Source organism: Pagrus pagrus, assembly GCF_965226575.1.
Source record: "Pagrus pagrus genome assembly, chromosome: 3".
Lineage (NCBI taxonomy): Eukaryota > Metazoa > Chordata > Actinopteri > Spariformes > Sparidae > Pagrus > Pagrus pagrus.
Window position 1 is genome coordinate 10,872,104 of NC_140187.1, and position 71,618 is coordinate 10,943,721.

At 41.7% G+C, this 71,618-nt stretch overlaps 3 protein-coding genes across 7 annotated transcripts; 2 read left to right on the forward strand and 1 right to left on the reverse strand.

Moving 5' to 3' along the window:
• Positions 1 to 3,358: 3,358 nt before the first annotated feature.
• On the forward strand, positions 3,359 to 21,563 carry rtf2 (replication termination factor 2). 2 transcript variants are annotated; one of them, XM_084348756.1, is made up of 9 exons: positions 3,359 to 3,527; positions 3,888 to 3,982; positions 4,200 to 4,293; positions 4,424 to 4,563; positions 4,882 to 4,960; positions 14,064 to 14,174; positions 14,412 to 14,466; positions 19,279 to 19,347; positions 20,250 to 21,563. In XM_084348756.1, exons 1-9 carry the CDS (start codon positions 3,459 to 3,461, stop codon positions 20,453 to 20,455), a joined length of 918 nt encoding a protein of 305 aa, XP_084204882.1. In that variant the 5' UTR covers positions 3,359 to 3,458; the 3' UTR covers positions 20,456 to 21,563. The 2 variants fall into 2 exon arrangements, with proteins under 2 accessions (XP_084204882.1, XP_084204883.1); XM_084348757.1 differs by having other exon boundaries at positions 19,282 to 19,347.
• gcnt7 (glucosaminyl (N-acetyl) transferase family member 7) lies at positions 6,564 to 12,713 on the reverse strand. Of its 2 annotated transcripts, none has more exons than XM_084348755.1 (5): positions 11,890 to 12,713; positions 9,840 to 10,079; positions 8,993 to 9,734; positions 7,715 to 7,810; positions 6,564 to 7,181 (listed from the first exon to the last, which is right to left on the reverse strand). In XM_084348755.1, exons 2-5 carry the CDS (start codon positions 10,041 to 10,043, stop codon positions 6,946 to 6,948), a joined length of 1,278 nt encoding a protein of 425 aa, XP_084204881.1. In that variant the 5' UTR covers positions 10,044 to 10,079; positions 11,890 to 12,713; the 3' UTR covers positions 6,564 to 6,945. The 2 variants fall into 2 exon arrangements, with proteins under 2 accessions (XP_084204881.1, XP_084204880.1); XM_084348754.1 differs by having other exon boundaries at positions 11,815 to 12,712.
• Positions 21,564 to 24,992: 3,429 nt separating the features above from the next.
• Positions 24,993 to 37,386, forward strand: tfap2c (transcription factor AP-2 gamma (activating enhancer binding protein 2 gamma)). Of its 3 annotated transcripts, none has more exons than XM_084350019.1 (8): positions 24,993 to 25,035; positions 29,032 to 29,493; positions 29,859 to 29,910; positions 31,185 to 31,256; positions 31,808 to 32,030; positions 34,177 to 34,295; positions 35,486 to 35,627; positions 35,787 to 37,386. In XM_084350019.1, exons 1-8 carry the CDS (start codon positions 25,006 to 25,008, stop codon positions 36,079 to 36,081), a joined length of 1,395 nt encoding a protein of 464 aa, XP_084206145.1. In that variant the 5' UTR covers positions 24,993 to 25,005; the 3' UTR covers positions 36,082 to 37,386. The 3 variants fall into 3 exon arrangements, with proteins under 3 accessions (XP_084206145.1, XP_084206144.1, XP_084206146.1); XM_084350018.1 differs by lacking the exon at positions 24,993 to 25,035 and adding an exon at positions 27,463 to 28,417; XM_084350020.1 differs by lacking the exons at positions 24,993 to 25,035; positions 31,185 to 31,256 and adding an exon at positions 27,463 to 28,417.
• Positions 37,387 to 71,618: the final 34,232 nt, after the last annotated feature.

The window sequence follows — 71,618 nt, forward strand, 5'->3', positions numbered from 1 at the left end:
TGTGCAGGGCTCGGAAATTATAGTAAAGTACTTAAATGAGTTCATGATACTGACTTAGTTAAAAAGGATGCATAAGAGGAGGCTGTTATTGGAGTGAAAAAGATGAGTGAATTCATTGATTTGTCCATGGATAATTATAATTATATGATTGATAGACAGCTATTTTGACAAATTCATCAAGCAGAAGCCTCGTTCCACCTTCTCAAATATGAGAATTGCTGCTATTTCCTGATTTACAAAATTATAAAATCCATATCTTTTGGTTTTGGAGTGTCACCTGGGAAACTGTGACGGACAGTTTTCACTATTTTCTGACATTTTTTGGACTGAACAATCATTTAATAGAAATACATTGCCAGATTAGTTGACAATGAGCATGTTTATTAGCTGCAAACTTTTTTAAGATTATAGTTTCTCTCAAGAACACACTAGACGCTCTTTCCAGTGCTTTTAAATTAGTTATTTTAGAGGCAAATATAGGACTTTAGGGGGGGAAAAGGGCATTACATTCCCTAACAGTATGGCATTATCCTAGTTAACGTGAATCAAATTAGTGCGCTAGAGATTGAAGGTAAAATCTGAGGGAAAAAAATATTCATCGCCGCACCGCCCCCTTGATAAATCTGAGTAAATATCCCTCTTCTCTGTTCCAAATAATTTCCTTCCAGCTCTGTCCGGAGAGGCTTCAGGGACTAGGCAGTTTGGTTTTCCTCCTTCAGAGGGCTTTAGCTCAGTTGGCTGGAGGGCCAATGGTCCAACTCTATCAACTAGCGCCAAAGTAAACACAGCAATTCCTTCCCAATTAGAAACGCTAAATGCATTGGACTCGGTGCACTACCAGGGCCGGTCCGTGCAATTAATGCAGCCTTGGTCTTCACTGGCTGCTTCGGATGGCTGGGATGGTTAAGATGTATACAGTTTCAGTTCAAGGCCAGTCAGTGGAAGTCTGATTGGGCAGGTTGGACTCATCATGGAAGTATAAACATGGGGTTGGATGGGCGCTTGGTGGTTGGGGTTTTCTATGGGTCAGCCGTGCTGGGTAGCACCACAGCAGGCCAGGAAGATATGTGTGGTAGGGAGGTCAATCGAAGGGGGAGGTTTGGGAGGAAAAGGAAGCTGCTTTTCAGCTGTGCAAACTCTTCAGATTCAACTGTAAGACCGGAGGTATGTGGCAGTGACACATAGTATTTAATCATTCTTTTAAAAAAATAAAGGGACGGTTCACTTTAGAATTAAGAATACAGTTTTTCCTCTTACCTGTAGTGCTATCTATCTATCTTGATTGTTTTGGTTTTGGAGATATCAGCTGTTCTGATGTCTGCCTCCTTTTGAATATGATTCAACTAGATGACAGTCGACTTCTGGTGCTCCAAAAAAATACTCAACAGCAATGTCTCCTTCCAGAAACCATGACCTCCACAGGCCTTGTTGTTAGCAGTTTTATTTTCTGTCTACCGACCTACTACACCAACCATGTCATTACAAAGAAGGAAGCAGGTACAGTATCTACTCATAGACAAGAGTGTGATGCTCATGACAGTGTGGGATGTAAACAACAATGGTGTCCTTCCATTAGATAGCTAGCCTCTCGTCCACGAGTAGGTACTTCCGTCTGCGCGGTGATAAAATTGTCAGGTGTAGTTCGGTAGAAAGAAAATAGTTCATATATAAAACTGCTCTTAACCATGTCTTTGGATTGTCTTCAGTAACCGAGTCGTGATTTCTGGAGAGAGTCACCACAAGCCGAGCGCCATCTAGTTCCATTACATTTGAGAGGATGCAGCCGTCTCTACAGCCGCTACCTCAGAAATTCGGCAAGGTAAGAAGAAAACTTTTCATTTTTGGCTTTGAAGTGAACTGTCCCTTTAAATAATGTAGTCTACAATGAGAAATATCCTCTCGATTTTTGCTGCCCATAAAGAAAACAAGACTTTCAATATGCTATTTTGTCTTTGTCACATCAGGGTACTTCTGCCTGTCAGCTGTGTCAGCACAAGGCTCTCTGTTACATGGAAACAGTGATATCTGGATGATTGGAGTAAATGAATGTTAGTAAACACCTAAAACTCAGCACAAAACCTGGTGTTTATAGCTGACTTAGAGCTCAAAAATATATAGCACAGGCTCTACAAAATAAAACAATATGCCACTTTTCTCTGAAGAGCTCTCTGTAGTAGGTGCATCAGGTACAAACCAGCATGAATACACAAAACTATAATAAATTGTGGAAAACAACTATCTGTCTATCTCTGCGGTTTTGAAAACAGCAGAATACGCAAGACGGGGATAGAAGACCATTGTTCTGTCTCCCTTTGTCCAGTGGCCATTGTGCATTGTGTGTTCCTGAGGTGTTGGTTTGCACTATAAGCCCGGGGCGCTCCACTCTCTCAAAGATAGTTTGCTAACAGAGCTTTCACTCCATTGCCTCTAATGAAAATCCATACTAAACATTTAGCTCTGTGTGAGAAAGGGGGAAATTCAATAAGACACATAACACAATTTATAAATTACAGGAAGAACCAATCGAACCAACAGGCAAAATGGAGAAATGTTTTTTTGTTTGTATTTGTTCATTTTTCCCACATTCTGGGAACCACAGAGCAGCTGCCTTGCGTGTGGTGAGCGCAAAAAGGCTGAAATCTACTTTCTCGGCCAAAATGAAGTCAATTGCCGTGTATTTTCTTCAGTCTTCTTCTCCACGCGCATTATTAGTCATGCCGCCAGAGATGTCTCCACCGAGGTATTCCCCAAACTAATGGTCGCTCTTGGACAGCACCGTCGATAGTAAACTAATCTGCAGCCTGCAAGGCACAGGAAACAGATCTCATTAGCACTCATTGAACTATCTTCCAAGGAAACTTTCATCTTTAGACCACTCCGACATCAAGCCTGAAAGCCAGACTAATGTCACTTACTAGTTCTGGGTTTAATGGCTCACTGAAAATGTCTAGATGGATGATGAGCAGTAGAAGAGTGAAGTCATCTGTGTGATGTGTTTTTTTTTATGTTTACACTCATGGCTACAACAGTGCCTTGGAAAACTAATAAAAACACTGGAAGAATATATTGATTGTGATTATCAAAAGTTCTTCTTGGTAATTAGTTGTGTATGCTTATCTCTGCACATCCTTGTGTGATAATGAGATATAATGAGTTTGTTTTAAAATTGTATATGGTAAATTTCAGCTTCCATCTGTGCTGAATGCTGAACACAAACCACTCAGCTGATATCTGGAGTGATGCTTCCCCTCTGTGGTTGAAGCTACAACATGCAGTGGCAGAGTTTTGCTCTTTCAGCCACCAGAGGGCGACATCAAATTTTTTTTCACCCCACATCCCGCGAGCTTTGCAGATCTCTCGTTGTTTGTTTACAACCTGGGAACTTCCTGCCTGCTAGTGTAGCTTTTGTACCGTAGCAAGCTAACCGAGTAATAAAACTTTACGAGTGAGCTTTCAAGATGGGATGTGATGGAGGAACGATTCCCAAAAGACACGAGTTGGTGAAAGGACCCAAAAAAGTCGAGAAGGTGGGTTACGCTTAGTTTATCTTCCTTTCTTTTCAAATTCACAACTGTTTGTTGCTAGCCAACTGTTAGCCAGCTAAGCTAACAGTCTAGCATAGGTTTATGGCTACTTGTCTGTCAGCGTTAAATGACACATTCAATTATTTTAAGTATGTTTATTACTTTTACAGATAGACTAGCCACATATGGGAATTGTCCCGTGACGCATTGTATATACGTACACGGGCTAACGTTGCTCGGCAACTAACTACCTAGCTAACGTTAGCTTAGCTGTTGTTTTAATCGTTAGATATGAAGGAAACGGTCATTTAACCACTGTTACATGTATTTGGTTTGCTCTTACATACCTGCTCATGTGTCCAGGTTGATAAAAGTGCAGAGTTGGCTGCCAAATGGAAATACTGTGCCTTGAGTCAGGAGAAGCTCAAACGCCCCATCGTTTCCTGTGAACTGGGAAGGTGAGAGTTGATTTTCTGTTCATCCATCGTCAGTCTGGCAAACTGACCTGCTTAGATACACTTATAGAGACTAATGGCTTGGTAATGTGAGACTGAATAACATAGTGTGGTTAAAAGCGCAGTGACATGCAAACTAATGAGCCTGCCATGAGCAGTCAAGCTACAGCTAATCAACAGCACAATATGTTCTTAAAGCATGGCCCATGTTATGTTTCAGGCTCTATAACAAAGATGCTGTCATTGAATACCTTCTGGATAAGACTGCTGAGAGACCCAATGTTGAGGCTGTGGTTCACATCCGTGGGATCAGGGTATGTTAATGCTGAAGTTTTCTACTCGTAAGATAATACACAGATATTATCCCAGCTGTTCTTGGAAAATTGTGGTGAAAAATATTTCAAAATGTCGATGTTTAAAAGCATTGTTATCCTTCTTCTGTAGGATATAAAGGAACTTAACCTGACCGATAACCCTGAGTGGGAGGGAGAGAGAAGAAATGCCAAAGGAGACAGATATGAGGACATCCACTGTGGCATGTTCATCTGCCCTGTTGTTGGGTTGGAGATGAATGGCAAGCACAGGTAACGAACAGCAACTCAAGGATCCACAGCCTACATGAAATAAACAGGGTGGTGCTTTTCATCATAAAGTTTAATGCAGCAAGTACAACCGAAAGTTCAATGTTGATCACGTTATGTTATTGAATTCAACATATGTTCAAAATGTGTTACAAAAACATTGACAGAACTCTTCTTGTACTAATCAGGTATTGAATGTCATCCACATTTTTAAAATCAGACATGTACTTTACAGGTACTGACCGTTTATTTGTTGCAGGAAATGGCCCAAAAGGATATAAAAAAAATAATAATCCAATGTAATATATAATCCTTTTTTAGGTTCTGTTACCTGCAAACCTGTGGCTGCGTGTTTTCCGACAGAGCCATGAAGGAGGTCAAGACAGAAATCTGTCACAAGGTGAGCAGTATTTCACAATTTTCATCCAAGTCACCATTCGAGCTTTCTTTTCAAGGACCAATGGATTGACCGCTCAGTGTTTGCCAGTAACTCTGGGTGTTTCATTCACAAACAGAGTCCTCTCACTGCTAATGCTTGTTAAATAAGAAGCCTTGATATCAACACAGTAGCAGTCAAACATTGGCTTGGTGCCAGATGCTCAATCTGTTACTTGGAGGGAGAGGAATGTGTGTTGACGATCTGAAGCGTAGCGTTTTTGCACTCAAGAGGTTTTGAAATCTCAAAACAGTGTACCGTATTTAAAAAAATTGTGCCAGCTATCCAGAAAATCTGTGTAACATGAAATACACTTGAAATTTGACACTGTCTAAATATCAATAACTGTCTAAAATCAATAACAGCAGGAGACAGTCTGACCACTATGGCAGGTTATTATCTTAAGCATCTTCCTGTTAGCTTGGCGCTGATTGTGTTTGCGTGTCATTTCATTGTCAGTTTTGTCTTAATGATTTTTTATAGGTATTCCAAAACGACCGCTGCAAAGCAAATGCAAAAAATGTTATAAAATATTATCTGTAATTTTTTTTTTCTTTATGTTACTGTGACTGTATTTTACCTAGACATTTACTTCATAACTTGTTGAACTCGACAAAACAACAACAGTATCAGAGAATATAACAAAATAAATATTACCTGTAACAGCTCTAGAAATGCCTTTGTTTGTCTGGTCCAGAAGGACAGTTATGCTAAAAAAGGAAAAGCAGAAGTGGCCCAGGCCAATAAAGCCACTAATTACTAATCTGCACATACCTGCTACAAATCCTCCAACTGGGGGCTTTACTGTTTCTCCTTTGGAGCTGTTTTTTGACAATGACCCAACTGGAGCCACACGAGAATCTCACATAAGAGGAGGTATATTTGGGTTCTGCTTTGTAAATAACTTTTAAACTGTGACTGTAATTTCTCATGCACAGGCCATATGAGGTAGTGGACAGCAGATGCTATCTGCTGCTATCCAGTAACTGCTATTGTTTTTGTGGGACTGAATGCATCTTGGCACAGATCAGTTGTTTGACTTCGCCAGAAATAGGGTCTGAAACCATTAGAAAAGTTAGAGTGCTTCTTGTGGGAACTGATTCGATCCCCAGAGATGTTTTCTGAGATAGGCTTATTAGGAAATGCACAATTTCTATATTTAACTTGCATTTGGCCAGCATAGTGTAGACATTTCTTGGTAAATGTGATGGACATGAGAAAGTCATGGGACTTTTTTTTTTTTTGAATCAGTGTTGCTGTTTCTCTTTCCTTGCATTTAGGGGGCCACTTTTGCATGTGTCCTGGTAATCTGTAACATGAAATGATGCATATATTTGTGAACTGTTGGACAGGCCTTAGCAAGTCACTGTTACAAAACTGATCTTCCAATAAAAGTGCAGGATAAAATATCCAATGTTAGCATGTTAGCATTTGCTCAAGTTGCAGCCTCACAGAGCCGCTGTCGTGGCTATAGTTTTCATCTCTTTTGAGAAAGGGAACAAGGGCAGGGAATGTGTTTTTATTTGTATGTTTACACTACTCCCTACAAAACAAAACAAAACAGAAAATCAGACAATAGTTTTATTAACGCATTTTTGAACTGGACCACACAATAAACAATATTCAACATTTAATTAAATAAAAAAATGTTAAATTCATATTCAGGAGCTTATTTAGCACATTTTGTTGCGTAGTTATCTCAAATACTATCTTTCATTTACCTGGATGCTTTTTTAAAAAAATTTTATCCGTTGTACTTTTGATGGAAAGGCATTGGTTTACTGTAAAGATATTTTCATCTGTCATCTGACATATATACTGTCTTTCACTTATCAAAAAGAACAGCCATCTTACAGGTTCATTAATCTGTGAGCATTGGCTGCGCTACAGAGTGCAAATAACCTGAACTTAATGTAGTCTGACTTTTGTTGAGGATACCAACAGTGATTTCATGCTCCAGTACTGCTGTTGAAGTAGCTTGAGTTCCTCTGTGTGGCCAGCAGCCACGATGCTTCTATGGGAACCATTGCCTGGTCCAACACCTTGATTCTGTGCCACTGCTCCAGGCAGTCCAGTGCCTCTGGAAAGGTGGTACTCTCAAACTTATTGGCAAACATGCTGTTCCTGTTGATGATCCACGGCAGGTCTTCCACTCCATAGATACAGATATCTCGCACGTAATGCCCTGGAAAATGACGACAACAATTTTGGTCTTGTGCTTAGAGATATTAAGCCTGAGTAGACCTCATGTTGGATGGCTAGATAAAAAAAACATTTATTCCATCCTTGACCCACAAAAAGCTCATATAAAACACAGACTAAACCTATTAGAGAGTACATCATGTCAGATAAATCCTCATATCATTCCTCTTATCATCTTTTGTTGGGTAAATCTTGAGTTGCCTTGGGCCGCAATTGGTCCTGTTATCCTGTCTGAAGCCATTGAGCCAAACATAAGACAAGGACAGAGATAGAGTATGAGGTAGGCTAATGTTAAGAGAAAGATTCCTCAGAACTTGTCTGTGTATGTAAGCAATAATCTGTTTGAATTATATGACTAATTTTAAATGCTGCAATAACATTTCCATATTATCAAGAATGGTAAGCACAACAGGTTGAACAAGACAAGTTTGAGCTAGCCCACAGATAAGCCTTGTGGTTCAGTTATTAATTGATAAAATAGGACCTTATTATTATACATGCACTTCTCCACTGTACCTTTGCAGCCATTGTGTGTTCCTCCTTCTTGATCCCTCCACTTGATAGCCCGGATGTCTCCTGCCCAACCTCCATCTATGTGGCTGCCTGGAGCTTCTTTAAACACATGACCAGACAAAATAAATCATGATTATGCGACCTAACTGAATTTGAAGGTTTTACTTAGCCCTGTTGGGAACTGTCACATCCACTGCGTGGGAGACTGTCCCGGATGCTCCCCATAGAAAAGCTTAGGGAAGCGGCTCTGTGCCACTCTTTATCGGATGTGGGGAAGGTAACCAGATGTGCATTTGGCAAACCAGCCACAAAGTTATCTTCCTCCAAGCCTTTCCTCTCATAAAACTGAAACCATAAAGCACAAACGTCATCTTTGTGCAGCTTGTCCGAGCAAGTTTTCATGCGCTGCGTCTTCTTCGCCTCATTCAACTGTCTAGTTAAGCTTCCCACCTCCAATTAAGCACTGCACAGCCATGCATCTATGGGAAGCATCCAAAACCAGGTCAAGTATTTTCTTATAGCAGTTATAGCTTTAAAAATATAAATAGCACTGTATGAAGATCAAAACAAGACAAATACAGTTAAGTCATATCTTATTTAGCCTCATTTTCATGCTTGCAATCCTTAACAATGGAGAATGCACAGGGACTTTGAAGGAATTGCTAACATCTTAAACAAAATGATCAGTATCAATATTGACATCACTTAAAGAGCGTGATATTTCACAACATAGACAATACGCCCAATTGGCTCCTCAGAACGGATGTATTGCCAGAAGAATACTGTCTACTACACAGAAGCAATTGCATTTTAACCACCGTCTTTAGCAACACCCAGAGGTAAATGTAACCTCTGAGGTTAGCTCCAGATTTGCAGTAGTTCCTAATAATAAACATGCTTCTCTTTTGGTGTCACAGTTGACCATAAATGTCTTTTGAGATGTGACTCAAGCATTACTGCGTAAGGCTTCATCTACACTAATGAAGACAATAGGTTTTGATTTTTAAACGCATTGCTTTAAGTTTTTAGTGTTACTGCCCTTTTAAAACGTCTTGATGTCTAGTCCGTAGATCATACAGCTCTTGGATACTTGAAATCCTGTCAGTGAGCCAGTGTAAATAGTTTCTTATGTATCAAATATGCTGTGTGACCTTGTAATGATTGTGTTTGTGTTTCTCACGTCTCCTTTTGTTTAAACTTAAAAATCACACTAAAATAAGTATATGTCAGCAGCAGTAGAGGTTGCTGCATGTCGGTGTCCATTTAAAGCTGACAGGTTACCTTTGATATGGTTGAGTGTCACCCAGTAGTGCTCGTCTGGACTGAACGTGTCTTTGGACCACTCCAAGAGGTCGTGGGCTATCTGGCTTTTCAGAACAAATTCTACAAAAGCCCTTGTGAGAGCATAGTAGGCTGTTCCAAAATAAATTTGCATATTGTGTGGAGGAGGACCTTTCTTTTGTCTAAACCCTCTCACAACTACATGTGACCCTATGATCTCCCTGTGCTGGAGCTCTGTCCTGTGCCTCATAGACGCCGGTTGCTTGACCCCGGGCGTCATGTTTCTGTCCCTCCAGTCTTTGCTCTGCATGTACCGCACCAACTCCAGGTTGCTCTTGACGGGGAAATCCTGTCCGCACAGATTCACCACCTTCTTCCAGCCTATGGTGGACTTTGCTAGATCCTTCATGCAGTTCACGTCTGCTTGCAGGCGGGAAAACCCAGCGTAGGTCACTGTCTCGCTGCGGCTGGAGAGGAAGGTGTTTTCGAAGCAGCTGACTATCTTCCGTACAGCCGCCTGGTACTCCCACGGCGCCTTAGCATCCACGTGAATGCAGTAGACATTTTGTGGCATGTAAATGGCACGCAACAGGCGCACAAAAAGCTCCAGCTCCTTGTGAACAGTCACAATGAATGCTAAAGGGTAGTCCTCCTCTTCTCGGCTCAGAGGACTTGTGATGAAGTGTAGGTCTCTCGTCAAATTGGAACACTGCAGGCGACTATTCAGAATGTAGCTTTCCACCTATTGAGAGAGAGCAGAGATATAGTAACACTGCACATGCTAATAAAACACGAAACGCAGTGAGAAAGTACATATTTATATATATATTAAAAAAACCCGACATACCTGGCAGTCACGGCGGTACCACTCCACTCCTGTTTCCATGCTGGGCAGAAAAGATTTACATTCAGCGGCAAAGGGCCTGCAACCTGGAGTCTCTAGGGGCTTTGGTTCTGTTGGGATCCTGGTCTTCAAGTAAATGACTGAACAAATGATACTCATCCCCAGGCACAACAGGAAGCTGCATTTCGTCCCTTCAAGCTGGCGCATAATAGCCCTGCTTCACCGTCTCCACAGATAAAACTCCTGCAATAAAGACATCCAGATCAGTTAATTGCAGTCGGGTGCTGTTCCTCTGAGGGATGATAAATAGGGTTAAATATGTAGGTTAGCACTAATTGATGAGGCCAGTTTTTAGCTCAAGGAATGTAGTTTAGTGTACTTATCCAGGAAATTAACGAATACATTTTGCAGAAAAAAGAATATATTGAGATAAAAGTGTGGGTAAACGTGAATGGCTGTATTTGATTATTTCATAGATTAAACAGCTAATTTCACAAATTTTCCTTCACTGAAAAACAACTGGCAACAACAGTTACAGCTTTAATTGAAACACGCTATAGAGACTCACTGAACAAGCCTTTGCAGCTCATCTGAAAACTCTTTCTGAATTCAACAGGAGCTGCATGTACAAGGTACAAGAGATAACATTATGCAAACAAACCACATGTTTTTCTGAGATATGACGATACCCAAAACGTGTCAGACTGACTGGGAAAATAATTGAGAGAAGGGGCTGTACTGCGGTAGTAAAAAGTGTAATGATCCGTGTATCTATTTGTCATTTAAAACAAATGTTATTTTGAGCACATAGGAACCATTAGAACCTCCCAAGGTGGCATTTTTACTATTGAAAGCCTACCACTTTGTAAGGAGAATTGTATTGGGTTTGTTTGATACTGAAGTCCAAAATCAAATATTCAACCTCATGAAGCCTTTTGCTGACCATGTTCATTGTATAAGGCTTTCTCAGGGCACCTCAACAAGTTGATCACAGCTATGAACCCAGAACAGGCCAGTTACTAAAATGAGCTGGTGTACGTAATGGCAGCATCCAGTTTTACTGAATGATTTACCCGAGGTTTCGCATTATCCAAGTTACTGTTTGATGTGTAGCAAATGTAGCATTTGTATGCTTAACTGTCAAAACCGTCTTAATACTTGACATCAAGTTTTCTCTCGTTAAGAAAGGTTTGCCACAGGTTTCCCTTTCTACTGTCTTTATTCTGATGCAGTCCGAATTTGACCAAATTGTACGCAGTTTTGAACAGTTGAACAAAATAATACAGTAGAAATACTGCTCGGTAATACTAAGCATTTGAAGCAAGTGAACAAGGAAAAGTAAAGGATGCAGCCACGCTCATATGCGAGCTACACAGCAGTGTCAACAAGCAGGATATGACAAGTCGAAAGTTGTTTTCATTTTTCATGCAGTGAGCTGTATGACTCACGTCAATGCTGAATATTTCTTCCATAAATCGAAGCTTGAGAAAAAAATGATCTTACAGCCCAGTGCCCTCCTCAGAGCAGAGAACAACGTCTCTGAGGACTGTCATCCCATCTCAGTGAAGCATCCTCATTTAACCCCCCTTGCTCTTAAAGCTAATTTGTTCTTGAGAAAAACACCAAACACCACAGAAGTCTATGGAGGCTTCCATGGAAATCTTAATCTTCTGACAAGATCATTTGAGATTTCCAAACAGAAAAAAAACGACTACAACCTAGCGTACGGATGAGGAATAGCTTGCTCCTCTCATTGTTTTAGTAAGGGGTATATTTTTTTTTGCTCATTCAAAAACCTTCAGGTGAAAAACATTCTACATTTTAGACATTCGTTTTGGGATTATATCTATCTTTACTGTTTGTTTGCTGTTAAGACTAAACATCTTAAGCTTGTATCAATGCAACACATATAAACACACATGCAGATAACAGTACGCAGTGACAGCATGCCAAACACAGTGCAAGGTGAGACAGTTACCTTTCAGGCAGTTCAGTCTATAGTCCTTACAGAGAAGAAGTAAAACACATCGGCGCCTGTTCTGATCATTTTTACCTCAGCAGCTACTCTGAGCTGGTAACTACAAACCATCCAGCATCCGGTGGAGAGCACAAGTCATTTCCATTGGCACCATCATCAGCAGCAACAAGAACAACAGCAGCAGGAGCAGTTTCTCTTAAATGAGCTAAATTTGGTTGTCAGGATTGTTTTGATGTTGTTTCTGGCAGCGAGTGACCTGGGAGCCTGTGTTCTCTGAGACCCTGTCAGAGTGAGGCAGACTGCTTTGTGTATGGGTTTTCTTTTCCCTCTAGTTATATTCATTGCTGATGAAGTCGCTCCCCCTACATCCCCACGAGACCAGGTCTGTCCCTGCCTGGTTACCAGCAGTAACAGCCACGCACACACCTGATTCCCTGGAACACACTCCCATCTCACACACACACACTTTCTCTCCCTAAGGTTTTTTCCACTGTCCTTCCCACAGTTTCCTACTCGCTGGTGCGTTGCATCTTTTTATGTCATCTTGTTTTCCATTATTTGTCATAAAAAAACTCCCTTTACAGCAGGCTTCTTTCTTCTTAGGTATCTTTCTTCTTTTTCTCCTTAAATGGGTTTTAATTCCAGTTCATCCGTCCAGTTAGAGGTGCACATGTTGAATTATCCACAGTCTCTCTCCACAGCGTGCTGTCCGTCTGTGTAGTCCACCTGCTTGTTTCCTTGTCAAGATTCTGGTTGACTTGCTCTCTGACTCGATGATTAGGTGCTCAGCTCGCGGTGGCCTGTGTCATTTGCGGTAATAGCAACAGCAGAGTGACTGACTTCAGAGCAGCAGCCACAGGGTTTGTTTGCTGCTTGGTCAGCTCCTGAGATTATCCCTCTTGTGTTGAACAGAGCACATGGCCGGAGTTCACACCCACTGAGCCTGCATTACGGCAACACAATAGATCCCCTGCTGGTTACTCAGGGGTTTAATATTTGTGTTCGGATATGGGTGTGTTCTCCCCTTTTTTGAAGCAGTGGTGCTGCGTATGTAAGTAAAGATTTTTCAGTAATAACACAATTATTATTTAGAGGTTTTTGGCCATCCATTTTTGGGTTAGCCTCTCCAGAAGAAATACAACAGATTGTTTTTTCAGAGACTGTGTTTCCAAATGCCTTTTACCCACTGCGATGTTCTATTCATGTTAACAATTTACAAACATGGCGTCTACCATTCCAGTGTTTAGAATTAATATACAAAGGGAAAACTTGTGTGTGTTATCCTCTGTTATTCAGTTAGGTCATCAACAATTGATTGTGATTTTGTGAAATACAGTATTCAATAGTTGCCACAGTTTGTTTACCAAACATGACTGATAGAGAAACAGGTTTCTGTTTATGAGAGAAATTCCTGTTGAACAAGTTTAAGAAAGCTTTTATTTAGATAAAATATAGAATAGACAACATATAAAACGAGAATTGTGTCTGATCCGGTTCAGATAGTCTCACATTCCTAATGCTGTGTCTACACTGTGCATGATCTGTCATTTGCAGTTGTATGTACTGTGATTTACTTGAACTTGTTTTTTCTTAACCAACCTGTGAATCCGAAAAGCAAATTTCCACATTTGTGGACATTAATTATTAACTGATTATCATAACATTGTGATCCTGGCTGGATGGTTTAGCAGGTCAACATATTTGAAAATGGTTACTGCGCTCCTGTATGCTATTAACCATTGTGTATCGGTTTGGATGACTGACAGACTGACTGGATGACTCAATTTGCCTGTTCCCATCTGCCTCGCTGTATTTTGAGTTTTGTTTTTTTCTCTCAGAGCAAACCAAAGGCGGCCTTGCATGCAAATTATCAGTAAAGGGAAAATAATCTGACAGGGAGATGCTTTGTTGAGCTTTCACGATTGCTCTCATAAAAATGTTGAGCCCAATGAGCCCATTGTACATATTTGTTTTACACACACGCACGAAAAAAAAAATGCAGTTGATTATGAAAATAGATGGACTACCTCACAAACCACCAAGACTTTTATGCCAATCATGCAGTATTCATGTTTAATGCTTATGAGTTTTTAAAGAGGTTTACATTTCTGAATGACATAACACGATTATAAATTCCTTCCATTTTAAAGATATATGATAAGTATGAACTGTCTTTACATATGTTCGGAAAAAGTTTTTCTGCTGTGCCAGTGTGTCTCTTACCTGGGCTGCGTTTTTTTGTGTTACAGTGTGGGGACCCGTTCAAGATCGAGGATGTTGTTGTGCTCAATGGCACTAAGGAGGAGGTGGAGAAGCTGAGGGAGAGGATGGAAGAGAGGCGGACCAAAGCCAAAACTAAGGTGGGTTTTAATTTAAACAGTTGGTGGTCGGGGTTGAGTAAATCCTGAAATATTTTTTTGGGTTCTTGAGAGTGATTCACCGGTTAGCTTTTAAAAACTATTCGTCTTCACTGGAACAAGATCTGTATTTTTTTTGTCAAGTAATGCATCCAATCAAATACTGAAATACCAATACAAATAGCTCTAATTTTAGGTTTTTAAAGTTTTGTAATCAGTGCATTTCTCTTTCTGTTTTAGAAATCAAAGAAGAGCAAAGCAGCTGAAACCGTGTCCGCACCATCAGAATCAAAAGGTTTGTGTAAAGCCTGGTTGAGGCATAGTTCGCTCGTTAAGACCAACCTGTGTTGCATTTACATAAACAAAAACAAGCAGCTAACAACCGCCAGAACCTTTACGTGTTCATTTGGATAATGTTTTGAATGAGCTATTGTGGGATAAGCTGGGATATTCAAACTTTTAACACACAAGAAATCTCACCAAATACCTGTGTGTTAAATATTAAGACAGGAAAATGCAAAGCTGTGTTAAAATAAAACAGACGAATGTGACGCCCACATCTGCTATGGAGAAAATCTAAATTACTTGAGTCTTTTAGCCATCACAGCTATATTTACACTCTGATTTCAGAGGCTGATGATGTAGAGAACTTGTGATTAGCCACCTGGAAGCTGACACATCTCACCTCCTTATTATTTGGTATGACCAATGTCCCTATTACATAACTTCTGCATGATAGCGCAGTTCTTCTATGATGCGTCAGGCATGATTTTCTCAACTGGTTTAGTCATACATTTTCAGGAAACATAACATTTATCTTGTAGTGACGGAAGAGAGTTTGGTCTCTTTTGTAACCGTTGTTGTGATTCCTTCGCTGATCACCCCTCCAGGCATGGATATTTTACCTGGACACAGCTGACTGAAGCACAAAGGCTAGGTGTCAGACAGGTTTCTATATTCTACATACACAGCTAAACGTTAACTCTGAGCCTGTTTAAGAAACTTCAGATTGATTGGCGAAGACAAGCTTGTTTCTATCACTTCTTTCAGACTTCATGGTATATCGCTGGGCTAGATAAACAACCAAGTGTATATGCTGCAGATTACCCTTGAGGGTGACTCTGGTCTGAGTTCAAGAGCTACTCAGAGTTCCAACTCAAGTTCAGTTAAAGACAAATGAATTAATAATGAAATAAATAGTGTTCAAATTAGCATCAAGTGGCTAAACTAACAATGTTTAGTCAATCCCAAGGAGTTTCCTACCTTTAGTAGTTGTTGCAGGTACCTTCAGAGACTAGACCAACATCAGGAACTTATATTTGTTTGCAGAGTCTACAATTTGTTTTTTATTTATGGCTGAACAAGTCCTGTGATTTGGACATTAAAGTCCTTTATGCAAAAAGAAAAAAGGCTTCTAATTAAACACCCTTTTCGTCCCACTCTCTACCTCGAACAAGAAAAATCAAGAAAAGGACCCCAAAAAAAAGCCTTATGCCCGTCTGTACCACCATTTTAAAGAAGCACAGACCATATACTGAAGATTACTGAGATTTTTTCGAACATAAGGAACTGGATAAGGCTCGACCCGTCTCTGTCAAATATGAAACTAATGAGTTGCTTAACAAGTAGCTATTTAGCAAGTTTGAACAATTCCTGGTCACGGAGTAGGCATGTATGTGCTGCAATCAGGATGTTGTGGTCAAGTATGGGCTAAAGCTGCTGTGGCAAGTGCTGCTGTCATCGAGACGTACGTCTTAGTCTGAGTTGGAAAGAGAGTTCCTTTTTATGTCTTAATCGTTTGTGTGCCTTTTTCATTGTTTAATTATTGTCCTTTTTCTGCCATATTTCATATAGCAGGATGTGTCGACGCTAGGTGTACTGCTGGTAGTTGTCATTGTAGGAAAATAAAAACTAATTTGTGTTCTCTCCATTTAATACTAGATGCTCTTGAATTAGTAATTCCTGCTATGGATTTTATAACTTGTGCGTAGGTATTACTTGATATGTGCTCTCAATTTAATATAGTTTTTGGCGTGAGGCTGTGGCTTTCAAGCTCTTGCTCTCTCTCTCTCTCTCTCTCGTTGCCTAAACAAAACCACAAAGCCACTCCTTAAGCCCTGTTGTTGGCCACGTGTGATATGCATCACAGTAGAATAAAAAGGTTCATCGAGGTTCATCCTGAGGACAGCTACTTCATTCCAGACAATGTGACTGGATAAATTAAGAATCTTTGTGTCACATCTTGTAGAAAAGTACACAATGTAATTTACCATTAGATTCTATATTATAGGTATTTACATGTTCATAAAAATAAACTGATTATTTCTCATCAATCAGTGTACAAATAACACGACTTTACTCTTTGAAATGTGCAATCTTGTGTGCAGGTGATATGCCAAAACCTTCCCATTAGGAAGCTCCCATCTGCTCCCAACACGTCTGTAGGGAGCAGATCCTTAGTCAGGTGACCTTCATCGTCATGGTAACAAAAACACACATTCTGGTCACAGTTTGGTTAGTTATAAGCAACAAATCTACTCGGTAAGGTCTTAGGAAAAAATGACATTTCATACGCAACTTAATGACGTAGTAGGGGAGACCGGGGATGGCTGTAACACTTTTTGTCTCAGCTCCTATAACTTGCAGAATGTTTGTGGTAGGGCAGTCACATTTTGACACAAAGTACCTTCATTTGTCTACTACAAATAGCAATGTTTGTAACTTCTCCAACTATATCACAGAATTTATTATTTGAAGTCAAAGGCAAGGACTGGGGGGTATGTTGTAACACAACCTGCGGTCAGTCGTAACAGTAAGATTAAAGAACTAAAAACCACACCACAAAATATGCATCTATATAGGTTCATTGTGCATGTGCCAACACTTAAGCGTCTTCCTGTGCTTCACTAAGAACAAAAATAACTCATCACTGATGGCTAAATGACGTACAGTGTCAGTGGTGTGGATCCTAACGTTAGAAGAGCTTTCTTAAAGAACATACTCTGATAATACCTATGAATGTTATACACATAAAAATGGAAACCTTCAGCAGGAGGTCAGAAGTAGCTCATAATCCACGTAAAATTACAGGAAGATGTTTGACAATTAGTTGATCAACAAACATGCACACTGTGTCATGATAAAACATGAACTTGAGTGTGTGAATCTGTGTGTGTTATTCATCTAATAAGAGTGATCGGAGTCACAGTGGTGACAGATGTATGTAGGTTTTTGAGGGGGTGTTTGATGTTGTACTCCACCGCAAGTTAATAAGCAAACTTCCTGACCTAAATACATATACATAAGGAACTGATGCAACTAATTCCTACTTAGGGCACACTAATCTGCACCTGTCAAATGCTCAGTAGGCGTACCTCACATGGAGGTGTGATAGCCCACACTGAGCAGCTTTCTTGAACCTTGTTCTCTGAGGTTTTGCAATTTCTTGCGGTACCTGCTCAGCGTCACATATCAGATGGAGTTGTCTTTGGCGACTGAACTCACTGTTTTTCCCTGCCTCACTTCATCTGATGCGACTTTAAGTACATGTGCAGACACACCCCTACTCGTTTTCCTCACCCACTGTCTTGGCATACTGAAAAAAAAGGAGTAGGATAGAGGAAAATATGTGAATTGTGATCACGGGGTTGTAACATTTTCTTATACACCACAACCATCCCCCACTCCTTTCCGCCATTGTTCAGCTAGCTGTATCAGCATGGTGGTTTGAAATTAGCATAGATGAAATTAATCACATTTTACGTACGAACCTATACTTTAAACTAATACGAGTGGCCTAATTCAAACTTCAACAGTATCGGTACTAATGAAAATATAGACTTGGTCCAAAAAATTACTTTCTTACCTGAAAATTGATGTTTTGGCTGTTAAGTCTGCACACTTCCTCTCACAGCTATGCAAAGCATATGCACAATCAGAGGGGGAGTGGTTATACATGAAATTGATCACATGACTCTTATGTTATCCCTTATTGGTGAAAGTGATGCTGTTAGAACCATCTCCGGTATCCCCTATGTGTGAACTTATGCATGTAAGGTAAAACAAATCAACTCATTACATTAACATCAGTCTCCTGGGTTAAAGACCACCTGCCTCCACCCTGCTTTAACTTCCTCACTCTCTATACTCTGTCGCCTGACATCTTCTGTGCTTGGTATTTGGATGCATCTGTTTTCCACAAAGCTTGGTGGGAAGGAAATGCGTATCACCTGCACGCCAAACTGGACTTTGCAGGCTTTGTCATATGTACCTCACACAATCCGAAAGTATGGTCATGTTAATTGTACACAGATTGAAGCGACTTGGCTGGATTACTCAGTGACATGTGAACATGATAGTTAACATTTATTAATCCAACACAGACAGATCAGAAGTTGTCTTGTGTGTAAAGGCAGCAGTTAACCAACACATGTAAAGTGTGTTTTCCATTAATAAGTGATTTTGTGGCTCAATCTGGGCAGTGACAGAGTATGACGCATGAATTTGTTTTTTGTTGTTTTTTTCTCTATGACTCCTCTTGGGCTCTGTGCACGAATACGCAAAAAAATGCAAATCCTTTAAATAATGTTATTGGAACAGGTACAGCGATTTTACAGTCTGTGCCCTGTGTTTACGATTCTCAGATCAGAGACATCCAGTGTTGTCTGACCTCAGAGAGCATTGGTGGGGTTTCCTGTTTAGATCTTCAAGACGGGACAGGGCTCTCACCTCACAAGAGAACAGGGTGTTGGCTGAAAAACATTCATTTATTTGTGTTATTCTAATAAAAATAACAAAGCTGAGTGCAGCTTTTTCCTGCTTGTGTGAAGCTTTTTTTTAGATTGTAAATGTAATTGCTTTTGTTTTGAGATGAAAGCAAAAAAATTGTTTTCAGCTCAGACCTCCATGTAGACACATGGCCTCTGGTTGATTCAAAACATGATACTCATTTGGATGTTGACAAACAAAGTTCATCGGAAAATTAAACTTGAATACGAAACATTTTGCATTTCATTATCAAGTCAGTTTTTACTGATTATTTGAACAAACAAAAGATTGACTAGAGCCGTCCGTCCTAATCGAACTGTCTGACTTCTGTTTCTTCCAGCAGATGACACACAAGAGGATGTAGCAGGGAAGAGCTCGCTACAAAATGGGGATGAAAGCAGCCAGTCAGGTAGCTAACCGTACTTCTCTGATAAATACAGACAAGAAAAGTTTAAATTTAGGCTTAACCTCTCTGAATTTTGAAAATGGCATTAATCCTGTCTGCAAGAATCACTGGAAGGACACCACCACATCTTCAAACAGCGAGGCAGTTCTGAAGAGAACAGTTTAAAATCCATAAATTGTATCTGAAAAAAAAAATTCTTCATCAATATTTCAGCTGTCAGGGTCGGCTAGCATGTTTTGACTCAAAGGCACCTGATATTAGCAACCCTGCATACAGCAGTTGTCATTTGGCAAATTAAACACAGACGTTGGCTAAACGCAGGCATTTCATCCATCCATTTTTTTCAATGATTTGTCTGTTTTCAATTTCAACCTTTCGTGCCTCGCCGTCTCCTCTCCTCTCTGCCAAGAGACGAATCCGGTTGCAACAGGTCAGTTATACGTAAACTGTTGCAGAATCGTCACCACTTCCACGCAGAACCAAATTGCTGAGAGGCTAATATGCAGCTTCCAAGCAACAGCCAAGGAAGATAATGTTGAGTATCATTGATCTAGTAATTCATATAATCTGTTCAATGGGGACCTTAAACACCAAGGAGCATTTTAAAAACGTGAGCTTGGATACAGGACGTCTCAAATACCCAGTTGGCCTCTTGTTCACATCAACACATCAATTTTCCAGTTAGTAAATATACACCACTCCAGTGAGATCATGTGTTTATTGTAGAACAAAAGAACGAAGACTTCAGAACAGAAACAAAGAGACAAAAAAGAGAAAATGCTAGATTGAATATTAGAACAGATCTTACTCCTTTTAAAATGTTCTCGTTCTTTTTATTGTTTTTTCCTTGTTCTTACCTTCATCCTGTTTTTTTGTTTTCTCCACCTACCATTTTACTCACCTAGCTGTGGCCGGACCCTCGGGATCGTCAGGCTCCTCCAGCTCTTCTAAAGGCAGCAAGTCCTCGACAACCTCCGCCACCAAGAGGTCCGTCCAGAGCATGGAGGAGAAGTCTGAGGTCTTCAAGTCCCTGTTCACCTCCCACAGCTCCGCCAAGCGCACCAAAGACCAGACATCCAACTGGGTCACCCACACCCCCTATCACTTCTAGTAACTACCACTCAGAGCAAAGTTCTCCATATTTAGATTGCTCCAGAAATTGTGACCCATTTAAGACTGATAAACCCACTTCTACATACCCAGAACACACACACACACACACACACACACACACACACCCATTACCCACATGACCTCTAATAATGTCACCAATGTGTGGATCCCCAACTTGTCCCTTCAGTCTCCAGTAGCTCACTGTTTACATGTTGTCAACAGTTTGCGTTAATAGCTCCCCAGGCTATTTGGGCTCTTTGTTTTCTCACCTAATTCCTCCCTCATGTATTCTCCCGCATCTCTATGAGCTCACTCACGGGTGCTTTGAGAATTGATGCTAGGGTGACTTCGGCGTGCCTGTCACTCTGCTGTCTCCTGGTGGACAGATTGCAGCTTTTCAAGTCCTGACACTATTGAAAATGTGGTGTCGGATCTTATACAGGCTTGATTTTTACTCTGCATCTAAGGTGAAAAACTACAGACATGCCAAAACTTAACATCTCTAAACATGTCCCATTATGTCATTCCTGTCATAGTATTTAATATGAATGAACACATGTTGATCATTGAGTTCTTTCGCCCATTATAAGCTCTATGAGGATGGAGTTGGCTTACATTTCTCTTTGTAGGATGTATTTAACATTCGTGGTATTCATTCATTGTATTGGTTATTTGTTTTCATGAAAAGTGGGGTAAAAGATTAGGTCAACAACACAAGGATTGTTAAAAGCATCTTGCTTATTTATTGAAGCTTCTGATGCTCATGAATCAAACGAGCACAGAGTGCAAAAGACAGCTGTAATGTAACAAGACAACAGGAAACATACTTTCAGCTCAGTGTTCTTCCTCATCAATATTTTCACTAGTTTCCAAACAAGGTGCTTTCGGCGGTCTGTTTTTTCTCCTTTTTGGAAGATCTTTGGTCTAAGGTTGGCTTCTAGTTTCTAGTTAACAGCAAAATGTAGAGAAATTGTGTTATCATATTTTCTACACACTCTTCAGGCAGTTTTTAAGGTGATTAAAATGTGCTCTTACTGGGTCCTTTATCTTCCTTTTTTTTTGCGTGTAATGCAAATGTCAAATAAATTTCTATTCAATCCTGTTAAGCTGTTTTTTGTTTTTATTTCCTTATCTGTGTGTTGTGTAGCTCCTATTACAACACATTTTTTTATGTGTTTCCTCTGTAATATAAAGCTCAGTCATACAATGCATTATGTGTTCGGAACAGCAATAATTACCAGCGGTGACATCAGCAACAACAACTCCCCGTTGTGTCCTTCAAAGGAACATTTACACTAAACACAAACTATAAAAAGCTCTTAATACATTCAGCAGCTTACATGTGTTTACATGTAAGGTGTGAAAATTACATCTGTTATGAGGTGAAGTGTTCAGTGTGTTGATTGGGACACACAGCTGGCAGCGTCTAACACTATAAATATTAAAACAGTCACAGCCGTGTTGCTTGGTTGCTGCAGCACCTTTCCAGCCCAGAGGTGCAGGAGGTAACCTGTTCACATAGAAGGAGCGTTATGTAGTTTTGGAGAAGACAGTTAAATCGGAAGAGAAAGATCTTCAGTGACTGATTTTTTGTTATGTCTTAGCAAACTAAATAAACAAACTCATTGTTTTCTCGACTGAATAAACAAACTGACCTTAGAGGACAACACAGTTTCATATTGTTTTACTTTGTTTATATGTGGCGGACCCTGCCACCTTTCTAGATCCAAACAGTGTTCTGGGGACCTTATTTTCCGCTGAGAACAGCATGTTTGTTCAGTGATGGAAACAATAAATATTTCTGAGTTTCTATTATTAACACGTTTCTCCAAAACTACATGCAGTAGAGCCACTTTAAGTCAAGTGGAAAACTCTAAATTACTGCAGTTTTACTACATTAAACATTTTACTTACATTTTACATCTAATGCAAAATGGGTGCCACTTTCTATGAAGGTCATGTCTACACAGCACATTTGAAGGACATCATGCTTTAATAAGACTAGTAGTAGTAGTTTAATAGTGTTTTTACCTCGTTCAGTGTTTGAAAGAAGAACCAGAGTCCTGGGTTACACAGCAGGACATAGTGACGACCATAACTTAGCCAGTTATAAAGAACTGAATTATCGTGCTAATGTCTTTTACCATCAATAGTAAACTAGGCTTTATGAGCTTTATGTGAAGTGACAGCACCATATAAGTTTGTTAGCAACTGTATGAAACTGTAACACAATTACGAGGACGTATGAGCAGTATTTTCTGGCTGCAAGTGAAGTGTAAGAACAAAACAAACAAAAAAAGAAGAAGAAATCAAGGACCATTGTAAGAATGTTATGTAAGAAATAAAGGGGAAAAACCTCTAAAACCAAACACTGCTAATGGACTTGTCAGTGAAGTAGGAGATGTTAATGTTTCCAGTCATTAAACTTAATAAAAGAATAAAGCAGAGTTTTTTATGTCCATATATTATTGCTGATGTTTGAATGTGTAGGTAGCATTTAACATTTAAAAACTGGAGCTCACTTTACGTACATTATGTACTGTAGCAAGTTAAAAAAGGCACATTATTCCCCTCAAATGATGCACAGATTAAATGTAAGTTGTAACTTGAACATGATAACAGTACTTAAAGGAGCAGTATGTGGTTTTTTTAGTGGTGGTTTGAGTAACTTCCTGATGGGCAATGTGTCCTTTGTGTTCTCACGCCACCCTAATTTAAAACACAAGCCTGTTTTGTTCTCAAATGTACACATGTGGCTTTAAAGTACGAAAACTCATGTCAGTTCCTGCAAGCTGCTATTGGTTGTATGAAGTCATCTGTTTCTAAATGTAATTAGTTAGTTATATCTTACTGTCTATACGAATTAATTAAGATAAAGTCAATCCAAAGTTGGAGGCTACTGATCCTGTGGTGATCCTGTGGCTTGGTAATAACAGGATGCAGCCACAAGGTGGCAGCAGAGGCCTCCGCATCGCCCTCTGGTTTTACAGACTCGAGCTGTGGTCAGAGGGTTGAAAGGACTCACAAAGTGGAGTCTGCCTGCTTCTCGTTAAATGTAAGTTACACCATAAATAATCCAATCATTGTGGCTAAAATTTCAAATAAACACTGCGTCGTCTTGTCTTCATCCAGCTGCAGTCTATGACATGTTTTATGTTGTTGATTTATATCTTTCTGCGCACGTCAGATGACTGGATAAGTGATTTACAGAGAAATAATGCATCAATAATGAGAACCACAGATGCTCGAGTAAGTTTTTTATTTCTTTCTTTTTTTTTTTTAAATTGACCTCTTGTTAGTGACCATAGAAAATATTTGTCTTTGCACTGGGCAAAGACAAATGCATCCCCTTACAGCCCTTTCGTTTGTTTTTACACTTTTCAGTAGCATTTTTTAATTTTTTTAATTTTTTTAAAGCAAAGGCCTGTGGGATTTATGTGGCCCTGAAATTTGGGAGCACAAAAATCAAATGCTGAACTCAGTTTATGTTTTTTAAGAAAATAATAATAATAATAATAATAATAATTAAAAAAAACTTGGATTCACTGAATAAACGCACCTTTAATTGTATTTAGCTGAACGTTTGCATTTACTGTAATATTGACGTTAGATTTATATAATTTTCGTTTTAATTTGATTCATTAAAACCTCAAAAAATACATATTTGGAGGTCAAATAAAGTCTGACATCATGAGCCTATAAAGAAACACATTTTATCTCATACAGATAGTCTTTAACAGCCTAGATTCGTATTAGAAATGTGAATTAAATGACTCTCTTACGAAAAAATAACAGTATTTTATAGTTATCAATGGTCTTAAATCGTATTGTCTGATGGCAGGTGTCGCAGCTGCGGATCAGAAAAGGTACAAGGTTATTTTTCTCGGAGCGAGATCTAAGCTACATTCTCAACCACGTAGTCAAGTCAAGACACTTTGATCTGTTCATTAGTTTAAGCCAAAGTATTTTCTTGGGGTGGGGGGGATCAGATAACAACAGCGACTTTAGGCCTCAAAAAGCTTCAGTGGCTTTTGAAAGCAGATTCTTTTGGTCAGCCTGAGGCGATGTGGCTTTTTTTGGGGGGGTGGAATTACCTCATCTCCAAATGTCCTCACGTCTGTTTTTCACCTTTTCTTAAACTTTAGCCCGTGTGACACTGTTTCTGTTTCTTTTTCTTTTTACCCCCCCACGCAACAATAGCAGATCATTATGAGATTAACTATAATTCTGTCTCTAATCCTGTGAGAAAATATTAATCTTATAATTATCAAAGATGTATATACTGGTCTTTAATACATCCGTGCGCCACTTTTCTCACCTTGATCCATTTCCAGTGTGCGTGTTACTCAATATCACACATAATAAGTGCGCCTTTTTCATTCAGGAGCCACAGATGGATTGTTTTGATTTATCACACTCAGGTGTATTACCCCCGCGCACGGCGCATGCGCACTGCACGGCCGTCAGGTGAAGTCGGCGACGTAAGCCTCTCATGGTTTCACTCAGTCGCTGCGTCTCAGTGGGATTGCTGTGGCTGGAGCTTCGCAGATGTCTGTACTGGAGAGGATAGACTGGAGGGTGAGTTCACTCGCGTCTTTTCCTTTTACAGCTCACTTAGTTCAACCCAACCTGCATCATGTTTATCGCTTTCTGCCGCTGAGCCTATATTTGTTTTATTACTTTACCGCCATAATCACCTGTTTGGGAACCGCGCAGCGCCGTGCGCGCCTCTGGATAACCTGTGTTTAATGTCAATAAGGCCACGGCTTCAATCTGGAGAAAAATTTACGTAATTTGGTTTGAGGCTATGGATTAAAAACATGCTGTTTATGAGTAAAACTGAAATATGCTTATAATATAATAGGCAGCAGGCACGTTTGTTTTTTCCTCTTACGTTATTTCTATAAAAAAATAACCACAGAATTTGTTTATTTTTCTCATAAAATATAAGAGTCCTGCAAGGATAAGAGAAAGGAATCAAAGCCAGTGCGTGCATATAACGTGATATAGGTTATATAGTTTAATTTAGATGATTTGCAGTATGAATATAAAGTGAATAACAGTGTGACCTTTCGCAGGGGCTATGTGGAAGGCGAATTTTAGATTTCAGTGGTTTTATTGTGAAAAGCCACTTCATAACTCAGCTATAAAATATGATGTATTTTATTACAGTAAAGCAACCAATTGGGGGAAAGAAAAAAAAAGTCCCTGGTTGATTTGTGACATGTTTCCACGGATCTATTTAATCTGAACACCTGACATCAGCTGCGCCGGTTGTCTCCGCAGACATTGTCATTAGAAGTGACAGGCTGGAGCATCAAGACATCACCGTGCAGGCCAAGCGTGACTAACTTCCTCAAGGTCTGCTCCAACGTAAAACAACATTTAATCAGCGCGCATTTCTCTCCTGCTCCGCATCACAACAAGCCAATAAGGACCAACACGCAAAAAAAAAAAAAAAAAAAGGGATAATCCTCAGAGATAATTCTCGGTCAGCCCACGTCCTGTTGTTCCCATGGACAGCAGACCATCACAGCGTGGGTGGACTGGACGCCACAGGCTGTTGTCCTAAAACACAAAGGTCTGTCCAATAATCTCATAAATGATCCCAGTGACATTTAGCAGCCTGCTCTCAAATGATACAAAACCAATTAATACAAAAACATGGCTGCAGATAATGAACAGACACGTTATATTCTGTTGAGGAGACTTTTTTGTTTTTATTTTTAAAAAAAGATGCTATTTAAAGTTTTAACGGCTAAAATAAAATGCACAAAAACTTAACAATAGTAAGGTCGTTATAATGATAATAATAATAAAAGATGAAGACAAAACAAACATCTTTTGTCCTCACTTGGGGATTTAATGCATACCAAAGCTTCAAAGCAGCAGCAGCCGTGTTGTGGACACCACAAAGCTCCACCAAAAATGTAAATGAAGTTAAGAAAGACTTGTTTGTTGAGATCCCTGTTTTAAAAGCATGATGCTGTTAAAGCCTCGGGCTCATTGCGGTTTCAAACAAGCACCTAACCACCCCTGTGAAACACCGACATTAATATGTCATGGGGTTCATTTGAGTGCCTTTAATTCTATTTGCTGTAATATTTTGCTGATTTTCAGCTCAAAAAATCCACCAAAGACATTTGGAGTATTTAGCCAATTTAGCCATAGTGTCATGCGTAAAGAACACAGCAGGCTATTATTCTACCACACTTCTGATTCTGATGATAGTAAATGTGAATGACACCAATTCAAGCAACAACAATAATTATTACAACAGCCTTATTTAAAAACAAGAATTAAGATGGAAAAAACAGGCTACTTGGCGTGACTGGGTGTAATTCAAAGCAGTAGGAAATGATTGCAAAATGCAAATAAGTCTATTTATATTGTCTTATCTTGATATTGTAAATGAATAGGTTTTATAAACTCTTTAAAAAAAATAAAAATAAAGATATTTTCCTGTCATAATCAACAAACATGTCGCCTCTTAGACCAAACTGTTAAGAACGCCATCAACATTCTAGAACGTCTCCCACCGAGCCATGTGATTGGCCTAGAGGCATTCCACGACCTGAGGTGCTCAGTAACCTAGCAACAACTACTATCAGAGTTCTGACACATATTATCGACAGCAAGCTTTTAATGGAAGAAATATATATATAGCCTATATATATATATATATATATATATATATATATATATATATATAGTATTTATTTTCTTTTTAGCAAGAAGTTAACACGTGTTGCAGCCTTTAAAGCTGCAGTGTGTAGTTTTTTTTGGAGAAATTCAAACTCTAAATTTTAATATTTACCCAATAATGAGGTAATAAAACAAAAACTCAGAAATATTAATCTTTTCCATGACTGAACAAACAAGCTGTTCTCAGAGGAAAAGAAGTGGTTTGAACACTGTTTTTGCAGCTCTAAAGGTGGTGGGGTCCGCCACATACAAACAAAGTAAAACAGTCTGAATCTGTGTTGTCCTTTAAGGTCAGTTTGTTTATTCAGTCATGAAAACAAAGAGAGTGTGTTTATGTAGTTGGTTTAGGCATGAAAAAAAAATCACTCTCTCTCTATTCTGATTCAAATTTCTTCCCCTGAAACTACACCTCGCGCCTTTAACAACACCCCCAAGAACGAAACCTTTGGGTTTCTTCATTAAACATCGATCTGAGTCTGCAGTCCTCAACCAGAGCCTACAGGTGGCCTGTCGTCAGCTTACTCACGGGGTCTGAGGAGATGAAAACAAACAGTAAAACAAAACCATGAGGCGCTGAGAGACTTCAGTAAAGTCAATGGGTTTAAATGTCTGACACTGTACATACGGACGGAGCTCTGATTGGACCGCCGCCCCGCCAATCAGCAATATTTTCATGTTCCCCCTTGTCGCTGACATCATCGCGCAGGGTGACGCCCCCTCGGAGCGGCTGTGCAGATATAGTACAGTGCTCCTGTGGGCACCGATAAGACTGAACATCGCCGTTTTGTCCATCAGAGGGAGTCGAGTTTGTTATATGCGCCGCTCTCGCCCACTTCCACAGCAGAGCTGCAGAGCACATTGGCCGGACAGGGGGGGGGAAATATCACTTGGCTGGCGACGATCATTTTTCCTCTCGTGGTGGCTGTGGAAACTCATATCTGTGGTCGGAGAGTCAGTCGGTCGGTCAGTTCAGCCTCCTCCAGCCTTCACCCACAACTTCAACCTCGATCTCCGCCGCAGCTGAGCACCAGAGGCGGGTTTTCATGATCGCCGGGAAGAGGCTCTTACTTTTTCCACACCTGGATTAACTCGCAGACGACGATATATATTTTTTTCTTTTTCTTTTATTCTTGTTTTGTGTGTGTGTGTGTGTGAGAGTGTGTGTGTGTGTATGTGTGTGTAACCGGGAGGCTTTTTCTCTGTCAGAATGTTGTGGAAATTAGCCGACAACGTGAAATATGAGGATGACTGCGAGGTGAGTGCCTTTTTTTTTTTTGATTGGCACCGAGCAAAAAAAAAAAAAGTTTGACGTTCAGTGACGAGAGAGACTTGAAGGAGGATTTATTGATTTTTAAAAACTTTTTTATGGTATTCTAATGATAAAGATAAGATAAGATGGAGGAGGATAACATGGAAAACCTCAACTGTCATCATAAGATGGGAAAACATGGGGGAAAAAATTGAGAGAGGCGCCTCAACTGTAAAAACAAGATGCAGCTTTCAGAATAAATGCGCAATAATTATTTCTATAAAAACAACAACAGCAATAGACACGACACTTATAATATTGTTAGCCTATTAGCTCTTCAAAATATTTATTTTCCAGAAGTAGCACAGGCTTATAATTAAATATTAATAATTAGGCCTCAGTTGATACATTTTATTATGATTTTAAAACCCACTTTAATTAAAATAACAAGGCAGACTGTTCATTTATTTCTAAATAAGAATATTAAAATAAACCCTTCGTTAAGTATAAATATAAAGTCACCATTCCCTTCAGTGGAGGGCAACAGACACTCGGTTGCCTTCAGGGGACACATGTCACTACCTGCCGCCCTCTCACACCTCCCCTCTCTCTCCCCCCAGGAAAGGCACGACGGCAGCAGCAATGGGAACCCCCGGCTGCCTCACCTGCCCGCGGTCAGCCAGCACCTCTACAGCCCGTCTCCCTCCCTCTCACACTCGGCCAGTTCGGACTTCCAGCCCCCGTACTTCCCGCCTCCCTACCAGCCCATCTCCTACCCGCAGTCCGGCGACCCTTACTCCCACCTCGGCGACCCGTTCAACATCAACTCCATACACCAGTCGCCGTCGTCGAACCAGCAGCAGCCGTGGCCGGGCCGGCAGGGCCAGGATGGGCTCGGCGCGCACGGCAGGAGCGGCCTGGCGAGTCAGATCCTGGGCCTGGAGGGAGGCTCGTCCGGGGTGAGGAGGGAAGGGTTCCGCCGGCCGGAGCTGCTCCCACCACACGCACACAGCATCGACTCGTCGGTTATTGGGGATAACATGGGGATGCACGACATGGGGCACGGACTGGAGGATGTTCAAGTGAGTGAGATGAAATGACTCTTAAAGTTGTGTAGTGAAGTCGATGAGGCTGAAGTGTGCGTGCGCTGTGCGTGACACAGGCAGCCAAATACCACACATATTTGAATGCCATTAAAGCAGAACAAAAAGCTAAAGTCAATTTAAATAGGGGCATTATTTTGACATCACTTAAAAGATTAAAAAAAGAGCCAAAGGTCACCATTAATCATGTTCCTGTCACACATGTATTGTTTCCTTTGTTTTGCATGAAAGAGGTGTAAAAGAGAACAAAGTCATCTGGACAGATGTTGAATTTAAATCCAGCTTGTTGGTGTTTTTAAACTTTGCTCATTGCTGCTTCTGTTCTTTTTTTTTTTCTTTATCAGCATGTAGATGACCACAGTATTATTATGGCAGATCAGACAGTCATCAAAAAAGGTGAGTTTACTCCTCGTTTGTGACTAATCTTAATCTTTAGTGGAGAGGAACCACAGCAGTTCTGTTAATTTGACAAGGGAGAGAAAAAAAAGCAGTTCTGGAAAATGCTGCCTGGGGTACATGCGCCTTTGTGCAACCAAATAAAGATGCAGTAATTACTGGCAAGGGCTGGAAATTTACCGTAAGGGCTGTATTTTTTTTTTCTTTTTTTTTTTTTTTCACTCTCGCACTCATACTTGGGATTGTCATAACAGTTGCTTCTATAGTGGCATGTCAGTGCGGGAGTACAGCAAAGGAGGAGTCTTGTATTTGTACTTGCACTGCATACACTGATAATCCTCATAGCCACGAGATGCACTTATCTAAGCTCGATGTGATCCACTGCCTATTCTGTCGGTGAAGGTGCTTGAATGGGTGCCCAGTGGGAAAGAGCTGATCCCTTTAAAAAAACAAAAAAACAACCAAAAAAAAAACGGCAGGCTTTTGACAAGACATGAAAATTGAGCAATCTCACAACCTGGCCGTTGACTGTTAGAGAAGAGGAAGGCTTTGGATCACCTTTAGGCCGGTTAAGCTCGCAATTGCAGCTCCTTTCTGTTCACCTTCACAGGAAATTGCATGCGTTGATCTTTGCAAGCAGTGTTTGGCTCTGCAGAACCAGCTTTTGGCAGGGTGTGGCATTAGGGCTCGCATGTGAAGGACAGTTTAGTAATTTGTTGGGACATGAAGTGTTTTGAGGGAGAACTTATCCCTGCTGTTTTGTCATCAGGGCTCCAGTAAACCGACCTTGAGTCAGAGGGAGATCAGCTCGAGACACCGTATTTCGCTGCACAGATAGATAGATAGATAGATAGATAGATAGATAGATAAGGTTTTACTTTTCATATTAAAATATTAACTTCACGCTTTAGTTCCACATTATCAGGCCTGGCCAATATCACAGCGGCGTGGTTAATTCTGTGACATTTCTGTGCGATTTTACAGTAAAAACAATTGCGTTTTTTCCTTTTTTTTCTAAAATCACAATAGCAATTACTGTGCCAACATTACGATGCACAGTTAACAAGCAGAAAGCCATTTGCACGGCACGACAAACCAACCAGTCTCCATTTGTTACGGAAATCAGTGATGGCTCATTATATTGTTCCCATGCTCAAGGGCACGCTATGGGCAATCTAGGTTTTCCATTTGTAAACAATGGCATGTCATTCCCAGCCATGTGCCCCAGAGGAGCCTTAAAGTACTGATGTGACTCTGTGTGATTTCTGTCTCAGTATTAGGACTACGAGGTGGCAGGAACCTTGATCGCTTACAGAGGACTTATTATCAGGGGGGCATTCTTGCGGGTGAGGATGAAGATAGCTATGTTTTTGTAGTGTGCTGTACTGTTCTGTTTGTCCGATGCCTGTCAAAGTGCTTTTGTGGGGGTTGTTAAAAAACATTTCGTCTGACTTGAGAACCAGCATCAAACACACACAATGTCTTAGAGCAAATAAAAACAACAGTACTGAGGTGTATCTGTGCCTCCGATGAGGGGCAGTCTGTGTGTGTGTACCTGTTTGTGGATGGTGTTTGGCATGAGGGCATTTTAGCTGTTTAACCATCAGGCACCCAATGTTTGGAAAGCCACACAATATTTCGAAAGTCTCTCCTACAGCAGACGCTGGTTTTCTCAGTCGTGCAGAGCTGCATACACACTCTTCCTTGTGATTACGTACAAGAAAAACACAGATTCCCTGTTGCACAAAGGGATTATGATGATTAGAGTTTATGTACATACACAAGAAAAGTGTATATACAAACAAATTCCATTGCAAAACCAGAATCTTTTCCTCTCTTCCTTTGTACTTCTTTACTCGTAAGCTTACCCACATTTTTTCCCCCTCTCACCCTCCAGGACCTGTCACTCTTCCCAAAGGCAACGCGCTGGGTCTGCCTTTCCAGAAAGAGTCCCTGCTGGGCATGGTATCAAACCCGACAGAGGTATTCTGCTCCGTACCGGGCCGTCTATCCCTGCTGAGCTCCACGTCCAAGTACAAGGTTACCGTGGCTGAGGTCCAGAGACGTCTGTCACCCCCTGAGTGCCTCAACGCATCGCTCCTGGGAGGGGTTTTACGCAGGTCAGAGCTCAAACTCATTCAACGTGACAGCGGGCTGGATTTAAGGCTATTTCCATGTTCTTCCTTGTAGAAGTCCTCAACAGAACAGGAATACAATAGCACTGATTCAAGGAAATTTAGGGCAACCAACCCAAACATAATTCGTTTCCTTGGTTTCTTTTAATATTTCTTGCAACTGCAAACTGCTGATAAGGTTGACTGATGGTTTCGGAAACGCTGCTGGGCAACGTGTTGATATTGTAATCGTGATATGAGACAATATATCTATAAATAGGCTATTTAATGGTTTTGAAGGCTGCTGTACAGTAAAGTGGTGAAATATTCTGATCCTATCAGACTGTTCTACTTGTTCTAATACTTGCCTTTACCCACTTATTCATTATATCCACATTACTGATGAATATTTATCAAAGAGCTCACTGTGTTAAAGTATTGTGAAAGTACCAATTTTCATCCCGACAATATTGTCGCAATATCAATTAGAGCTCGGTCCATACAGCGGTTGACATCGGTTGACCAATATTATTGGCCAGTGTTGGACTGTGACAGATATATTGGTATCGACATATTTGTTGTCCAAAACATGCCATTATTAAAATATTTTTTTTAATTTTTTTTAGAGATTATATTGCAGAAAAAAAGTGTGATTTAATATTATTGAAATCCCGGTGAAATTGAACATTTAAGTGCGCTGATGTTATTTTAGACAACAACGTTTATAGTTAAACTGGAAGATCTCCTTCCTCCATTACATATTTGTGTGATTGGGAAGTTTCTGATAACCACAATTGAGGGATCATTGCAAAAAAATAGTGTTTATCGGCCGATACATTGATAATGGAATTTTTTACTCCCTAATAGCTGCCCCTAAAATTGAGTATCAACCAGGCACATATATCAATATCGAGCTATTTGGTCAAAAATATCCAGATATTTGATTTTCTCACCCTGTCCTGGCAGTTATGAAGTGCTGTTGAGGAGATTTCAAAATATCAAGATATATGTCACGCAGCACGATATAGCCTAAAAATATCGCAGCATTATTTTAAGGCCCTGCCGCCCAGCCCTACGTCAGATAAGAATAATCATCACACTGAGGAGTTCCAGCTCTACTGATCTGTAGACTAAAGCTCAGCAGCCCATGGGAAAGGCTCCTCTAAAAGCACAGCTTGGCTCGGTTGGTCTGGCTCATCAGTTTTTTTGCGCAAGGTTCGTGACATTCTTTGTGCGGTCTGCAATTTTGGTTCTCTGCTTCCTCTGGGGATAGGTTACATCAACACAGTTAGTACCGATGTGAAGACTCCGTGGGTGTGTTTTTGTGTTTGTCAGGCGCTGCAGCATGGGCAGCTTTATCCGTGGCGGAGCAGTTGACCTCATGGCACATATGTTAGTGTGGCAGTCTGCTGAGGGACTGTGAGTTTGCAGTATGTACCCTGACCGGAGCGTTTTGTGCTTGAAGTGCACGTTTGCCACTTCCCATGTGCCTGTGTTAATGCTGACATGCACACACACACACACACAGCGACACACACACATGCACAATCGCAGACATTTTTAAGTAGGTCATATAGCAATAGGAGGGGGATCGTTAGCAGAGGGACAGAGGTGGGAGGCGGGGGTGAAGGGGTTGGGTGTGTGGGGGGGGGCACTCATACACACATGCCTCTCTAAAGATGCACCCGCCATGGAGAGCGAGAGGTTGCCCCGCCAGTCATGCGGAAAACTGAATCGGCTGTAGCAAGTGGGGAGTTTAAGTGTTTCTTCCAAACAAACGTGTGTGAGTGATTCCTCTGCTATGCTTTTTGAGCGGAAGCGTCAACCATGACACTGCTGTTTTAGGTCAGGGGAGCCTGTTTGTGAGATTTATTTGTTATCAAGAGTGCACAGGGAGACCGTCTGAAGGAATGAGGGTATCTGCAATCAATACAATCGTATAAATCAATCGGTGCCTGTTATTTTATGAGTTATGTGTCCTCTTTGAGATACTAATCGCAGAAAAATAACCGTGATAATGTGTAGGGAGATGTGTAACGACATTTAATTTCTGAATCCTCCATTAATAATTCTCACACACTGCATCATCTGTCTGAACTACTTCACAACTGTAGACTTGATATGTAATTTTTTTTTCGTTCCCCTTCTGCAGAGCCAAGTCCAAAAATGGCGGTCGCTCCCTGAGAGAAAAACTGGATAAGATCGGGCTCAACCTGCCTGCAGGAAGAAGGAAGGCAGCCAACGTCACTCTACTTACCTCACTTGTCGAAGGTATGACATGTCACTCAGGAGTGCATAGCTCCTTCTCAGGTGTAATTACTGTGTGCAAGGACTGGAATGTCGCTGCTATAGTGTGCGAACGTCAATCTCATTCACACGGTGTGTGTGTTTTAAGTATGGTACTGTATCTTAAGCCATTCTCCAGACACCATTCATTGTTGAGATACTTCATCTTATGTAGATGATGTGAAGGGCGCAGAGTTTGTTTAATTCATGAGGAACTTTGTTTCGTTAGTTGTCCTTCTGTCCCCATGGTGATTCTGTCCATTTATTCAACATCCCTGTTAGAATTGCATTATTTTGCATTACACCGTACACGTCATCTGATATTTTCTCCCTTTAAACGTCTGCATCATGCATCACGGCCCATATCTTCAGTTATTTCACGTCGGGGGAGTCGGGTAGTCATAATGACGACACAGCTCGACACCTTCACCTCAGAGCCTCGGATACTAAAACACCATCGTCAGTCAGACAGTGACGCTTCACCATTATCACTTTGATCACATCTGCATGTACCTGCCGCGGGCTGAGGTAGAATATTTTTTCTCCTCTTGCTCCCCACACGCTTAATTTTTCTAAACGGGCTGATGATTCTGTGCAGGAGAATGACTGCGGGCCTGTGTTATTTAGAGACCTTCAAAGCTGAATTAAGCCTTGTTATCTTGTGTTTGGCTCGCCAGGAGGGCCTGCTGACCTTAAAGCTTGTGCTTCTGAATAGCCGTCCCTGTCCTCGAGTGATGTGCGTATCTATCAATAAGCGGTGCTGTTGGTGCTGTGGGCACTCTCTGCTAGCATTTATCCACATAAGCCCATTATGACCATGCAAGTCAAACCACCCTGAAGACGGAAATATATTCATCTCACTAGCTCTCGTTCCCCCGAGCTAGAGAACTGAGCACAAGTGATTATTCTGTAGTTCAACTGCTTCACTTCATGCGCCTTGATGCTCGGTACAAAGCGGGGCTGCAAATATAATGCTTTAAATTGATAAACTGCTGAGGCCGGCCGAGTTTACCATTTGATCTCAGAGTGTCAGAGGACATGCAGCGATGATGTCTGCGGAAATAATAAGAATATTTATATTTTCGTAAATATGCAGGCTTGCTTTGAGACCAAGAGACAACTGTGGAGTTGTCTTTTAATCTAACAGAGTTTGTTTTCTTCTGTTTTCCTCTCAGGTGAAGCTGTTCATTTAGCAAGAGACTTTGGTTACGTGTGTGAGACAGAGTTCCCGGCAAAGGCAATTGCTGAATACCTGGGCAGGCCACATGTGGAACGCAATGAGGTTAACTCTCGCAAGAACATGCTCCTCGCTGCCAAGTAAGTGTCACGTCTGGATGGTTGCAATTGCCATTGGCAAAGGATGTAGCAATCCTGACAAATCTAGAACTTTTTATAGCGCTCATTGATAAATTGTGGATTTTGTGAACTGTATTTTCTGCACACTTGTCAATTAAGTATTTAATCTGCTTTTCTCAGGCAAATCTGCAAGGAGTTCACCGACCTGCTCACTCAGGACCGCTCACCACTGGGAAACTCTCGGCCAGCCCCCATCATGGAGCCCGGGATCCAAGGCTGCCTGACCCACTTCAGCCTCATCACTCACGGCTTCGGTTCTCCGGCCATCTGCGCCGCCATGACCTCGCTTCAGAACTACCTGAACGAGGCGCTCAAACAAGTGGACAAGATGTACCTGAGCTCTGGTAGCGACACCCAGGGATCCTCAGACAGTGGGAGCAAATCTTCCGACAAAATGGACAAGCACAGGAAATGAGAGCTCAAAGGAGAGTCCTTATGAACTTGAGAACCCCCCCCACGAGTCCCTTAATCTCGCTGCCCTGTCTGCCCTTTTTGGACTTAAAAAAAAAAAAAAAATCAATATTGATTGATAAGTATTGTCATTTTTGAGAGCTGAATTTGTGCGTGAGTGTGTATGTGTGTGTGTGTGTGTGTGTGTGTGTGTATTCGCACTGTTGAATTTATATCATATTTTTTTTGAGAAGTTGATGATTTTAAAGAACTTTTCACAGCTGGCTGCAAATCAGTCTGTGTTGGCACCTATACGCCCGCGTGCCGGTCCTCGGCCGTGACACGCACCACATCGTTCTAACCACTATGCAGTTCCATACAGTTGCCAATGTGCTGATGCTACAACCATGAGACCTGCGCTCTGTTGACAAGAAGAGGAAAAAGAACAAAGTGCATACTGTTTTTGTCTCCCCAGAGGACATCATTTCAAGATGAGTTGCTGTGGCTGTGAATTCCTCTCAGCACCCCCCCTCCCCATCCCATCCCCTCCTCCTCCTCCTGCTCTGTCTGGAGGCAAATCCACTGATTTCCTGTGTCTCAATGGACTTGCAAAGGACATTTTTTTTTTTTTTATGAGAAAGAGAGAGAAGAAAATCCACTTCACTCTTTTGTGTGCTTGATTTGTACAACCACTTCAAAATGGCTCCAGTGTTATTGTGCTTTGTTCATGAGCGATGATTTGAATCTTATGTAGGCCTGAATGAGAAAAGATGATTTTTGGTTTGTCAGTCTGTGTTCGTTCAGAAACCAGAGACTTTAAAGCCTCTTCAGTGTTCATGTGGATAACAGGCGTAGCAATGCTTCCATTGTTACTTCTTTTTAAAACCTGGCGGCGAAAACACGTTATTTTTGTGACCGTGTTAGGTATTCATTATTCTTAGTATTTAAAAAAAACCCAGAGTTACCATCAACCTAAAACAGTTCAGTCCTGCCAGAGTGTGTATGTTGTGAGAATGTTTCAATGTATATATTTCTTTCTTTGAAAATGTTTTTAATTAGACATTAAATTCCAAACATAGAATTTTATCCAGTGTCTTGTCCTGGATGTAAATATTTTCTAATTTATGTTGTAATTTAATGGGCTTGTGTAAATAATGGTATCATTCTGGTGTATGGTTTCACTTTTTATGATGACGTGTTAAACTTTTATAAATGGGTTAGTTTTTTATCAAGTAGAGGTTAGGAAGTGGGCATGATATACTTTTTTTGAGAATATGTTTGAAAAAACTGTTTTAAAAGTTTCAGGAAAAATAAAAGTAAAAAGACTCGAGCCTGATTCAGTGACCGAACCCATTGGCCACACACACACACACACACACACACACACACACACACACACACACACACACACACTGTTTTTGCACTATTGTTGTGTAGCCTCCTTTTCAGCAGTGTTTCACAGATGATGGTGAAGTCATGTGTTGGAAGATTTTCCTATTAATAAACAGCAAAGAAAAAGTCCCCAAACTAATGGGAACAGTAGCCATCATTATCTGCTCTCACTTAGCTTCACAAATAGGCTGTGTGGCTCAGTGAAGAGCAGAGCCACAAAAGTACACCATGTGATGAACAAAGATTCACAGCTGAGAGCAGACAAATGGCCTGTTTTATGTTTAAACTTAGAAAACTATTGACACAAACTGAAAAAAATTGACTCAACCCCATGCTCATGGAAAGTCGGGTGAAGTTTCGTGGTCTATTAAACATTTCTGGAGCTCCACAGGAAAACAGCTTTGCAGCACTCTCCTAAACAACTGAATAAGATGGGGAATTGTTTTAAAAAAGAGAAAAAACAAACAAAATTTAAAAAATATAATGGCTCCTTATAGATCATCCAGTGTCATCCATGTGTTTGGAAGCCCTGAGACCCCAGATTGATTTAAAAAATGTGTTATCTTAACCCCTCAATGCACGGTCGAGACGGGGTGTGCTAACACTTTTAGCGTAACAGCTACAGTGAAGATTTCAGCTTAAAAAAGGGTGTAAATAACATCCCCACAAGCCACTTTTGGACCTCTGGGATTCCCAAAAATGTGCATTATGTCGGGCCAGCCACGTGGAGCCATTTCATGTATTTTTTTGGTTCTTTCTTTTTATGTTTTAAAACAACTCCCCATCGGCTTCACTTGTTAAGGACAATGCTGCAAAGCTGTTTTGCTGTGAGGCTCCAAAAATGTTTTGCGGCCTACAAAACTTCCCCTGACTTTCCATCGGCATGGTGGTGAGCAGATAATGAATTAATCTTCATTTTCGGATGACTCTTTAACATCCTCCCTTGCCAAGCTTACAGTAATTTGTCTCCTGCTCGCTGTTGTTTGCCCTCACGTGAAGTGTCCGTCCCCTTTGAGTTTCAACGTGTAGCTTGGTCTGTGGCAATGCGGTGCTGCGAGTTTCACACCGCAGAAGACAATTCCTTTTGATGTCTGTGAGAAAACGGGGTTGTGCAAAAAACTGCAGATGGGGTTGAGCTTGCTTAATCATCACTTGCCCAGCCAGTCCCTGCTGATTCATGTGGTCTGTCTGTTTATATGTTTCAGGAACTTTCTGCCACAGTTAAGTGTCTGAGCTGTAGTAACACCAAACCAGTGCATTAAGCTGGATTTATGAGCATTATATTTGATGTCCACGACATTATGTTGCACCAATAGTTCTGTTTTTCTTGCCATATATCCTGCTTTGGAGGTCAGTAGGTAAATACTGTTTCGCAAAGGCCAAACTAAATGTTAAGAGAGGCGGCAGCAGTAGCAGTGTGCCATACCTAGCAGTTAAACAAGTATCAGCCTCTCCCCTCAGAACCTGTTCAACCAGACCTGTCAACCTCACTGCAGCGGTTGACTTTAACTGCCTTCAGTTACTCCTGTTAGCTTGTATAGGCTAAGCTCTGAGAGAGCAGATAATGGGAGGAGGAGGAGGAGGTGGTAGAAAAAGAAGTGGGAGGTATTGGTGAGGGCTTTCGGAGGGGGAAAGAGGAGGTGGATTTTGTCTTTGATGACCGGTTGAACACGGTTGAGACAACACCTCCTTGTGTTGAAGGCTTTGATTGGAGGTCCCTTCCTCTCGCTCTCCGTCTCCACTCTCTTTCATGTTGTCGCCCTGTCAGAGTCACATCACGAGGCTTTTGTCTTTGGCTGCCGTGAGCCACTAAACAAGCAGATGTCCCATTCACCTTACTCACCCTTATCATCGGCGGAGGAGATCTTCTCTTGAGCGAGTGTGCCAAGTTAGTGTGTGCCAAGCATTTCCAAACAAGGCATCAGCAACGGCTCAGAAAAATGATCACATGTTTAATCAGACCACAATACACCTGTCAAATGGGTCACTCCTTATCCTGTGTTTTTCAAAACACATGCAACATGGTTACTGGTCAAACATTTCCCCTCTCAAATGTGAGACGGTGTGAGTGATTCACCTGTGACACACCTAATAAAGCTGGGAAAAGGAGGCGAGCATAGACTTGTTCGGCTTACCTGTTACCTTTTTCTCCCTTAATGAAAAAAAAATAGAAGCTCATCCACTTCTGTTATTATCAGAGATCATATCTGACGTGCTAATAAAATCTTTTGATCTCATTAGGCCCGCCCAGGGCTACTTGTCAACTCAAGATTCACTGAACTGTGGCTGTATTTCATGCCAGCTCTGACTGAATGACCTTTCTATGTAGGTCACGGCGAGTCACGTGACAAAAGCTGTCAGCAGAGAAGGAAAAAATGCGGCAAAGAGAAAAAAGTCGATTCATGTTTTATTTGTTATACTCTTGTTTCAATCCAGCTAGATTTTTTTTAAATTAAATTACTTTTAGCACTGAAATAATTTAAAGTGAAAAATAAGGGAAGGATATTAAGACAGAGAAAATATCAGTACCTCGTAAAAATCTGAAACCATATCAACTTCACTACTCCCCTTGGATTTTTACAAATTTCACAGCAGTTCGTCCGACATGTTCCCAGATACTTAGCACTTGACTTTCACCCTTTCCATTTAGTCCAACCACTTCCCTTCAACAACTCCTTGTGAAATCTGTTGTACATTAAGGCTCATTTGCAGTCAGACTAATCGCTTGGTTGCAGTTCCCAACCACCGAAACCACTTTATGAGTTAAACCATAGTCTTAACATCCCATGTCACAAGCGACAAGTCATACCCGCGACAGTCGATTCTCATGTGTAAATCAGGAGTCCAGGTCCAGGCGTTTCCAGCTCAGTAAACACAGGAAGCAGACTAGCGCTTGACTTCGAAATGATTGTCTCTCATCTGGAGAACAAAAGGGAGCAATGAATCAATTTGCCATTTTCTCAGAATGAGATGAAGAAATAGATGAAGAGTGATTAAAATAAATTAAACGCGAAGAGGTGATTCATTGATGATTCAGCTTCGTTGGTAAAAGTACTTGTGATGACGATCATTTTAATTCTTGCAGTTGCAGTAGTTTTCCTTAATCGTCACCATTTCTGCGGGCCTCTCGTACGAACTGATCACCAGCTTAATACATTGATGTGGCTCCTCTCTGACAGGAGAAAAAAGTGAATGGTGACTCCATGTTGGAGGGGACATTTGGCTGTGTTTTGGTTATTATTGGCTATAAATAACTACAAACCAAAGATCTGTTTGTGTTTAGTTATATTCAGGTTCGCTACGCTACTATAATCTATAGAAACAGGTAATGGTATAGCAAAATGCCAACAGTCTCTCCGGAAAAAGAAGACTTTTTTTACAAACGGCAAGATTGAAATGAGGTCCATGAGGTTTTATTGCTCACTGTCTTTCTTTAAAAATATAATATATAACAATTTTGTATTAATATGTCAAAAAACTATATGACCTTTGTTATATATTTTATTGAATTGTGTACTTTCCAACAATGTTCAAACCCAGAGAAATCCCCACATTTACTCAAGATAACAGTGCATCTCACTTGGTTGCCCGTTGCTACTTCCAGCATAGGGATGTCAGCGAATGAGATACACTGAACATGAATAAAACTTTAAAGCATTACCCCGTCTGTGAACATTCGTGCCATTAGTCATGTCAAATAGTTCTCTATCAGCAATGGTGGTTGTTTAATGGTGTATTCGCCACCAGCGAAGCATGTTTAACAGCGGGATCGTTTGTGTTTACTTGTGTTACTCACAGAAGTGTTTCTCCAGAAGGTCTGACTAACCGGCCCTGCAGCGACCATGTCCCCCACAGACGCTCGACAAATGTCTTTCATTTCGTTTGGATGGAGAGACCACTAGTGGCAGGAATTACATATCGTGAGTTTAATTAGAACGTGGAAATTGCCTCGTCAAAAACAAAAGGAAAAAAACGAACTAACTAACTTAAACTACATTCGGTATTTCACTTTCACTTTGGGACGGGACAAAATTATTTCTTTGCAATGCAATATGACAAGTTATAGTCTTGTTTATTCAGCATTTGGTGGCTTTGTGGGCTGGGGACTTACATACGTACATGTCCCAATAAATAACAAAGTCAAAGAAAATGAATTCTAGTTTTACGAGGCCTTTCAAACATGTGCAGAGATCTGGCTTCTTTGAGACTTGTATGTGTTTTATAGGCCACATTGGTGTCTTGTTAACACTGTGTAGAATGCAATGCAGGGAAATTGGCCATTGAATTCAATGAATGAAAGAATGAATGAATGAAAAAATGAATTATGTGAATCATTTCCTACCTGTCTTTGCTTTTCTTACTCTACTTTAACTTGTTTTGATTTGAATTGCGCCTACTCGAACCGTGACTCACTGCTCTGCGGCAATAATCTAACACACCTGGAGTTACAGTAAGTCAAGTGTGCTGGTGTTATTGCATTATTTTACAGCAGTTTGAGAACGATGAATCAGATGTTGTCCGGATGACACTGCCAGCATTACTCAAGTCAACTGTGAAATATTTTAGTATCCCCGTCTGAGTGGCTGATGATCTCTAAAGTGGTCAACACTTTTTCTTTTTTAGAAAACCTTTCAGGGATGAGGGGAAAATAGGTTCAAACAAAAATTCAACTAAAAATCCTCTTCATTACTCCGAACAGGCCACTTGGGTCAACAACTGCTGCCACTCAACGCTTTGTGCAACGACTAGCAACACAACTAATTGACAGTGTTTGAAAGCAGAATATGAGCGATGAAGTTAAATAAGACGTAACTGTTTAATTTGTATAATCAGTGGAATCACTTAATGACATTAAAAGATCAACACTCGTGAGAGTTGAGAATATTGCATCTCTGAGTGTGTTTTCTGTGTGTGGAGGTTGGGGGTGGGGCGGGGTAGCTGGGAGGGGAACGTAGTTCAATAATGAGAGCATTAAGCAACTATGGTAGGGGGTGAGCTGAGTGCGTGAGTGCATGTGTGTGTGTGTGTGTTTGTGTGTGTGTGGAGGAGCGGGGGGGTTAGGCGGGGTGGGCTTAATCCCTGAGGAAAATGTGGAAGAAATTAATCTAAATTACAAGGATGAGGCTAGTCTGGAGTCTGGGTCTGGAAGGGCTACAGAGGGAAGGGAAGGAGGGGAAACAGCCATTACTCCTGTCCTTTTCTGTATTTTGGTCGCCGTTTTCTTCTCTTTTTTTTCCCTTTTCTTTTTTTCCCCTCATCCTGTGGGAATGAGGTGGCCTGTCCTCCTTCCTCTCTGGCTTGCCACCCAGACACCCCTCCTTCACTCGCTCACGCATAGGCCTCTTACCAATTAGTCAGCAGTGTAGCCGCTGCCGGCGCGGACAGGACTGTAGGGACCACTCAATCCCTGTTCTCCTCCCTGTGCTCTCTTCTCACAGACAACAGATGTCTTGGTTTCTCAGGGAACATGCGTCGTCTTTGCTGGCCTCTTGCAGCCTCTGCAACAAAATAAAAAAAAATCCTTTCCCGTCTCTCCAAACCTGCCAGAACTCTTAGCTAACTGGAAAGAGATTAGCCTTGGAAGAGGCCAAGATATTCTCTAACACGCACAAATGAGCTCAATCGCACACAAACTGAGTCCAACACCAGCGAGAGGCTCTTCTTCTTTCTTATTTACCCCGACACAAAAACAGATAAATTACACAGGATGGTTGCCGCCGCTGATCTATCTAATGAAAAGCATCTGGCGTTTCCCCCTGCTAACCAACATACAAGCAAGTCTTGTTCACCTAGGCTTGAGCACAGTAATGGGAACAAGCTGTTTGGTCAACAAACAGGCCTGTGAACACAAAATGCATTGTGCTTTACACACAGTACTTTTTTACTGGTTTACCAGAGACAGAAATAATGAGGATAGGGGTACAACAACAAGAGATCACATATGTTGCGTGAGTGGTCGCTCAGGTGTTTGTTTCTCAAAAGGTTTAGCACGAAGAACAGTTGTAATCTAGCATGGATCAATAGAAAGCAGATAAGTCTTGAAAAGTAACATTTGTTGCCTATTGTTGTTACTGTTAATGGGATTATGGATTAGCAGGGATTATTGATCTGTCTATGTCTCACTGTTCATCAGTCCTTCGTCTCATCATCGGCCCAAACACATGGTTGATTCCCAAGCCCAGTGAATGGTGACTGTGACCGCATGGGCAAAGTAGGGGTTAAGCCCACAGTATTGGCCATGTCGCATTGGTGAGGCGTGGCAGAGAGTTTCTCAGAAACCACCTGCTGCCACTATGAAACTATCACACCACATGATTAAATGTAGTTTACATCAAGGAGATACCAAAGTACAACCCAGCCATCAGAATAAATTGTGCTAATGTACGTTTCTGCAAACCACAGATATGTTGAAACTTTAGGTTTCTTTTTCTTTTCAATTTTATGTTGTGACAATGCTGTGCCTGTGCTCTGGAAAGGTTTAGGGAAAATAACCACTTGGTTAGGGTAAAGAAAAGATCGTGTTTGATCCAATGTTGTAAAAACTACAAAAATGACATACTTGAGTAAAAGTAAAGATATTGTGTTACAATGAATACTACCAATACTTTGGTAGATGTGAAAGTCATCCAAATGAATAGAATCTAGTAAAAGTCTGAAAGTTTCTGCAAAGTAACTCAAAATTGCACTTAAGTAAATGCATTGGTTTTGGCCTTCCTCATCACAATAAAATACATGGTTTCCTTCTGGAAATTGTTTAGCAGAGGCAGTGTGCAAAACAACAGGCAGACTCATTAAATATCTGGCGTTTGCTGCGTTAAAGAGCAACTCTGCTCTTGATTTCCTGGAGCTTATGTTGCTGTTCATAAAAAGTGTATGGACTTTTAGTCACGTTAGATGATGATCTTTTTAAATGTTAGTGTCATGCATACTGTCTACCAATTACATGCAAATGTTCGGACAACACAATAACAATCACAAGACTTCATGGTAACAATGTCAAAATTTGCATGCATGCTGCACGGCCTCAGTCACGCTCCTTGCTGAACTCGCTATACGTCAATCCACCGTTTACATTCCATCTCACACACGGCTCATTGTGCATCATCTCCTACTGTATGTCATCAGGCCGGACTGTCTTACTCACATAACATCTCTGGAAAATGAACTCTGTGAAACTGCACGAACTCACTTGTGTCAAGACTCAACAATTTATGAGTTGTTAGGGAGGTCATTCAACTATCAAACCTCCGAAAGCAACTTCTCGGGTCTCATTTTCTTCTGCTGTTCATGATGAGGGGAAACATTTAATACTGGCGAATGGGAGTCGTTGCAACCAGGGAGATGAGGCGTCGAGCGTACACGAGCATGTGTCTGTGTGTCGTCCTCACTTCAGAGCAGGAATGCCCATCGGCAGGCACCAGCCTTTATGGTTCAGCTAAAGGTAAAGCTCATTACTCCGGCCGACAGTCCCTAACCAGCTGTACTGCATGGTTTAAGCTCTGGCCTCGGGCACTTTGACTTTCCACTAATAAAGATAGCAGAGCAGAAGAGAAACATGTAGAAATGTGGGATGCTGCAGACAAAGTGGGAGAGGATGAAGCAAAAGGGAAAAAAAAAAACAAAAAAAAAAACAGAAGTTAAATACAATCGACAAAATGAAATACAGATTTCTGTTTCTTTAAAAGTCAGACACAAATATCCGAGTCAGAAGGCACAAATCAAACATAAGGTGCGTTTTAGAGGTAGGAAATAGCCAAATGAAAAGATACATATCTGCCAAAGCGAGAGAAAATAGTATACATGTGAAGCCAAAGCTGCTTTGAATGGATTTCTTTGAAAGCAAATGCTTCCAGTATGGAGTGAATCATTGTAAAACCACATTCATTTCCTGCCTGTGTTTATCCAAAGAGGGATGAGATACAAAGCTGTCCAGACTTGTTTGCAGTGTGCAGAATAGTGTACAGAGAGGGAGATGCGCTCATCTCAGACAGAAAGGCCATACTTGTGCAACTTGTAGTAACACTTAGACGTAGTTGTTTGACAGCCTTGTGGCTACTGGATAAGAAATTAATGGATGGCAACAGGCAGCATTTAATCCAGGCTTTATCCTTTAGAATTAACTATTTCATTTACAACCAAATTTAAGGATGATCAAGAACTAAATTTAAGATCTCTCACGAATGACTGAATCAAAGAAACACAGCCATTTTCTCCTTTTCCTCCTCCTCTCCCAAAAGCTTACCCAAGCCCATGTTTGGCATATGGCAGCCACAGACTTGCATGCCTCAATTATGTTGGACGCTATTGTGTTGGAGGGAGGGAGAGAAAGGGAGCGATGTTTACAGTACCTACCCGTGGCATCCGGCCACGACGCTGCTTTTGCATAAAGAGGGAAGGTGGTGATGAAAGGTGTCACCGTCGGATCGGCGTACCTCCTCTTTAAACAACAGGAAAGAGAGGGACAGAGGGAGAGAGTGGGGCAGAAAGTGGAGCTGTTTTCTGCTGTGGTTTGAGTTAGGAAGCAGACAGAGTGAAGGATGCACAAAGAATTTCACCTCCTGATATTAGAATAATGTGTTTGTTTTTTTTCTCATTTGATGTGGCGAAAGGAGGTATTAAACAGACTTTGTTCAAACTGCAGAGAAAATTGTCACAAGTCATGCATGTCAGATCGAGACAAAGAAACCAATGTCTGGATTTCGGAACCGGCATGAATAAAAAACGGATGTCTCCAGGCTGTGTGTAAAGTGTAGCGTATGTGTGTGTATGTTAATTGAAGCAAACACACATTTGAATATGATCTCAAATGTTTGAACTCGCTGCGATCTGCTTGCTTTAGGTGTTTGAACAGCGCTACCAAAAATTGGTCAATCCATTCACTCCAAACATTATTACTGAAAAGGCACATAAAAGCATCTGTTCTGCTGAGGTATGTGTTTTCTGTTCCTGTGTGTGTGTGTGTGTGTGAGGGAGAGAGAAGAGTGAGTGAGAGCATGTGTGTTTGTGTGTACACTAACATGCACCTGCCTATCCAGGATGTGGAAAAAAAAAAGAGAAGAAGCTAAATTAGCGTGACTGCCACGGACAACGTTTCTGCTGATGCAACCACTGTTGGATAAACTGGCATGTCAAAGGAACAAAAAAAAAAAAAAAGGAACATAAAGAGCACAGGGGAGAAGAAAGAGAGAGAGAGAGAGAGAGGGATCACAGATGTCAGTGATATGAGGGTGATAAAGCTCATATCTCAGCATGTTTACGCTCAGAGAACTGCTGCTGTATACTATCTGATTGTTTAGTGAGAAACAGAGCTGTCACACTTATCGAGGCGGTCTTTCAACACCCTTCACACCAACAATGCTCCCTGTATTCCCCTCAAAAAACTGATGAAATCGTTGTGGACGGTTTGTAACTTTCCTCAGAAAACTGGCACAACAGTTTCTAATACCACATGTGTGGAGTCTCCAGTCACATTTGCTGGTTTGTATTAACGGCACGTAGCTCCGTCGAGGCGGGCAAAGACAAAGTAGGACGTTAGTGACACATTTCATCATTCATTTTTAACCAAGGACCTGTCATCGTGTCGGGAAATCAGACACAAGTGAGTTCATAAACCTCTGCCATCTGCACATCCTTGTGTGAGAGCACCTGTTTGGGGTGTGTGTGCACGAGTGTGAGACACTAGATATCTAATAACATGCCTTTCATGGAGTATATCACAACACTCTGACAACTGCTGCACATCTTGGATAACAATAGTTTTTTTGCAATATTCTGGCTACAATATGTACATTTTACTATTCATCCACATTATATATTCAGACACACTCACTTGTATTTCATCTGTTAAAACTAATACTAATAACATGTAACGTGATACGGACATACAAACGCGGATACTCTCATATTAAACCTCGGTAGCCTTATTGTGTATCTCTGTTTATCTTCATCTGTGCACGCACGAATGAGTATGACTAAGAGCCTGCATGATTACACAAGTGTGTGTAAGTGTATAAGTCTGAATGTATGCATGTGTGTGAGTGCCCTGTGCGTGTGTCTGTGCGTGTGTGTGTGTGTGTGTGTGTGTTCAATGTGCTGTGCAAACAGACAGACAGAAGTCTCAAGCAGGGAGAAAAATGTGCAGCTTGAAAATATCAGTCTTGTTCTGACACGTCTCATCATTTTCTGCTCCGCACCAACCGCCTCTCTTAAAGCACAGCTGTCTACCGAACAGCCCGACTGTAGCAGCGAATTCCCCAGCTGATCAACAAAGGCAACTCGAAAGACTTAAGTGTGTCTTAAAATGTCATATAATCTTACTCTCTGTGTCTTTATTATATAGTTAAAGAAGTTTAGAGCTTTATTTTTTTCACAAACAGGATAAGGCAAAAAGGGCAAGCCTAGACTGAAAATATGACACCAAAGGTTTCTGCAAGTGTGAAATTGATAACAGAACATACAGCTCAGAAACCTGTCCAGTCAGGCAGTAAGGAAGAGAAAGACCGTTTGGAAACTTTGGAGATTAACTTATGTCAATAGATGGAGCAACACGTAGGAAAAACCAGTCAGTATTTACTGATTTATTGTAGATTAAGGTAAATGTCCGAAGGTAATTAGGTAAATTAGCTCACCAGAGAAGCTGAGCTTACAACATAAGTCCATTTCCTCTGTTCACAGGTCACCAGGGCCGTCTGCTGTACAACACAGTCCCCCCCTCCCACCCCAGTATAGTCCTTTCTCTTACTTTACCTCTGAGGGGAACATTTTCTTAACTCTCTAATCTCCATCTGATTCCAATTTCCTCCAAGTGTCCCCTGGAAACCAGTTTCCTGAAAGGATTTCGTCTGCATCCCTCAACAAAATCATATGCATGCCCTTTATTGGTTTATTCTGATGCTTTATTTAAAACGTGACAGGTCTAATCTGAGGCGACATGATGGTGATATAACAATGATGATAATCTGAGACAAATTTTTTTGTTCGCTTCCTGGCATGGTTAGGTCCAGATCTTCCTCCACCCAAAACTCGGGCGTGTACATTGTCTGTGAAAGCAGCTTATTACAACCCGCATTTATGTTTATGATACGATCTCTTGTGGCCGTCGTAGGTTGGAGTGGATGAATGGCTCAAACACAGTACTTTCACTAGAGAGACAACTGTTCTTCTTCCATGTGAAACCAAAAGCCAACATGAACGTATGTACGTAAGTTAGCTTGTAACGTACTGAACATATCACATTCATAACATAACTCAATTTACACATGTATGGTACTTATTTTCTTGAAGTAACTAAACTTCTGTTTGTAATAACGAACATTATTTATTAAATCCAAACGATGATCTTTTCCTAAACCTAACCAAGTCGTTTTGGTGCCTAACCAAACTGCAACTGCTTCATAGCGTTAACCGTGTAGCGACGGCCCAGTCGCCAGGACACAATGTTAGTAATAATTTGTACAAATCACAGGAGTTGCAGGCGACAAGGCTGCCAAGCTGGTGACCACAGTTGGAGTTAGCATTTCAACATTTGTAAGTGTGAAATACGAGATATTTTTTCGAGACCTCGGGATGATTGATTTCCAGCCGTGTTCGTGGCGACAAAACTGTATGTTTTTGACGAGACCTTGGGGCATTTTAAGCCATGTTTTAGGTATTTTAAGCCAAAACATGTTTTCCTTACCCTAACCAAGTGGTTTAGAAGAAACTGTAGTTGCAACATAAAGAAATGTTAAGTTTGGACTCATCTGTGGTGTTGCAATCATTCTGGTTATTGGGTTGGTGACGACAAAGGTCAGGTACAGCCGGTATTTTCAGCGTTCATATATCGTTGTGGGAGTCTTTGGAAAATGACCTATTCTGTGATTATGGTATGACGACGTGTTATTAGGTAAGAGGTTGGGCTGAGCTACGGAGCAGCACCCCTACAGCCAGCAGGATTCAGTATCTTGCAAGGTGGGGAGATGTTACCTTTGAGACTATGGAACTGCATCCTCAATCTAAAAGGAGGCCAGGTCTGACTTTCCTTTTCTTTGTCGCCCTTCTCTTGCTTAAAAAAACAGTGGCGCAGTTAAGTCTGCCGCCGTTGGAGCCGAACACGTGTCCCGGCTGACCTGAGATCAGATCCGAGCAGTACATTCAAACGTCAAATATGGTTAGGAACTTCCTGGCTTTTCCCAGTGGCTCAGAACGGAGCTCTGCCAGCTCTTTCTCTTCTGTGTAATTATCGTTCTGGGAAGATGCCATGATAAAGACGTTGGTTCACCGTGGGCGAGGCTCAGGACAGCCTGGTTTGTGAGGTTAGATTCCCTCACAGGGGATCCCCTACAGATGTAAAAAAGATACCGAAGGATGAATTATGCTCCCACATGATGATGTGTTGGCGGTGACACCATAGATTTCAATTGTGCCGAGACTTTTTAGCCATTTAAAGTTGTAGCACGGCTGCAACTGTAGACACTGTTGTGCATCCAAAGTGTTTACAGTCTCTAATTCAGTTTATAATAAAGAGAAGCAATTGTGGTGAGAAAGGAAATTTGCACAGGAAATGTCTTTCACAAAATTCTAATTTGTCTGGTGTTACTGAAAGGAGAAAATGAGCCTTTCTACAACACTATCATGTATTGTAGAAAACACAAAGCTGCCTGAGGAGACCAATCAGAGAATTGCGGTCTCCTATTGTCCGTGCAGCCCCAACATACATTTTTGAGAATATGCACACCAACAATGGCGGTTAGGACACAAAGTACAAAAACAAAGTCGTTCTGTGTATTGTTTTTGCCTGTATATTGTCGTGTTTCTGTAAAAATGTGATTTCTGTTTTGGAACTTGTTTTTTTGTTAATGATTCTGTATTTTCCCCGCACTGCAAAATGTTAAACAATCATACATCTGTAAACAATTCATACTGTTGGAATTGCACAACAGTGTATCCTATATACATTTCCCATGAACACAACTATAGTAGACATATTTTGGAAGACATTTCCTGCTGCGCTTTTAAACCTGAGAAGCCAAGAAAACATGTCTTGGCTCTCTGCTGAAGATCACGTAACAAACATACTGAGCTGTTCATATGAAATTAAATAGCATCATATGGCTGCTGCTTTCACCATATCACTCTTATTTAGCCTCTTCAGACTGCAGCATAGCTTTGTTGACCTTTTTTATATATTAAAGTAAAATGGTCAGATAAGATCCACACCTCTTGCACAGTTCTCAGTCCAAGGAGAAATAAAAAAAAGTTCATTAGAAACTTCATTGGTGAACATACCAGGGTGGAGAAGGAGTTGCAACGCATCCTGCCATTGGCATGCATATACACGCACAAAACACAACTACATAAATGCTGGCATCCAAAACAGTCATAAAATCAAGACATAAAAGTATATGTGCACCAACACACCCATGTTTAGATATGCAGGGTTGGGTATTAACAACACACTTTCACTGAATCACAATGGAGGACAATCTTTCTCGTACAAATAAAACATTTTAGTCATGAAGTGATGGTTTTACTGGCATCTAGCTAGGGGGAAAAAGGCACAAGGCCCACTCGAGAATCACCAGCCCCATTCACACTGCCGTCTGCATGCGGGGATCCTGCGCCAATTATCCGCATCCGCCTCTGTGTGAAAGTTTCAGATGTGGCGAGGGGTGAAATCTCGCTGCGTCTCCGATGCTCCTCCGGAGGTAGTATCAGAGGCGCTGTATTGGCGAACCGAACCAGTGTGAACGGATAAGCCGGCGGCGTGGAGCGAGGGCGTGTCGATCTGATGGTGTTCACTGTGTTTTACTGATTACTAAACAGGTCCTTCACTCAACAAAATATAGAGAAATGTCCCACAAAGCAACGTTACATGACCATACAACAGTAACGTAGTAACTGGTCGTGTCTTTGGCAACTTATATGAGGAAAAAAATACCGCAGTTATACGTGGAAAAGCCTCTGTCCGACCGACTCTTCGTCACATTTCTGCCCGAAAAACAGCGTCTGTCCCCGGCGAAAAACTTTAACTCACCAACTGTTTGTCGCGGTGAAAAAAATCACCACGACGGTCAGCCCTCCCAACCAAGACTTCAGTGAACTTTCCCCCCAGAAAACAGCCTCCCTCCCCGCGATTGAAATAGTCAGACAGCTTTCTGTGTGAATTACACACTGGTTCATTTTTTACACCAGAGCTGCTTGGCTCTGTGTGAACAACCAACGGCAGAAAATTGGCCAACTGCCGTTGCGGCGATAATGTAGCTTCTGTGTGAAAAGGGCTACTATTTGGTGTGTCCATTCTGGGCTACTGTAGAAACATGGCAGAGCAACATGGCGGACTCTGTGTACGAGGACCCGCTCCTGCTGTAGATGTAGAGGGCTCATTTTAGGGGAATGAAATCACAATAATTCTTAGTTTCAGGTGATTGTACACTAATTAAAACATAATTACTTATATTAGATTCAATTTCTTCCAATAGATCCACTTAAATCTTACACATTGGACCATTAGTGAAGCGTTAGATGTAACAGATATTACTGAGTCAGTTTGCTTCTTGTATGGCCACTGTTATACTGCTTTATAGCATTTTGTAGATACATTTTTCAATGGTTTCATTTTATTTAATTTTTTTGTGGACATGTTATGCCCTTATTAGATAGACAACAGCACAGAGGTGACAGGAAATGAGGGAAGAGACAGATGTGCAATGAAATGCAACAACGGACAGCACCTTAAACTCTGAGGACTTGCAGTGGTATTAAAAGTATGGTGAGAAGTTAACTCTTGGTTCATCAGCAGGAGACATGTTTATTGTTTCCTGTTTGTGTGTTCCCATTCTAATATGGATGTCTTCAACAGGATATTTCCATCCAGCTTTGTATCACTGCACTGTTGGCATACGCAATTGAACTTCTCTCCATTTTGCCTCTCCAAACTCTGATCACACTGTAAAACAAAGAGATGCTGATCAAAATTGATTTTTTTTTCTGACTTCTCTGGCCATTTGGCACCAATTTAAAAAATGTTGAGAGCTGGATGCGGCGCCGCCACTTCTGGTATTAAGCGTCATCCTGATAGATATCGGATGATTGGATATTCATACTTCTGCATGCTTTTTATGCGCTTTAATATTTCATACAACTAATCTTACAGCATAATGGAGCAATCAAAATACATGATGTAACCTCCTGGATTACCTGTAATCTCTCCATCGCATTACGAATGGCAGTTTGGCAGGTGCTGTGGGTCAACTGCGATGAAAAACACAGTGTAACCCATTTACGCTGCTGCAAGAGCAGACACACACAAACCTCATCGTCATCTTCCTCCCACAGCTCGTGACGGTGACATCACAGAGCAGCTGTTGGCGTTTATCACCTGGCTCAGTGAGGCAACAGGTAACGGTGAGCTGAGCCGGTAACAGGCGGATGAATGTTGGCGATCTCCCTCTGCTCAATCTACTGTGTCACACTGAGCAAAGAGGAAATGCAGCGCAGTGTGTGTGTGGCTAAACTCGCACATGTGCTCACATACGTGTGTCAGTGTGTGTTGGGTGGGTGGGTGGGTGGGGAGGGGGTTAGAGCCGCATGTACACACATAAACATCCTCCAGGCAATGGGAGTCATCCTGGGAATATTTATCTTTGCTGGTAACGCAAAGAGGCAGCCAACCTCTAATCTGGCCCTCAGCTATTTTCTCTGAAATCTCCGAAAGGGAGGAGGAGGAGGAGGAGGAGGAGGGGGGATGAGAAGAAAGAGGAAGGAAGGAGGGAGACAGTGAAGTCAGTGGGGAAGGAAAGAAATCTGTGAGAAGGTGGAGGATGGAGGGAGAATAAGTGGGAGAGACAGCGCTTGTCTGGTGCATGTGCATGAGTATTAAATGTGTGTGTTTCTTGACATCGCCGTGTGTCAGCGTGTGCATGGAGAGATCGTAGGTGTCTGTGTTTATGTGTGTTTCTTTTGTGCATGTGTGTGTCCAGGCAGGTCAAGAGGGGTGGCCAGGGGCTGGGCGATGAGGCGTGGTAGGGATCTTGTGTTCGGTGTGTCTGTGAGGCAGAATGAGGTGGGGTGATGGAGGTGCATGTGTGTGTGTGCGTGTGTTTGTGTGTGTGTGTGTGTGTGTGTGTGTGTGTGTGTGTGTGTGTGTGTGTGGGGCAGTGGCCGTGCCCCCCAGGCTGAGTTGGATCTCTCAGTGTGCGGCTGATTCGAAGTGAATGGCAGCGTGCCGTGTGGCTCCATCGTGGCCAAATGACTTCTGACACTCCTCGCCTTGTTCTGACGTCTGAGGAGACAAGACGACACACACACACACAGACACACACATACACACACACACTCAATGCCATAAGTAGAACACTAACATTAACCTCAAAACACACATACACACACACGAAGATCCATGCTGACAAACACACAAGCGTGCACAGAAAGCTGTAACATTTGACAAGATGTTTCACATTTTGGCTCCGGTGCCTTCTGATGGAAAATTCAATGGAAAGTTTGATGCTCCAGTGTTTCCCAAAGTAGAAACATGAAAGTTGGTTGTTCTGTTTGCTTTCATTTCCCTGTATCTATTTACTCTACATGTGTTTTACTTTAACATCCCTGACCTGAACTAGTAAGGGCCTGAGGGAGGTGGACTGTCAGGGGACGGCGTGCACACAGAAGGAACAAGACTATCGCTGCCTCACTGCTCCGTCTTACTGTCTTTGTGTTCTACATGTCTACATACAACATATGTGCATGTGTGTGCATGTGTGTATCATTGACTGCTTGACACACACACACACACAAACTATTTGTCTGTGCAGTCAGTGCGTGTCCATTTGGGTTGCTTTGAAACTCTGTCATGTCACATACAGTCTGCTCGGTGCTCGGCTCGTCCTTGCCTCAGGCCGGACTCGTCCAAGACGAGTGCTTGACTTGACTTGGGCCATGTTTTCTGGTACACCAACATGGCTCATCCCTTACTGAACTCTTTGGATCTCAGCTATGACAGACACGGGTCCTCTCCTCGTATTTTAATGTCCAAAGGGGTTTATACATGTCTTTAGCCTGCAACCAAAATGACCCAGAGATGAAATGAAAGGGTCACAGCAGCAGGAGAACAATACAAGGATAGGTTTTGAAATACAATTGAAGCACTGTACATAAGTAGTTTATTCTAACTGTAATATCAAAGATAGAGTGAGCTGGAGCTAAGAAATAAAGATAGATAATAGACTAAAATAGGGTGAATGGGGTCAGGTTCAGCTTGTTCTGGCTTCCCATCGACGACTCAACCAGATATTTAGTCTGCTAGATATCCAGATATTCTGCCGAGGCGTCCACGACTTCTCATCAACCTCTCGGATTGCGTCTTTGAACAGTTAACACACAGCAATCGTCGCTCATGGGAGCGAGGGGCTTTCACCAATCTCCAAAAACCGTCAGGGATAAAATACTGCAGTGTGAACTAAGCTTAAACTAGCATGGCACTCAGTAGAGCGTAAATCTCCGCCAAGGCCCAACAGTCCGTTTTTGTACTCACATAGATACTGTACCAGCCACCTGAATATGCTTAATGTTGTTTATCAAGATCCACCCATTATTCCCAGAGTAATTAACCAAAATGTTGTCCTCACATTGTTAAAGAAAGTAAAAAAAGTGTCCTGGCACCAGATCTTCTTCCAAGGCTACACCAAAGGATAAAGGAATTAATGTGGGTGGACACGCATCCTCCTTCCAAGTTTCGTTGAAATCTGTTTTTTTGTGGAATCCTGCTAACAAAACAACCAGCAAATAAACAGACACGTTAAAACACAACCCCCTTGGTGGAAGTAACATTGCAGTCACCGCCTAATTGATTGGATGCATTTTAATATCCAAAGAGTTAAATGTGTTATGACAATGGCTTAACTTAAAAACATCTGGTTATTTATGGTTAAAGCAGTGGTTTAAAAAAATTGTTGAAATATTGCCTGCAATTATAAAATCAGGAGATTTTGCATGTAAAGTGAGCACATGAACAAAGTCTCAGGCCAAACAAAGACTTTCCATGGAACTGAAGCCTCACACAAAGACTTTATATCTGACCGTGGTGCCACAGCAGTGACGAGCATGCCGAGACCTGCAGACTGCTCATTGTGTCACACTGCATGCACGACCTGGATGAGAGGGGAAGAGCTGGGTGATGACTTAAAGTATGAACGTTGCCATTCTTATGAGCGATTTAGCGGTTTTATGATTCCCACCACGAGTCGCTTTCCGCAGAAACACACATGGTCATTATTTCAAAGTTAAAAATAGTTGAGTTTTAGATGATGCAACCGTTTGCCTGGTTAGTACACTGCATAAAATGTGACTTGAATTAGATTTTTAAACATTTTTACAAGTTACACATGTGTTATCCTCTTGTTTTGTTTTCGGTCAAAAACTGCCAAACTGAACTCGGCCAAACACTTCCATAGACTGTGTCCTGGCCCTCCATATTTGCAACCAGAAGACATCAGAATTATTCACCCTCTACTCGAGTAAGACAGTGTGGTACCTCCTGATGATACGCCGTCCTCAATAATGTACAGTATATCCATGGCTTTTTGTGCACCATTACATGTTTCACTAGCATTGTGAATGGGATTAGAGAGTGTGTGTACAGGCTCCCTCAGTCATCAAACCCTTTTAACTTTATTCAACGAACCTTTTCACACGCACATGGCTGCATGCAGACTTACATTCCCCTGTGCGCGCACATGTATGTGTGTGTGTCTCAGAGAAAGACTGCGTGTGGCGGGTTACATTTTCCGGTCTGCATCTGAGTGTACACTGCGCTGATTTCCCTCGGTTTGTGTGTTTTTGTGCCTGAGCATGTGTGTGTTTGTGTGCGCTCAGGTGTGCATTCATTCCCGCTCTGTGAATGTGAGGGAAACTTCTACGGTTTGAGCAGCAAACACAAACACCAACTGCATGTTGTTTTAGAGGAATTAGCACTAGGTGGTACAGTGCAGTGACTCATAAAACATGATTAATGCCACTTATATTAAAATATTAGAGGAGAACAGTGTTGGCAGGACTTACAAGTTTATGCTTTGCTACGTACAAAAGTCCTCCTTGTAATGAGAAAATCTCCTCAACAACTTCAGGCTAAAATTTGATTGGATCAGCACATTTTCGGTGCAAGAATCCTGCACAAAAGTAACATTAAAGCTGCTTTAAGGAGCTTTCATTTTGTGTTGAATCTGGTGCCCCCTGTGGACAAAAGTGGTATGAGCACCACCGGCTCCTGTTGTAAAGATGTTGATCCGGCTCGCATGTGCATTCGTTTTGAAAACGATTGAGAGATGCAACATTTTTTTAAGATGCTGTTCTGTGTTTCTTTATCAAAAGAACGTTAACATTGCTTCTGCTAGCTAACGTTAGGCTGTACAGTATGCTGGGCGCATACTGTAGAACTCAGCCATTTTACTTTTTTTTTTCCACAAACTGGCGAGAACCAAGCCTCTTGATCGCTGTTGAAACACGTAATACCAACAATGTTGTACTATTGGCTGACAAACCTTGTTAGACGCTGGAACCAACCGTCAAAATTCCTTCACAGACACATAAACAAAACAATCATGTTGGAAGTTCTGTAAATGTATAAATTAAAAAACATTGTTTGACCAAAAAAAGACATGACCTTTGATTTTTACAACTTATACCAACTAACCCAGTGACAAGTGTTAAGTATAACTATAGTAACCCTGCAGAAATAGGCAATCTTCTCATTTGTCTTTGTGTCTGACCTGCTTATGTAGGTCACATAGAGCATCAGTATTAAACTAAAGCTGTTTTATAACCAGTTAAACGCTTATTGCTGTATGTTTAAACTAATTAAAAGGCAGACAAAAAAAACATCAAACTAAATTAGTTAATACAGAAGTCCCCCTCCTTATAAAAATGCTCTTTCAACTCAGTGACTGCCGGCCAAAACTCCATGAAATAAACACATTTACTTTCTTTTGTGCAAAAATGCTCTTTAACAATGAATTTGTATCACTCTTACTTGAGTGGAGCCATAACACATATACTTGACAACCCTCATTTTTACCCCGCGTAACCAGCATATTATGCAAGAGTGGATTATGTGTTGTGTTGCATCTAAGGGCAAATTACATACTTGTCTCTTTCAGTGAGTATCATCCAGACAAGCACTATACATGGCTGCCCTTCCCTGCAGCCCAGTGTAACCCTTCTCTGCAAAAACAGAAAGAAGAGGAGGAGAAAGAGAGAAACAGAGACAGAGAGGGGTGTTAAGAGAGAGAGCGAAAGAAGTGAGAGGAGTTCAAGAGAGAAAAAAGTTTACAGTGATCAAAACCTAAAAAAAAAAGAAAAACCTATCTGTCAAAATGTGGAATCGAGCACAGATCTCATAAAAGAAACAGATTGTTTCAGACTTAGTGAGAAACATGTGGCGCTTTAAGGGATAATATCCGCTCTGTTGCTGCTGATGTCATTGTCAAACTTGCTCCCCTTCCCGTCACACACACACTCCCCCACATCCCTGCAGCCTTCTGTCCTTACCTCTCTCGCTCCCCCTCTACGTTGAGCGCCCCTGGCCCTGTAGACGAGCTCTGTAAGGATTAATTAACCAATTAGGAGAGGAGCCCCTGGGAGGCGTTCGAGGGTCCCCTTGTTGTCATTACACACACATACACACACAGGCCTCAATTAGGCTGTGCTGTGATAGGCCTCGCCGACTGGAACTGTTCATCTCCCCCCTTGAGTGACCGAGTAGGTGAGTAACCTTTTAATTGAATTATGATTATTATCCTGATGTCCACTGTTTGTGCCCCCTCGCTTTCCCCCCTCGAGGTATTGCTTATTAAGGAAGAACCCCCACAGTAAAGATATGGAGGGCAGTTTTTCCTCCTCCACTCATCCCTCTTTTTCTCTCTGCAGAGATCAATGTTCATTCCATCGCTCCGAGCAACAGGCTTGAAAGCTTTGTGTCTGCAAATTTACCTGAAGGGAATGTCTGTCTCACACTCAATCTGTCTGTACTTATGGGGGTGGGTTAGACAGACAGTGATGGAAAGATGACAGGATGCAGGAGAGGAGCTGAGGACTTCAAAAAGTGAAAGAAACGCCCTAATCTGTCCTAAAATGTGTCAGGTTTTGAAGGCTGATGTGGTTTCTTTCTCTTCCCTCCTGCACAGACTGACAGGAGCTGGGATGCTAGTGGACTGCGGGCCGTGCAGGGCTTCAGTACAGTATGCTGTGTGTCACCGCTGACTGGCCTGATTAGGACAACAGCACAGACAGCCACGGACACAGCAGGGGAGGAGAGGGCTGATGCTGCCGGAGACAAGACAAGACAGGCCCCCCACTTCTCATCATTTCCTCATTTGTCTGCTCACTTGGCCAGCCATCACAGCCGATCCCCACGCCAGCATGTGACCTGGATATGATGCAGATACATTTGTTAAATGATGGCCTGACCTCTTGGTTCGAGACACTTAACCTCTGTGGGAGAGCCATGCAGATTGGTCTGTTAGTGTGTTGACCCCGGTAAAGTGTTTTCATGCAAAAACAGGAGCCCCGGGGCTGTCCACGAGGCTCCATTACACTGGCTAATGTTTTCATACATAATGTCCAGGCCTACACATATACAGTGATCTGACACTTTGATACTAGTCAATAGTCAATAAATGTGGTCCGAATTCACTTTTACCTGTTAAGTCACTTCTCAAAACCTATATTCAAACAAAGATGTTCTATTAACTCTTATTTTATTTGATTTTTTTTAATTATTATTTTAATTTTGTTTGATTTGACTTATTATTCCCTAACTTTTTATTCATGCCACAGTTGAGGACCCAAACGCAAGACACACAAAGGCAGGCAGGTAACAGGACAAAAGGCAAGCTTTAATAAACTAAGCTGTGATCCAACAAGTCCAAAGTCCAAAAAACAAGAAACAAAAAGGAAGGTGGTAAAAAAAAACACAGAAGCAAGCAGGGGCAGATCTGAGAAATAGTGTAGACAAAAAAAATACAAAAAGCAAAAGAAGTAAGAACAAGAAACTCAGGGAACACAGGCAGGACTCCTGAAACACAAGAGCAGAAAACACAAAGAGCTACACAGAGAGGCTCGGAGACAAGGGACAACAGGAAAAGATGAAAGATGAAACTAAGGTGAAACTAATCAGGACAATCACAAGGGAGGGAAAACAAGAATAAGACAGGAAGCAACACGACATGACACATGAGGATAAACCTTACAAAATAAAACAGGAAACAGTAACTAAACCAAAAACACAAACCATGACAATAAAGCTCTTCTGGCTTAATTTTGTATACACTTTAATTGAACTTTAATTGTTTTAAATCAATGTTTGTCTGCCATTTTAGTTTATCTTTGTAACTTTATTTTGAAAAGTGTTACAGATTATAAATAAAGTGTGTATAAATAAAGTGTATTATTATCATTATTATGTAAAAAGTTACATTACATTACACGATTACATTTGCCTGTACTTTGTAACTTTGTTGCTTCCTTTAAGCCAAAATATAACACTTCTGTCAGTTATTGGCCAACAAAACTGACAAATCTGAAAGTTTACGTTTAAAAAACTCCACAGCGATGTCTCTTTTTCTAGAAATCATCTGACACAAGATTATCCACAGACCTTGTTGTGAGGTCAGTCCAGAGGAACGTGGACTCAATAACACAGAATTACTCAACCTTGACCGTGGGCAACAGGATATGACAACAACTTCACAACATATGTCAAACTGTTTGTGAGGAAATAGTGGTAATAGATATCTAAGAATCCCTACACAATCCATTTGGAACCGTGTACTCTTGAAAGTTGAATTAATAATAAGCTCAGATTCACATGGAAAGTGGATTTCTTTCTTTTTCTCAGTTCTCAAGAAAGATTTGGATGTAAAAATTGTGTTTATGGGCCTAAAAGGTTGAGGAAGTCTGAACCAGCATACAATCTTTACCCCTGTTGCTCTTTTGGCTCTTCTTTGTTTCGAAACATTACAGACGTAGGGATTTATGCGCAGTTAACTGATGCCATATTACGAGATTTCTGGGTGTTAATGTGTACATTTTTCAGATAGTTACCATCTGCTGCTATGTAGGGCTGCCAAGTTGCCTCGAAATTATGCCATACAGGCTGTTTATGTTAACATATTCTGTGTAATGCTGCTGTATCACTTTTATGCTGGCTGTTTGATCATAATTGGCTCTGCATGAAAACACAGGGAAGGTAATCAGAGAGACCATGCATTAACTTACAGGGCGATGGAACAAAGCTGTATTTCTCACACGTTAAACACACTGTTTGTTGTACATCTTTGCACGATTTATATCCGACTTTCTTAAACAGGTAACTGAACTACAGTTTCTTCTTTGTCGCTTAGATATCCGACTCTATCTCCTTTCCATCTGTTAGTGATCTCCAAGAGCACCGTGTGCTGTGAGGGAGCACGGGGAAGAAAAAAGGGGAATGGGAGGAAAGGAAAGTCGAGGTTTTACTGCATCCTGGTACATCCTGCCCTAATGAGGCCCCCCTCTCTGTCTGCCCATCTGTCCCCAGCGGGATTGGCCGCACAGGGCCCCCATGTTAGTGAGGAGGTATGTTTGTGTGTGCGTGCATCTGTGTGTGTTTGTGCAGGGGAGATGTGCTTAGGTGTAATTGATTCAGTGAAGGCAAAAGCGACTGCATCCTCTGAAAGGTAATGAAGGTAGTACCCTTCGTGGATTTGGCCATCTTTTGTGTTTCATTTTGTTTTATTTTGACAGTGTTAAGTTACACATGTTTAGGATTCCCCTCCGTCTCATTTAACTCCTCAGTAGGAAGGGGACTGAGTCATCCATCCTCCATCCCCCCCCACCACCTCTGATGACCCCTCTCCGTGGTACAGTCTCATTAGCCTGAGCTGCAGCGGCTTGTTAACCCCACTAATCGAAATGGGAATGAGCATAAAAGAGCCCAAGAATTTACTGCCAGGTCCACACTTCAAAGGGAGAGTGGGGAGGAGGGGGGGGCATCATCTAGCAGACTGAACTTGTGTATAGGTGCATACGTGCACTCAGAGGTGTGCGCTGGCTTAGTTTGATGAGTTGGAAACGTAGAGAAACACAACAACACTCCCTTGGCAGATGCAACTCTTTCCTGCGTCAGATCTATTTTTTTTACAAAACTTGACGCTCAGTGCTGACATTAGATCAACTCAACTACAAAGAGAGTGCAGTGTAGTATGTTGGATCCCATGGCGAATTCCCACAGTAATTTAAATAATGTATGTTTAACGGAGGCATGCTGCAGCGCGCCCTGCTCGCATCATATTGAGTGGAGCTGCCAATGCTGACAGGCTCCCATATAACTAATATTACCACCACGGCAGGGGCCTATTCACATTGCAGATTCTGCAGGTTCAGTTATTTTTAACAACTTCGGCAGTGAAAGGACCCATTGCATGTCTTTTTCTTTAATCCAAACTAAAAAGGGTAGTATGACCTTCCTTCCTCTGTCACGAGAGGCATCTTTGTCAAATAAAACAAACTATGGCAAAACAGCTGTCAGAAGAATTCAAGTTGGCCGCGGAGTCGTATTTTGTGCAGAGTGAATCTGATGACCACTGTAAACTTGGAAACATTGACTCTGCCCATAAAAGAGGATCAGTCAACACACCCCCTCTCCTCCAGATCCATTCACTCGACCGGGCGTGGCAGTCAACACTTGGCAAACTCCAAAATCCCAGAGGTGCAGAAAGCTACTTTGTCAAGGGGAACATGTAATCCATTTATTCAGTCATACGTGTTTATCTTTTGGATCCTTTGTGTCACTTACACTGTGCTTGTTTGCTTTGTGTCATTTTCAGTGTCAGCACAAACTTCTCTTTTTTATATTACTCAAACAAAGTGAGACGCTGTGGTTTGGTTAGGTAGGACCAGAGAGGGATTTGGCTCATTCCGAGTCATGGTGCGCCACAATAGCTGGTATGAAATCTGTTAATACCAGCCCACTCGCTGCTACCTGGGCCCTCGGGTGCTTTCAGATACAAGGCTCGGAGGGAGTAGATAGTACGCCCAAGACATTTTCAGGCCTGAGTTATTTACACAGGAGCTGATTGATAGACGTGCATCCTCAAATCAACACTGAGGTGGATCATGATCCACTGCTTGAGTCACCTGATCTTAAGTGCATGATGGTATCAACAACATTAACTGGCATTTATCTTATTCAACTTATGAATGTCCCTGTATATTAGAATAACACTTGTCCTGTCAGGCCTGTGACTGCAAAAACTGTCACTGCCAAACTCAGTCCCAGCAGGAGTGTCGCAACTCCTCCGAGTCCTCTCTCTTCTCTGCCTTGTTTGTTTTCATCCTGGAAGACACCAGATAGACTGATTAAAACTACTTGTTTGATGTACACTATGAGAAAGACAACGATCAGATGCACTGGAGGGTGTTTGGCTGATGTGAGCTTTGAAGGTTTTTGTGCAAATTCAGCTGGTTGGGAAATGAAGGACAGGCAGAGACACAGAGAGATGGTAGAAGAAACACTGTGTGGTTTGGCTGACACTGGTCTTGTATGGTGCTGCTAATTTTCTCCACATGCTATTTACCGACTTATATGAGCTCCACAATTCGAGCGCAGTTTTGCAGCTAATGGCAAGCTTTTATATTATTGTAGAATTATTCACTTGTGTGTGTGTCTATTACCAAAACACCAGGACTTTTCTCTTCTGGAACATGATCCTAATTATCTACAGAACCAAAGCAAAATGTGGTAGATTGTGGGAGATTTTATGCAGTTTCTGTGCGGTTACTTTTTTGTGTATCTGAGCTTGTATTCATCCAAGCAACAGAAAGTCTCTGTAAAAATCTCAACAAGTCCGTCTGCAAGCACACAAGTGCACACATGCCACCAGAGTGACGCTCTGAGCATCACCTGATCATCAGCGCTCCTGCAAAACTACGCAACATGACATTTCAGGAAATGAATTAAGAATACTTCCAACAAGATGAGATTTTTATTTAATTTAAACGCACAATATGCAGCTTCAGCCGTTGGGGGACATAGCCACTGACAGTTCGGTGCAGAGTGCTCTGGTCCAGAGCTCAGATATTGACTTTTTAAAAATTTTGTGATTAACAAGTGGATTTATCTTCTCTCCCATTTATCAACCTGACTGCAGCAATGATCTGCATTGGGGAAATTAACTTTACTCGATGAACGTAACGTTACAGAGAGGAGAGGGGATAAAGAGGGGGGAGAACTAATGTAAAGTAAAGTTAACTGGCTGTTTGGGGCGAATAAATGCTGCCTCAAGTAACATGGATGAACAGAAACGATCCCGCAGTCAGACTCACGTTGCTGGTGGTGAACAGAACACAGCTATAGTCCAACTATGGACTGTATACTATATATACTGAGGAAAATATATCTGACATGACCTTGAATACACTTCTGGATTTCTCATTTCTCATCAAACATTAAGGGAAAGTACACAACTCGACAAAATATATAACAACGGTCTTGTAATTTTAAGACATTTTAATGTAGAATGCCTATCTTTAAGTAATAAATGGTAATGTCTTCAGGCGGCTAAACTTTCATTAATGTCATATATTATATTCAGCAGATATTGATATATACAGTATATATATATATATATATATATGTCATCTCACGTAATGAATCTATATGATGAAACCAATGGACTCTCAGTAATATTGGTGTTGTATACATCACGTTTCTCGAACATAATGTGAATTTAGAAGTTTAATTTCAAACAACAAACTTGTCAAGTGCTTTGCTGACATGCACGGTGTGTTAATTGTACCATGTCTTCAAAATACATGCTTCCAAAACTGTGATTTACAGGAAATTATAACATGAAAAGAAATAATATTTTCCTGATTCTAATTAGGACAGACAGCTGACATCAGTATTAGATCCCTTGTCGACATGTAAATCATTTGGGAGGGAAGTAGTCAAACCAAACTGGCTCTGGTTCTTCCAGATGAAGACCAGAACTGATATTTTTAGTAGTCTGTGTCTCTGTCACAGGTCTTTAGAGGCAATCATGTGGCCGTAAACAGTAAACCATGAAAGATGTTTTACATTTTTCTGAGATGAGCATGGTTAGGGTGGATCAGCAAGTATCTTTGTGGTCTAACAGATCGACTGATAGTGAGATTCATAAAAGAGAAACATGCTGATCATTACTCCCGCTGTGGGCTGATGGCTCTAATGCTTCAAAATAAAACGGGGTTCACTGGAGGACAATGAAATGAAACACTTCTAACCCAGACCTTACACATATTTTAGAGGGCTCGTGTAAGTGGAACCATGTTATACTCATTATCTCATTTTGTTGAGTAATTTTTGAGCTTCCACTCCTTTTGCTGCATCCTTCCATCTGAACTAAGCCAGGCAAATATGTGCAGACTATGTGTGTGTGGGTGTGTGTGTGTGTGAGTGTCGGCCGGAGGCCGCGGCTGTCAGGTAGGTTGTATTTGAATAATTTGATGAGACAAGGAAGCAATAACCATCAGACAAAGCAGCTGGAGTGGGAGGTGACAGCCAAAGAAAATATGAGGCAGGGAAAATGTTTCACACGTTCAAGTCTTGTGATGAGTTCAGTGTGCTCTGAAAAAAAAAAGAGGACGTCTTGTTTTCAGCACTTGTCGCGGATGACAATATTCATAACATATAATTTCAAAGAGTGTGAAATTTGAGGCAGATTTGCGGCTCTACGTCCAAATGAGAGGACTCCTTCAAACGATACAAATTATAGGCCTGAGTGAATTAAAGTAATGAAGTAAGTTGAACTCTCCATGGGCTACGTATTAATGAGAGGCACAATTAGAACACATAAAGTATAGGAAATTAACCCACTGGAGCCCTGAACATCTTCCATCAGCGCCGTCTTATTTTTTTTGCTCGACTAAAAAAAAATAAATAAATAAAAGAAGGAAAAAAAAAAAATCTGTCATTGCACTTGTCACTTTGTGGCATGTCAAGAGCAGAGAATGTATTCAAGCCTTTGGCAAAGTGTGACCTTTTGGGGGTGGGGGGGGGAGGGGGGCCAAGGGCCCAGGCGCAGTTTCCCTAATTAACCCGTCCTCCTCATGCATACAGACATTCATATCCACACACACCACGGTGCCTCCTTCATTAGGACAGACACGGAGATCAACAGATTAATTTAATCTGCATAAATGCAAATGTCCTCTTGAGCGTCCTCCTGAGCTTGCGTGGAGATGGCTGGCGACAAGTGACACGCTACAGATTCAGATGCATGGAAAAAATCTCATGTCTGCAAAGAAAAATGCACGAATTAACTCTTGTAATGATAATAATTGATATTTTACAAACGCAAAATCAATTTTAAGCTCTTTTAATAGCGAATAAAACCAAAAAATAAAAATAAAAATGAGCCCATGACTCATTCTTAACGTATAATACAGAAAAACGCAGGCCCACAGCTCGGCCCCGTCATTCATTATTTCTCTCCTCTCCACACATGACGCACGTCAGCCGGGCCCGTCGTTAATTATGTTGAGACAATGAGCGCTCGGGGTCCACGTCTCCAGCCCTCATTAAGTAAGACATCAGAAAATACCCTCGTTATTAGCGCAAATTAACCTAATTCGGGAGGTTCCTCCTGTAAGGCGCTTTGCCTTCGCAGCCGCAGATCAAAGCGCTGACAAGTCTGAGACAGAGTCCAGGCGCGACACCCGGGACGAGGCTGCGTCCTCCTGCGCTGCCGCCGCCGCCGCTGCTGCTGCTGATGCTGATGCTGCTGCGCAAAGTCAACCGTGAAAAGCCCTCCGCTGTTAGACATGCAAAATAACTAAACACATGTTTACTCTCATAGGCTGCGTCAACACAAAGAGGAGCATGGTTTAAATGTAATCGGAATGAATATCTCCAGTGAATCTGTCAAACACAGTTAGACGATATATATCTGGTTAAAAATAAATAAAAAGCAGGAAAAAAGATGTTGGAATAAAAGTGTTTGTACTGATGCTGAACTTCTGGAGCACATAAATGGGATTTTATGTGTAGTTGCTCGGCATTTTGAGGAGGCATACATGGACTGCATTCAGTGAGTGGTGAAAATGTCACTGGCCGTATTAACTGACAGTCGGTCGGGTTATTCTTGGAAGTCGCAGGCGAGTGTAACACAGATTGAGATGTAAAAGGCCATTAAGTACTGGGTTCACTTCACTTCACAAGTCATCAGTGGCACCGAGAGAAACGTGCGTTTGATTATCGAAAAAAATAATAAATAAATGAAAATGGCCTTTTTATAATTAACTGGAATAACCGAGACTAAGCTGCGGGGAAACATATTTCCTTCAAAGGCTTAAGAAATAAAAGCATAAAGACAAAGAGAAGAAAAGAAAAGAAAAGAAGAAAAAAGAAAAGAAAAGAAGAAAAAAGAAAAAAAGTAAATGAAAACACATTAAACAAAACAAACCTATTTATTCATGTTTTTATAATAAAACATAATAATTTAATGGTCCCATTCTTTTCACTGACAGCAAATGCAACTCATAATTTGGATGCAGGCACACACACACACACACACACACAAACACACACACACACACACACACACATACACTGCTCCATCCTCCATCCACACACAGATCTGTGTTAAAGAGCTTTGGTGGCATTTAAAGTGTCTTTATGACCCGCCTGAGTGGCAGTGATACCTAAAAGGCCTTCAGCAGCAGCAGCAGCAGCAGCCTCAGCACTGCTGCAGCTTCACTCCTTCATGTGTTCGGGTGTGTGCAGCCGAGCCACACTGGCCTGCGTTTAACAAGTTCCCCCCCTCGCTTTTTTAAAGACATGTTTAAACAAACACAGCTCTTTTCCACTTCCCCCGCCAGCCTCCCTTTGAGCCTGGCACAGTGTGAAAAGGTGGAACTGGGCTTTGACAGTTTGTGTGCCGCAGCGGGGAGAGCGAGCACAGGGGAGTGGTGTGTATACTGACTGACTGTAGGCTTGGCCTTTGGTAAATGCGTAGGATTTCACAGAAGGGCCCGCTGGATGAATGAATGGGGGCCGCCCTCCTGGAGAATAGAGGTACCGAGCCCGTGCTCATTAGCCTTCTCGAGCCGAGGCTGCGGGATAAAAGAGGGCAGGGCAGTCCCTGCTCCAGGTACAAAAGAGGGTCTCCATGAGTATGTGTTTCCCTGCTGGGGTCCAAGTGAAATGGAAATGCAGTAATTGCCATGATCTGATGAATGGTCAGCTCCTCCCAGGCTGTATTGACCCCCTTGTCATGCTGTGATCACATCATTCAGGGCAAAGAGGCCCTTGAGAGAGAAAAAATGTTGAGGTTGATCCTCAACAGCTGACCCTGCATCAGATTTACCTTCTAACAGTTAAAGCTGAGGAAGGGAATACCTTGTCCATCCTCCAGCCATTTGGACTATTTGATGAGTAGGCTCTTACTCTTTAATCTTGCATGAATCACAAATACTCAGCCCATTCTTTTGAAAACTTTTGGGCATGAGTCGATTATTGTTCCTGGATCTGGTCAGCCTTCCTCCACCCTTCCCCTCCTGCATCACATGCTAAGTGTGAAGGGAAAAGCATGAAAGCCCTGTGATCTCACATGACAACAACACAACCTGACACAACAAGCGATGTCTGCGTGGCCCGTGGAGCAGTGGCAACAACAAGTCAATGCTGTTTTTTTACAATTAATTTGGTTCACAGAGTCCATTGAACGCCTTTCTGAAAAGCCAACGCCAGGCCATGTACATTTAGAAACACAAACTCCCCTAATTGAAGTTGTTTGCTAGTCATTTATCATCGGACGAAGACTCTAAGGAGTGTGAACAACCTCTGCACCCGGCAGAGCCTTTTTGTACATCATGTTAAACAAGACAGACGTGCCTGTGAGTTTCTTCTCTCTGCTCCTGCGGCACATCTAATTTACCCGCTGCGTGGAGGAGCTACGGGCTTTGTTTGCAGTGTCCCTGCCCTGAGACAGAGCAGCTCTCCTGGACTACACTAAACTGGCTTGGCAGCCGGCGTGTGTGTAGTGCCAGGCTTCGGGGAGTATGTGTGTGCATATGTGTGTGGATCCGTGCACCATGTACACCCGTATCCAAGTTTGCCTGTGCAGGGAGGGAAGGGTTCAGCATGCGCTTCCATCTGAGTGTGCTCACACTTGTGTCTGACACACACACACACACAGCCGCGTTAAGGGAACACAAATCGGGCGAATGAATCCTCGTACCACCTCTTTTGGCACTCATCAGTTCGTGACTTGTGAAAAGCGCCAAAGTGAGGATTGTAAGTGAGCAGGACACTCGTCACAGGTCCGCCCATGAGACTCAGTGACACCTGTCATCACAGCTTACTCTGAAGACCTGCTACACACCACCTCCAGCCTCGCCTCTGCCACCGACAAACGTGGGGGGGTGGGGGAGGAGAGGAGCGTGGTGGTGGAGGGGGTGGATTTATAGATCCCCTCTTCCTCTGTTCTCCGTACTGGTAGCGAGGTTAGAGGGCACAGAGCAGGCGGAGAACAGGGTGGAAAGGAGGGAGAGGGATGGAGGGCGATGAGGAAAGTCTGCCCGGTTAGCGTTTGTCCTTCAGATGAGCATGCTTCTCTGGCCCCGTGGCTATCGCTCGCCTTCCCGCCTGACTGCATACTCGGGACAAAGAGGCTGTGTGCATGTGTGTGTGTGTGTGTGTGTGTGAGTGTAACATAGGATGCTCCAACTACTTAACAGTTCAGTTTTCACTTTGCTAATGAGTCTATTTCCATGTTAACATCCCTATTAAATGCATTTATGCCGACGAATAGGACTCTTAATGGGGAAGTTTCACCAAATTTGTTATCATTTCAGCGTGGAGATGTTTATTTCTTCTCCTCTGGCTTTATTGCTCGGTAGTTCATTATTGCATACTAAACAACACGCGGGCTGAATGTGGGCCGGCGTACGAAAAGTAGCCGAGAAAGAAAAGAGGGAGAGAGAGAGAGAGAGAGAGAGAGAGACGGAGAGGGAGAGGGGGAGAAAAAAAAAAAGCTTGTTTGGTTCAGAAACCATTTAACAACTTCCCCTGGAAATTGAAAGAGGAAATAGTTTTGGGCTGGATTGCAGTAGGGGGGAATGAAGCCCATATGAGGACCAGATGAAGAGAGTAAGCAGCCAAGCAGGACTGACAGTGGGAGAGAGGGGGGAGAAATGGTGGGGGGGATACAAGAAGGGGAGGGAGGGAGAGTCTTTTGATGTCCTTCATTTACATCTCACAACAAAACAGAGGAAAAACAAACCCAAACTGTTGTAAAACAGTGACAGAGGGAGAGATGGAGAGAACGAGAGAGAGACATAGTGACAGAGGGAGAGTGAGGGAGAGCGGGAGAGAGAGCGGACGGGGTGTTTATGAGGTCATTTACCAAACTCGTGTTTTCAACATTTCCTCCCCACTTTAATTTTTCAGCTTTGTTCTACTCTAATTACTTCCATCCACATGTGAGAGAGTGTGTGTGTGTGTGTGTGTGTGTGTAAGTGTGCAAGCCATGGTGTGTGTGCGTATGGATCCACGCGCTTGTCACTGAAAACTGTGCATATTGCAACACAGACAGAATGAAAACAACTTTATCTTCTTTTTTTTTTGACATTAACCCTTTACTCATTCCCACAAGTTCCCCTTCCAATTTGCCAGCCCAGGGCGTTAAAAAAAAAAAAGGTTTCCGGATATCTGTGGCCTCAACTGACGGGAACAAACACAGCAACGTCTCTTTGGAGGGGCGATGACATTCTGACGTACGACGGCCTGAATGGAGCGAGCCAGTCACAAGAGACTGACAGTCGGTTACCATACAGAGTTATATTCATGTGTGATACAGTCTGAAAATCAATATTTAATGGTCCTCAAAATCTTGAATTAGGTGGCAGCTGGCCTAGATAACATCTGAGCATGGACTGTGCAAAACATGTGACACCACCCATAGGTTTCTGAGGAGCCATTGTTAAGCTCAGTGTGGTGGCTCCGGACGTCTCGGCAGGGCCCGACTCCACTGAGCTCCCGGCTAATCCAAAAATGGACAAATAGGTGGAGCATGGTGGGACAGAGAAGAGCTGAATGGAGCCTGGTAGCCGACAGCTATCTAGACAGCTACTGGCTAGCTTTCACTCAAAGCACCCGTTCTCTTAATCATGCATAACTTCAGGCCTTAATATAATCTAAACAATTGATTTATACAAACATTTCTTGTCATGTCTGTTCACCAAAATAAATGTTGCCAATGTATGTTTCTGTAAACTACGGATGGGTTGAAACTTCAGGCGCACAAACTATTTGGTTAGGGTGGGAAAAAGATCACGTTTGGCTTGATATACGTGTTTTGGTCACCAAAAAACAGTTGGAGATGTCCCAAGGTCTTGTCAAAAACACAGTCCTAAACTGTCCTGAAGTCTCCTTAAAAATATCGATTGGCGTCATGCTTACAAATGTCGGAACGTTATCATTGGTAAGCCATGATAGGCTGATTAGCTATAGAAACCAAGGTTGTAAACATGTTATTTTGGCTGTGAAGTTGAGCTTTAATATTTTGCCATTTTACCATTTTGCGAGCTACTGGGAATTGTTGCACTTTAACTACATTTTTCAGCACTGGTGGTTGCCGCTTGCATCTGAGTAATGAATGCATTTGTAACATTAATTAATACATTTTGCATTAATTAAACAAAACCTAAAGTATGCTTCCATGAACTCGACAAAAACTTTGAAACACCCAACCATAGTAGAAGATTCTGCACCTCATGATTAACATATAATAAAGATGTTCACAGGACCTAGTGTGACCTTTATCAAGGGTGTGGATGGGTGTGTCTGACTGTAATGCAGGAGGCTGTATGAGTTTATGTCCTGCCACAGACCTGCAAATATTTTTTTTTCCGCAAACCATTTCCCTAATCAAACCTTCTGATCTCTTTGCTTCTCGGCAGTTTAATGAAAATGGCAGCAACCCAACTGAAATCTCAGGTGACTCATTTCAAACTGATTTTCTTCAGCATGTATTATGATATCAGTGAATCAATATTAAACCCAGCAATTAAGCAGTCAAACTCTTAAACGTGTTTGTCATTCTGTGCTTTGTTGCCGTCAGGAACCTCGAACAGAAAGTTCTTGCAGGTGTGTCCCCAGAACGCAGTGCTCAGACCTGT

Excerpts from the sequence above, each read along its gene's own strand:
- gcnt7 (XM_084348755.1), bottom strand. The coding sequence starts at position 10,043 with ATGCGCCAGCTTGAAGGGACGAAATGCAGCTTCCTGTTGTGCCTGGGG. Across the intron at positions 9,735-9,839 it reads GGTACCGCCGTGACTGCCAG|GTGGAAAGCTACATTCTGAA; the intron begins GTATGTCGGGTT and ends CTCTCTCAATAG. Across the intron at positions 7,182-7,714 it reads AACACACAATGGCTGCAAAG|GGCATTACGTGCGAGATATC; the intron begins GTACAGTGGAGA and ends GTCATTTTCCAG.
- rtf2 (XM_084348756.1), top strand. The coding sequence starts at position 3,459 with ATGGGATGTGATGGAGGAACGATTCCCAAAAGACACGAGTTGGTGAAA. Across the intron at positions 3,983-4,199 it reads GTTTCCTGTGAACTGGGAAG|GCTCTATAACAAAGATGCTG; the intron begins GTGAGAGTTGAT and ends GTTATGTTTCAG. Across the intron at positions 14,467-19,278 it reads CGCACCATCAGAATCAAAAG|CAGATGACACACAAGAGGAT; the intron begins GTTTGTGTAAAG and ends TGTTTCTTCCAG.
- tfap2c (XM_084350018.1), top strand. The coding sequence starts at position 28,370 with ATGTTGTGGAAATTAGCCGACAACGTGAAATATGAGGATGACTGCGAG. Across the intron at positions 34,296-35,485 it reads ACTTACCTCACTTGTCGAAG|GTGAAGCTGTTCATTTAGCA; the intron begins GTATGACATGTC and ends TTTTCCTCTCAG. Across the intron at positions 35,628-35,786 it reads AACATGCTCCTCGCTGCCAA|GCAAATCTGCAAGGAGTTCA; the intron begins GTAAGTGTCACG and ends TGCTTTTCTCAG.